Genomic DNA, 72,089 nt, shown 5'->3' on the forward strand with positions numbered 1-72,089 from the left:
CCTACCCCAAACCTAAGGTAGGAGGGAGACACTGGGAATGGAGGAACACTGAAGTAGAAAAAGGAAAAGAAAACGTGAGGGTCAGTGAACGTGTGGTAGTCCTGGATGATTTTAGAGATGATTTTTGTGAGGATCAACCCTTAAGGAGATCTGAAAGGTTAAAAAATAGGGATGGATATCAAAATGAGAGACAGGACTCAAATTTTCGAGGGGAAGCAAGAAGGGGGAGGATGAGGTACTGAGTGTAGTTAGTACCAACCACCCTGACTTAGAAATAGCAGACTTTGTTCAAGATGAAATTAATCCATTTAAATTTATTAAGAGTGATTTTAGTATTTATAATTTTAGTCACACAGTTTTAACAAATGAACATTTTAGTTTATTAAGTAAGGGTATCAAATTTATTCCTTGGAACAAAGGAAATCTTGCCAGAACATTAATGGATGTAAAGGAGTTTACCAGGAAAATTAATTTCCAAACTATTTTTAGCCAAAATAACAATTAAGAACCAACAAGAATGTTTAGGAGAAGTGTGTTTAATCCCCCCTACATCCCCAGATAAAAAATCTGGAAAATATAATATAAAGAGGGGTTAGGGGTAGTTTCAATAAGGTAAAATATAAAAATAACCTGAACCCACTTGAAAGTAAGACCTTAAAAGAAATTAGGTATGATAAAAATCTAAGAATAATGAAACCGGATAAGGGTGGTGGAATGGTTTTCATGGACAACATATGTTATGAGGGTAAAATGAATGAAATTTTGAGGGATCCTGCCAAATATTCTAATGTGTCTATAAACGAAATTAATATAGCTTATAGACGTATAGACATGGTCTTAGAAAATTTATATATAGAAGGTTTAATAGATAGTAAGACATATGTGTATCTAAAAGTTGAGAAGCCAAGAATACCTGCTATGTTCGGGATTCCGAAAATACATAAGGATGAAACTAATCCACCCTTGCGTCCAATAGTTTCAGCAGAAGGATCTAAAACCTTACCACTTGCCAAGTTTATAGATGGAAGGTTGACAGCATTATGGGTGAAAAGGGTTAACATATTAAAGGACTCATGGGATTTTTTAAGAGGTTTAAAACAAGATCTATGGAAGGAGCACCTACAATTTTTGACTATAGATGTGGTTGACTTGTTTTCAAGTATACCCTATGAACAAGGACTAAAATTATTGGAAGAAATCGTGTTTGAAGACAATACATTAAGTCATAATGAATGTATGGTAATTATGCAGTTAATTGATCTGGTTTTAAAATACAATTTTATTTATTTTAAGGGGGAATATTTTCACCAGACAAAGGGATTAGCAATCGGGGCTGCCTGTCCTCCTACATATGCGAACCTGGTTTTGGCTAAATGGGAAGAGAAATTTGTTTTACAATCAGAATATAGGAGGTGTTGGATACAATATAAGAGATTTTTGGATGACACTTGTATTCTTTGGGTGGCACCTAGTGAACAGGTTCCAGTATTTATTGACTTTTTAAATATAAGTACAGATTTTTTAGACTTTACCTACACCTTGAGTGAGGATACCCTACAATTCTTAGATACAGAAATATATAAAAAGGATAATACATTCCAGTCAAAAGTCTATAGGAAGAAGACTTATTCAAATTCTTACCTACATTATGAGAGTGCTCATCCTATGTATTATAAAAACATATAGTTAAAGGCCAGTATATCAGGTCATGTAGGATGACTTCAAATGATGATGTCTTTATTAAAGAAATGAATGTTCTTAGGAAAATGTTTAGGAACAGAAGTTACCCTGACTTGTTAATTAAAAAGACTGAGATAGAGGTAATGGAGGGTAGGAAGGGTAAATTCAAACGTATACTAGGAATAGATGTTATGAAATTTGGATGAGAACTTCAGTAATGTGTTGGTATTAGAATACAATGCCATTTCAGAGATAGTGAGAGAGATGGTGGAAAATGAATGGAATAGATTTATTGCCTTCACTGACTTAGACAACATCTCGAAAAGTAACTTAAAAGTAGTTTTTAAAAATTCCAAAAATCTAAAAAAAATTATTGGAAAGCAACACTGATACCCGATATTCTAATAGGAGAATAAAAAAAGGAACATTCAAATGTGATCATTGTTCGCAATGTACCCATGTGATAAATAAAGAAGAAGTATATAGAAAGTAGAAATATAAAGTTGGAAAGTAGAGATTATAACAATTGTGATTCTAAAGGCTTGGTATACCTGGCATTGTGCAAGGTATGCCAGGGTTTTATGTTGGAAAAACTGAAAGGAAACTAAAAAGGAGAATATATGGGCATATATATAATGTACAGGTAAAAAATGAAACAAATACTCTTTACAAACATACTAAAGAATGTCCGGAAGCACAATTTACTTTCTATGTTATTGAGAGAGTTGACATTGATATAAGAGGTGGGCTTTGGGAAGGAAGAATAGAATATAGAGAGTTGTATTGGCAACTAATTCTAGAGGCAAATAAAGCCCCTGGTCTTAATGAAAATATTTCGATAGCCCCCCTCTTGAAAATAAGATCAGCAAAATTGTAATAGTGTTGTTTGAGAATCTTAGAAACTTGCTCAAATGTTCCCTTATAGGGTGTCCTAAATGTTTTTTTTTTTTTTTTTTTTTAAAAACAATTCTCTACATGCTTCTTTTTATTAGAACATCTTTTTTATTAAGACTTTTTATTAAGATTTTTACTAACAATGTTCCTTGGAATGCAATTTTAATATATGCTCTTAACAAGTGGTTTTAACCATACGGAATATGTTTTTTATGTCATTTTAACATACAAATATTTATTTATTTGTAAATAAAATATATTTCAAAGTATGTATTTTTAGAAATATGTATTTTTAGAGCAAACTTTATGAAAGTCATGCCTTTAGGAAAGTGGGGATTGTTTGTCATTTTGTTATTTCTTGCTAATTCTTTGTAGGCCACTAGATGGTGCTAAATGGATTGGTTTTAGTTAGTAAAAACATTTCCGTTATTAAGGACAGGTTTTATTTTACTTTTCATTTTTATTCATTCATTTTATTAAAATTGAATACATTTTTAAATGTGAATGGTTGTTTATAGTAGGATTATGTGATTAAGTAATGTTATTCCACACATCTTCATCTGTGATTATGTTAACATTTATTAATTTTTTAAACATTAGGTTAAAAGCATAATAACACTTTTGTAATTACAAGTTGATTGCTTCGCAAATGTGATTTGTTAATTGCAACAACATGCTTTATAAAAGGTTGTAGTTTTGGAGATAGTCCACATCTGATGAAGTAGGTTAAACGAAAACGTACTGTGTATTGGGAGACGTTAATGTGAATAGTCTTGTGTCTTGTGGATTAAACTTCGGTTCTTGTGGCAACACTGTTCTGAGCTTTATTGTTTTGCCTTCTGGGCCATCATATTGTTTTTTCTGAGTATTTAGTGGCTTGGTGACAGGGTGAACTTTACATATTAATAGTTCTGAAGGTTGCAGTATCACTATGTGTCTTGATGATTTTGACTGGTGCCCGGGACTGGACCTTCTGCCATATATTAAGCCATCACTCTGATCTCTCTTCTTATTTTTTTGTGCTGTGATTATGATCTGAAGATACATGAATCCTCTGAAATTTTTTGGGCATGTCACCTTTAATGTTGTAGATGGAGATGGCATAGACTATCTTGAGATGAATCAGGAAATGAAGGTTTTGTATCCCCTGTGACAGGGCAGAACATTGCAGCAGGCATGGAAGAAGACCGTACTTGTCCACTCATTGATATGGCACAATCCAAAACACAAAAGAGGCGTCTCACTTGATTCAATGTGTAAACCATGATGGCTCATCTAATAATCAGCAGAATAATGAGATGGATTTGGGTGAGGATTAAAAAAAAAAAAAAAAAAAAAAAAAAATATATATATATATATATATATATATATATATTTTTTTTTATGACTTATGATTGTTCTGCAGCACCGTTGGCCAGACAGATGTTACAGCTGAGAACTCTGAGTAAAAAAGTATAAATGTCCTTTGGCTAGCTGTGCCATAGTTTGGGTTGGCATCATTATATATGAAAAATAGTCATCCTATTTATACAGATGATGTCCAGTTCTTAAATAGATTCTCTGTGCACCTCATTAGCTTTTACCAGTATAAAGTACTACATACAAGCATTCAGGAGTCAGCTGTTATTATGACTTGAGGGTAGGAGATGTCAAATCTTGTTTTCTGCACATGGGTTTAGCAGCTAAAGAGGTGGGTGACAGTTCCTTACATGGAAAAGTGAGGTCATATGCAGAGTACAAGATAGGTAAGTTAGTAAGCAGGGTATTCTCTTCATAGACAGGCCAACTGGCGATATTATTCAGAGGAAAACATTGCTAAGGAGGGAATATGCAGGATAAGTTCTACATGCTAGTCAGTAGGAGATGGATAGGCAGAAGACACCTTCTTCAGACAATAAGATTAGTGAGGTAGTATCATGACTCCGTGCATTGATAAGTTGTATTGTGGGAAGCCGGAGACACTGATCAGTAGTAGCAGAAACAGAATAGAGACCAAGGTCATTTAACCCTTTCGAAAGTGGATGGTGGCCACGGACACCAATTTCAGATAGCAAGGGAATGATGGTGGCCAGCAACATATTACACTCATCGTAAAGTTTGGAAAGGATGGCCATACTAATTACTGACAGGAGACAAGAGATAGTATGACAGAGACACAATGACAGTAAGCGTGATGCAGAAAGAAGGAGTGTCTGAGCACCAGTGTGAAACTGTATGGGCCGGTGGGTTCTGTTGCCTTTCAGGCTGAAAAAGGTATAACAATCACCTGTAGGACATGAAAATGGAACTCTGAGAGCACCTTTCTGGCAAGAACAAATGCATCAATCAATTTTCAGAAAAATAATGGGTTATGGGCTACTGTTACATGCTGCTGATGTGCATGCAGACATCCTCAGGGAGATGTGAGTATTGTCAGGTTTGATAGGTACTTAGCACTGTTTGTGGAAAACTATATAACAAGGTTTTAAAATTCTCCAGGGAATTACAGAGATACAAGATAACTCTTACAAGTGAAACACATTGTTAGTTTAATTGTAGTCATACTGTCAATAGGCAAGATGGAGGAGGAGGTCTTTGAATTGTTTTACTTATTGCTGAATCTGAAAGATCAATCCATTTCCAAAAGCATTTTGCCTGGTGTACTTTTTTGGCCTACATAGTCCTGCACTAATATTATGGATCAAATGGAACAAGGCGTTAGCACAAGAAATAGGAAATTCATAAATTCCACTCTGTCCATGAGAAAAAGAAAACAGTCTTTCTGTATTATGTATCAAGATCCTGGAATCTCTCATTGTGTTTGTAACATACTTCTCAGTACACCTCTCTGCCCTACACAAAGAATACACATCATCAGAAATGGGCTTCACTCACATACATATACAAGTTTATTTACAGGCTTCAAGCTATTTCAGACCTGGGTTCCCAATTGGGAATTAACCCTACATTGCCAGATGGGTAGCCAACTGGCTCGCTGACAGGACACATACTATCAAAGTGGGTAACTTCACCTCTAGCAAAAGACCAGTCACCAATGGCGTACCACAGGATTCTGTGCTGGGCCCAATTCTGTTCAGAATTTATTTATCAGAAGTTCAGGCAAACTTGGATGGCCTGTGGCTGACAAAGTTCCTTGACATTTGCAAACTGAGACCAATGATTGAGTCCCCCAAAGATGTTAATATACTGCCAACAGGGTTAACACAGACAAATGATTGGTGTCAAAGCCACGGATTAAAGCTAAATCCAAAAAAGTGCATTATTATTCCCTTTGGGAAAGCTAGTATAGACCCAGTGGTACTTGATCTGGGTACTCAGGTTGATAGCAATCTGAACTTTCACTACCATGTATTCATAGTAATAAAGAAATCCTTCTATGTGGCACACCTTATAAGTAAAGGCATCACATCTAGATCTAAGGTGTTATAATTCCATTATACTTGGCTCTCATCGGACCAATAACTGAGTAAAAAGCTCTTTTGAATATACCTCACCAGATACCTGCAACAATTGGAAATACCAGAGATGTTTCTCACCAAGAAATTACACAATAAACAAAACAAGTATTAGATAGAAAGACTGAAAGCCCGATCATTATATTCTGTCTCCTACATATAGTTGAGGGGTGACCTGCGCCTTGCTTACAGGCCAGTCTCTTATCCAGCCCTTATGGAAATGCTACACATTTGTAAATCAATATGCAAAAAGGTCACTTGTTCAAGGGATCTTAACCTAGCCTCTGACATGAGCAGGTCATGGTGGAGAGATAGCTACATCACCCAGAGACTGCACTTCTCTGAAACAAGCTTCCAGTTCAGCTGAAACAGAATGCCTCCCAGACCGTCTTCAAACACAACCTAGATCAATGAATGGGTGACTGCAAATTCACTCCTAGTGTGGTGCCCATGCACCTTCTGGACAAAGGAAGTTAGTATCAACTACCATAGCCCCTTACCTCTGCAAACTTCACTCACCTAACCACCGACATTTGGGGCAACTCAGATAAATAAGTTTAGGCTTATAAGAGCCTTAAGGCCATTAGCCTAGTAATCTTCTATGAATCTATGAACCTATGCAAATTATCTGTTTGTCTCACTGTATTGATGTGATTAGCAAATACAAATTTTGTGTGTGTGTGTGTGTGTGTGTGTGTGTGTGTATGTGTGTGTGTGTGTGCGTGTGTGTTTGTGTGTGTGTGCGTGTGTGTCTGTGTGTGTGTGTGTGTGTGTGTGTGTGTATGTGTGAGAGATATATCAAATGAACACAGACGCACAAAGATGCGCGCGCGCACACACACACACACACACACACACACACACACACACACACACACACACACACACACACACACACACACTCACATACATATGTCACCCAAAAGAAAAGCACAGCTGTAACACAGGCTCTTCCTTTTCAACTTTATTTCAGTGATAAGGCTAACATTTTGGCTGTATTAATGTTGGACCTCCTCTGTCAGTGATACGTAGAACATTTTGGCTGTATTAATGTTGGACCTGCTCGCTGTCTGATTTGCCTTAGGAGTCATATGTGGTGCAAGGTTAAGGAGGGCTAAAAACATATAGGAACTGGATGAAACATTTTGGAGACAAGCAGTCTAACAGCTCCACATTGTTTTACTGGAAGAAAATCTCTGTTGGTTTGTACATCAAAAACTGCACTTCTGAGTCTAGCATTTCTTACCATTTTAATTGTTTTATATTCCAAAGATCTGTGAAAACTGACACCAGTCTGGCTATTCATAAGTTTAAAGGGTGGGAGTCATTTATATTGCAACCACATATCTATACTCATTTTTCCTGACTTGCAGTTGCAGATGAATTCACTCCTAAAACAGGAAAAAGTGTCACACATGCAAAGTGTCATATCCATGTGTGAAGCTATCACAATTTGCATTCAGAGCTACATGTGCCAGCACTTGTGTCATCTTGGGATAAAAGGATGACATTTCAAAGAACTCCTGTATACACACCATTTGATGAATTCATCTGATTTTCTTAGAGGAGCAACAGCTATGACAGACATTGATTTGCAGAAATTTTTGTCACTGAATGTTGCTGGTTGCATGGAAACTCAGACTTGTCTCAGTGACTTGAATTACAGTGGAAAATGAAATTTGTTACTTTGTGTGCACCATATTGAGTCAAATTATTTAACACTACTTAGAGAATGCTATATGACTACGAGACAAATTGCATGGCAATAAAACACTATTGTACAACACAAATGCTGAAAGCAAATTGCAGTGCCTAGCTGCAGAGATTACTGGGCAATTGAATCCATGCCCCCAATTCTGAAACGTTCGAAGTGTAAAAGAAATTATCAAAATGCTGCGGAGACACTGTCCCAAAAATAGCTGGAGCTAGCAGGCTATGTAGAGAGCAAACATTTCTAGTTGACAAGTAATTCTACTCTAAGGGAACACTTTTGCAAATTAGCATACATGGTATTGCAGTATATTCCAGAAGGCTGAAGAAAAGGTGAAAAAAAAACAAATAAAGCATGCAATACATACATTTATATACCCACTGCAACCATCAAGTAATATATGAATTCATTAGGGATGCAGCCTGTGAATGGTAACTAGACAGATCCATTTTCCTAAAAGTTCAAAGCAAAAGTCCATGATATCCATGACACATGGTATCGTAAAGTGTTGATTAACAGAATCACCACAGAAAATTCCATCAGACGAAAATATAAACACCCTGCAAAATCTCAATGGGCAAAAAACAAATGTCACATCAAGAAAGAAGAAAGAGTCCAAAAATTTATGTCCAAACAACATAATATATTTAAATCATTAAGGCCAGACTATTGTCACCTGTATCAATGGCTGATAACTTGAAACACAGATATTATTGTTTTTCAAACCATTGAAAGAACAGATGTCTGTGGTAACTGAGGCATAGTCACACAGTGGATATGGCATATTTATGAGCAATCACATTCATTGGCAATAAAGTTCCATATTGCAATGTGTGTGTATATCATATGGTTATTCCTACTGCCCCTTGATCAGATCAGAACCTTGGTTATGTACTGACCATAGTTCAGGTAATCTGCATTTGTTAAAAATTTTATGCTGTAATGCATATACTCCCTGGGTTTCATAAATACCACATCTATAATCATGGCCAAGACAACACTGTTTACATTGTGTGTAGGACAAGCCTCAATGCTTATCAGGTATGCATGCAGTCAAAGCATGGTGTACAATGAGACCTGCTCCTCATCAAGGTCATGGCCCAGACCCATGGCCAGATCATGTTAGCTTATCTCCTGACTTTGTGGCCAGATCACAGTTTGAGCAGCAGAGGTAAACATTTATATGTTCACAATGAATGCAAACATATGAATAAACACATACACACACACACACACACACACACACACACACACACACACACACACACACACACACACACACACACACACACACATAGAGGCCCTTAGTGCTGCTGCAATTGCGTGCTTTGTGTATTTTTCTGTCTGCTCACAATCTGTGGTTCTTTAGAACTACAGTTACTGTTAAGAAACTAAATGACAGGTCCTTATAACATCTGTTGCTGTAATTATATGCATATATTTTTTATTTATGTATTTATTTTATTTTTTCCCCATTTGCTGACCATGGCTTTTTATGACTTGCTGTTAGCAAGGATAAATAAGTTCAGTCTTGCAGCATAGATTCCATACCAGAATAGGTGTTTTTCTTTTGTTAGGCTCTTCTTGTAGAATAAACCCCACTTTGAAACACTGTGTGCAGTGGGTGTCATTGTTACACTCCAGTCCAATTCTTTAATGTTTTATTGGCTACTAATTTGTGCGCGCACATATTTTTATATTTATTTCTCTCTACATATATTTTTTTTTAGCATTAAAGAGCTCCAGTGTTCTTTAACTGTGTTACCAACAATATATTTCATGGGTTCTGATTAATAATAGTTCACAGGTAAGTGGTAGGCTAGCAGCCCTTGTGAGCCATTGTAAATCTCTCCAGTTTCTCTCATAGGTGAGAATCAAACCATAAACCATGTGTTGGTGTGGAAAACAGCTTAATCATTATGCCAACCTCCAACTATACAGAGATGCAGACAACTGTTTCCTAGTACTTGTTATGTCACCCTGTTTAGGATGAATATAAATGACAACATCAGCTATTTATATGTGGCCTGTCTTTGTAATTTAATATATTCTAAAGCAAATAGAATACCAGTGGGGAAGATTACACCTGCCTGCATAGTTATGCTGAATTTAATACCTGCATTTTAGTTATTTGATACTGGTATAACATATCCTTTCTGTTTCTGTTTAGTTATATACACAGATATGCAGCAAGGTGCCGAACTTTGGTTAGACTATGGAGTTTGTATATCTGAAGTCATGAAATATCAATATTTTCTATAGAACAGATGCAGGGAAAAGATCCATATAGATGAATCTATAGAAAGATGCACATTCACACTTTTTCCGTGATACTACCCTTTTAAAACAGAAACATAAAATGTTTATATTTCAAAAACATCATCATTCATTTAAGCTGGATCTAGCAGAATAAACAGCAGGGGTAATTTTGTATTTGGGCAAATATTACCATTACACAAAATTAGCTACTTTATTAAATTTAAAAATTAGCTACCTTATTAAATTGAAGTTATCCATCCACAAAATCCTCATAGGTTCATAGGCTCATAGACAAGTACTAGGCTAGCTGCCTTGTTGGCCATTTTAAGCCTATCCAGTTTCCCCTCTGGTGTTCAAATTAACCTATCCCATTTGGTTAGAAATTGGTCTTATCCATCCCATAGGCAATAGTTATATATTACCTCTAATGAGAATAACTGGGCTCATACTACAGAAAATTTGAGAGGGGCACATGCTTAGATTTAAACATTTAGGAGCTGGAGCTGTCCATTAATAGTACAGGGAGCAGTCCTGGGGTAAAGTTTCTGTTTCCCATCCATAGAATCAAGTTGCAATTTAAGATGGACAGGGATGAACTTTGCTTTATGTGGATGGGGAGTCTGTTCCAGAGCAGCAGTATTCTATGGGAGATATACCTTGCCCTCCAAACCATTGTGGTGATATTATAGACAAAGTTTATATCCCTAGACTGAGTATTTATGATGCTATTTAATTTGCTGATGTGTAGTATCTCCATCAGTACTGGGTCAGACAATGCCTTGTATGCCAGACACAGTTCACCTCTTAGTAGTTAGCAGGATACTGACTATATTAACAGGGCTTTGATTTGGTCCATGTAAGACATATTGTTTAGACCTTGTATTCTTTTAACAAGATGGTGTTCCACTTGCTGCTTCTGTCTGCATAGATACATCCCAAAGGGGTCATTATATATAATGAGTGGCCTAATGAGGGCTGAGTAAAAAGGACAGTGACATCCCCACATCTAGACACAATACATTTGTTTATAAGCTCTGAAATATAGAAGGACTTTCTTACAACAATGGCCAAACGGTCAAAAGGTAGGTCACTGTCCACATAGGTTCCCAAATCCCAAACAACTAAGTTAATTCTCAGGAGCATATTGTTAATAAAGTAGCTCCCTGGGATAAATGACTTCCCAAAGAATACAATAATGCAATTTTTGTCACCAGTTATTTATTTGGACTAAACCTTCCTGCAGGATGGCAAAGTCCTTACGGGCTTCAATGACAGTTTCTAGCTTGCAGTCATCTGCAATCTTAGTCAGACAGAGCCCTTTGGTATTTGCTTTTACTTCATAAAAGTAGATGCCAAATAGGAGAGGTCCCAGCACAAAACCCTGGGGGAGCTCTGCTGGTGATTGGTCTCTCTGTGGAGGTAAATTCTCCTATTTTGAGTTCCTGTATCCTATCTGTGTGTTAACTGGCAAAGCAATGTATGACATAGGCATTTATTCCCAATTTATTTAGTCTTTCTGCTATGTCTGAGTAAGTAATTGTGTCAAAAGCTTTGAACAGGTGGTGGTATACAGTGTCCATTTTGCCTTCATCCATTGCTTTGATGACCATTCAAAAAAGACGACCAGGTTGAGGAAGAATGTCCTGCTTGATTAGTTCCATGATAGGTCGTACCATGGCTTTGCATATAAAGCTGGTCAATTTTCTGGGCCTGTAATTGTAATTTCATAAAGCTTTGATTGTTGAACAAAAGTCTTAAAGTGGTGATAATTCATAAATCATGTCACCTAAGTTCCATTTAAGTAAGTCACATACTTTGAACACATTTTATTAAAAACAATGAACACTGAGATGCTATTAGTCTTGAGGGATGAGATTTGAAAATTCATCATGAATATAGTATGTACCATGAAGAGGTACGTATTTATTGAGAAAATTTAGAATTAGGTTTTTAGTGGGCAATATCATTTCCATGGCAGAGTTATCCCTCTTATGTTGAAAATAAATTGAAAATATTTGTCGTAAAGTTTACACTCCTAAATTATTTATTATTGAAATAATTTTATTTAATCAACACAGTAACTTGTTTACTAAGTATCAATAAAATAAATCCTGAGGCTCTGGATTTGATTCAGGATACCTTTTTTTTTAATATATCTTCTTACTTGATGAACACATTGCAATCAATGTTTACAGTATGTTCTCTAAAGTTTTTCTCCAACCCAGGTACTTTTTATCATTCATACAATCTGAACCTATGTAAAGTCCCTTCTACACCTCCTCGTTCTCATCAATTCATTCCTTCCACTCTTTTTACTTGGGGTGAAGGTGTAAACCATCACCACCTGTATTAATTCAGTGCCACTCTCCTACCTTCTTCAATAGTCATTTTTGACTATCACAGGTCTCTTTTCTCATGCATTCCATCCCTCTCTTTGCTGGATATCATCAGTTCTTCTTGTCTTCTTACTTCTCTCCCAAATCATCTTCTCCAACTTACCTTCTGTTTTCTTGCACATGCATTTTTTTGTGTGTTTTGTAAAGAGCCAAGGATCAATAAACTGTAAGTTCTTTATAGATGTGCAATAATTCCTGAATTTGGATCCAATATTTTGCTGTTTCATATTTCTCATTTTTCAAGGAAAGTAAAAGAGTTAAATGCATTCAGCAATTCTTAACAATGAATCTTTTCTATTTACAGTGAAAAATAAACTGAAAATCTTGATCCACACCTTCCAGTTTCTCATTGTTTCCCTGCAATGACCGAATCGCTGAGGGGTTGCAGTTCAACTATATCCCTCTGAGAATTATACTTATGTATTTCCAGAGACAGTGTCTTGAAAGCAAATACTTTTCTTCACTTCATCAGCCAAATATCTCTGCTTCTGGCACCAAGTATCACACAGATGCTTGACGAGCTGGTCAGTGAATAGTAAAGATATTGTGCATCAGATCTTATTTTCCATGAAGCATATATTAAGAGTGGGCTCTTTAGGTATACTATATGACATTTTTTTTGAAGTTAACAATGAGCTACCAATTTTGATGCTGACTACATCTCCAGATGTTACTGATGAAGATGCAGTCAGCATTGAAACCAGTTTAATGGCCGTGTTCCTGTATTATGGAGTGGAATAAAAATATTTGCATTATCTTACTCCAAGTTTGTTTCTGCCTGAATGTGCTGAACTACTTATTTATTGTCTGTTCTAGGCTCATGCACATTCTCTGGTTTGACTCTTTGTTGTGTAACCTTTTTTGTGTATGGATGACTTATTTGTGAAGTTAAGCCATTCAAACGTAAAGCAGTATATTCTTTTTATTACTGGTTATTTATATTTACAACATATTTCTACTAAAATCATTGACATCTCTATATGTATGCTCTTCTGTTTACTTTTCCATGATAAAAATTTTAATCATGATGCAGAGGTTGAGTTATGAGGAGAGTTATGAATCTTTTATGCAATGCTCTGTATGAATAACTTACTGTCCACAGCTGTAATGAGACTGGCCTATATGAAGTACACGCTCACATGTATTTAACTTGTTTGTATATTACTGTAATACATGATGACTGTCATGATGGAGATGATAGCTTTTATTAGAACGTTAGTAAACCTTATTGCTAATATCTGAAACACAGACTGCATAATTAGCTATTCTATTTCTGGGGGGAGGGGCTATATTGTCTCAGAGCTTTCCTAATTTTAATTTTTTAACTTGGCATTTTACAGTGTTATTGACTGGGACATTAAATCAGATTTTTCTTGTAAAACTGTCTTTAAATTAAAGAAAATGAATACTGTGCTTATTGAAAGCTATACTGGTGTCAGATTTGACAACAAGCTTGAAAATGTCCAATTATTTCAGTGATATGTGTGAATGTGTGAGCATGTATGTGTCTTTGTTATATTACTTTAATGCGATTCTGTTTTATAGTGATTCTAATTCTCTTTTAAACACACCTTTATTTAAGTATCACTTGTAACACAGGCAATTTTACATTTATACAAATGTAATCAAACAATATTAACAAATTAACAAACTTTATACTTCACATATATTGCTATATATCATATAACCTAAGCAACATTACATAAATTATTCAGTTCCTGCCCCCTTTTTTCAAAACAAGAAACATCTTTATTATTTATTTATTTATTTATTTTATTTTACATTTTTTAACTAGGCAGACTCTTGCTGGGCAAGTAGCCTGTTTTCAGAGGAAACCTGGGGAGATAAGTTCCATAACAATAGTACAAAAAGATTACAAAATTTTTGTAAAGATTTACAAACAATATACAAAAAAGTTTGACAATTGCCAACAATCACAATTTACAAAAAGGTGAATGTAAGACAGAAAACATTACATTTCTTAAACTTTATTACAGGCGGTAATATGAAACGCATTAGATATATAACTAAAATCCATTGTAGTATTTTCATTTGGTAGAAGTATGACAAGAAGATATCAGAATAGAAAACATTTCATCGAAGGCATGAGAAACTAGCCAGGTGTATTACAGGAGCATACCCACTGTTGAGTAAAGTATTCCTTTAGTAGTTTTTTAAAGCTATGCTCATAAGTGATTATACATTTATATCAATGAAAAAACTAAAACCACAACAACACAATCCTAGTTGTAAGCATTTTACATCATAAACCATACTGACACACTCCCAGTTGCAAACATTATACATCACTTATAATCTACCCAATCATTGTCAGTCAAACATTACATAGCTCATTTAAGTCCTGCCTTCTTTTCAACCTCATTCCTCCCCTGTATTTATTGTTCCCATAATTCCCATTTTCCTGTGTAGTTTGCTCCTACCAGCAATTCTAATTCTTTTAGCCAGTCTTCAGAGGGCATCAAACTGTATTTATACTTCAAGACTTCCTGATGTAAGTATTATCGTGTGCTCAGAGATATACTGAAGTAGATTTTAATATGCTGCAGAAAGTCTCTATAAATGTTTGTGCATGGTACATGCTTCTCATTCTTCAAGTTTATTAGTCTTGCAATTTCTCTATTTCTTCATCTTATACTTTAATTTTAGAGGCCTGTGTATTCATTTTTACACTTAAGAAGCATTTGAATGTGCCACAGTGCATCGAGGTAACTTATTTATAGTTATTTTTGCAAATTAATATTAATGGTGCTGTAGTTTATTTATTGATTTATTTGTTTAATTATATGTTTACATCTGTTGACTGGAAATGCCAAATTCAGTGTAAGCCATTTTCAATGGAGTTTCAGAAAAACATGTTCTTAAAATGAATAAAATATAATATAATGTATAAATAAACAGAAAAGAATGAGGATACATGATTCATTTAATAATGATACAGTAAGTCTTTTATATATGTATTATTACAGCTGATATGTGGGAAACTGCTCTGACTAAAACAAAAAGGAATGTTTGTAAAACAGACTGCTTACAATGCATGTTAAGAAGACAGAGAGCTATAAACATGTTCTGACATAATGAATTACATGCAGTTATACTCCATATACCTGAAAAAGTCACTATAACTTGTGGTCAGTTGGTCAAACATGTGCAATGTCACTATTTACTAACATGGATTCTTAATTAAAAATGCTGTATTTGGTGCCCTGGAACATGGAAAGATTATTCATTTATTTCCAGACACATTCAAAGTAACAAGCATAAAGACAACACTTTTTGGATTTAGGAATGAATCAATATAAGATGTAAGGACACTGACCCCAGTTATGAATGTTTGGAAAAAGTTGATAATTCCATCAAGTATGAGCACATAGCCGAGAACAAGAGGTTTTAAGCAAATATGAGCTGGTTTTAGTTGACTACATGCTTATGTTCAAACCATCTGAGTACGTGGAGAGAAGAGAAGGGATGATTTATGGACGGATGATCAGCAGCATGAATTGTGGTACTGCTGTGAGCATGGATTGTGGTACTGCTGTGAGCATGGATTGTGGTACTGCTGTGAGCATGAATTGAGGTACTGCTGTGACCCTCTTCTAGTTTGCTTTGTACTCTGACAGTATAAGAGCATGCAAAGAATTTTCTATGGAAGAAAGCAGAAAATTAACAACTGGCTCAGAGCTGTTTTGTTGATATGCACAAGTATGCTGACATTTGAGTTTTGTAACTGAGTTAGTTAATTGATTAATTAAGTACCTACTTTCCTAATCACTTATTTCTTAACCATATTGGTACACCAAAATGAACACCATTTGTTTTTATGGCCTAGGCCAACAGGTAGCAAAAAACATTTACACAACAGATCAATGAAAAGGACAGAAAATAAAATAGAACAATGAACAGAAAAATTAAATAAAAAATAAGAGATACATATTAATATAATAACATGTAGTCCTCTGCAAATAAGATTTGTTGCCCATCCAGAAAAGTTCATACAAGGACTAATATCTAATTCTTTTAAACAATAATTATTGGTAGTAATAACACGAAAGAGTTGTTTTAGTAGTAGCCATCTGAGAATAGAATTGGTTGAGAGAAAGACAGAGACAAAAAGAGGAGTTTTGACTACAATCTAGTGGATTCATACTGTTGGCCAGATGGCTTCTGCTATGAAATAAGAACAGCCACTGTGGTAAATTGTTTGTAGTTATGCATGAATACTGTTAATTGGATCACCTGTAATTAGAATAGGTGGGGCATCTGTATATTGCACTAGTTTGGTTTCACTACAATAAACTTCCATTTTTAAGACAGAAGCAGAGTAAGAGAGGGCAAAGAATAGAATATTTAAGCAATAACCTATGGCTGGGTGTGGGTAATGCTGGATTTACCCATGGTTGGTGTGGTTTGTCTACGAGTGTGAAGCCTGAGTGACCAAACAAAGCCAACCTTGGGTAAATCCACCATTGCCCACACCCAGCCATGGGTTATTGCTATTGTACAATGACATTATATAAGAAAAAAATACTTACTTTCCTTAAATAATGTCTTTGTATAATGCCTCCGTGCTACCCTTCCTCATTTTTCTGGTGTCCCGGGGCTTTTTTTGATGTACTGCACACATGCATGGGACTTGTGTTCCCATGCTTATGTGGTACATCTGTGCAGTGCAAAGGTAGCAATGGAAAAAGGAAGATATCCATTGCTTTTTTTTTTTTTTTTTTTAATTTTAATTTATTAAATTTTAATTTATTGGGAAGAAAGGAAAGAAACCAGGAGACTTTTTAAGTTAAACAGAGCCGGGACAGACAAAGTAAAAGGATTATCAGGTAAGTTTATTTAGTTTTGGAGAACACATTTTTGTCTCCGCAATCTCCCTTATTCATTTCAGGTCTTCCATTTTGTTTTCTTTTTTTTTTTTTTTTTTTGTTGCTTTAAAAAAAAGGAAAGTAAAAAGTTTATGAGATACACTAACGGGAAAAAGTCCAGGTGACTGGACCTTTTGCCATTGGCATATTCTCGGATTTACAATGCAGCATTAAAATCTGACATCTTGGACAGACAGTTGTAATCATGTGTCGTTATTAATAACTGTCCTTACATTATGCCTAATATTTTGTTAAATAGAATGTTTCTTTCTTAAACATTCATTCCTGGATTAAAGAACAACTGAGGTAGAACAGAAAATGGCCATTCATATATAAATGTAACCAAGTACATAAAACCTTTGTGATCACACTATAGTCATTAATATGCATCAAAATGGTTTGTTTATTGAGCAATATTACTCTTCCCTTCCTTCCAGTGCATGTATGTAGTGAAACTGATATTACATGAAAGTTACTCCTGTTTATTTTCAAACGTTCATGTTTTAAGACCTGTATTTTCTGGAAACTAATAAAGTTAACCTCACTCTTATCTTGTTTAGTATGTAAAATAATCAGTTCCACTTAAATGAAGAGTGAATAAAATGTAAGTAGTGCATTGGGCAGCACGAATACATTATGTATTCAAGAAGAACACATTCCTGACTTAGGAGGGCAGTTAAAGTTTGCTAAGCACCTTTCATAATTTTTAAGTTCTGTTCTCATGCTGCAGTTTAACTAGCATCCACCAAAGAACACTCGCAGGAAGCTCAGTTTTACATACTGTAACATATTCTGAGATTTATTTTATACGTGTAGCACTTGGATGTGTATCACAGCTTTTAAAGCTGTTACAAAATCAGATGCACTTCACTTTTAGTTTCTGTCTGTGAGCATCTGCCTAGGGACCAGTGCTGGTGGGTGGTGGGTGGTGGGTGGAGGGGGGGGGTTAACAATAAAAAAAAAAAAAAGAAACAAAATAAAGAAAAAAGAAAATAAAAGAAACAAGCAGACAAAAAATCTAGAGCAAAACCAAGAAGGCGATTTATATTCTCTGCATTCAAGCCAATGAGAGAAGCTTCGTGCTGCTCAAGCAGTGAAAGTGATTACAGGACAGTCTGCTGCACCACCTACCTCTGAACCCAGACCTGCGACTAGTATCCCTGGACTCGATTGCTACTTTGGACTACATATAAAACATTGCTGCTACCTCCGACCTGCAGGTAGTAATGCTAATTTCATTCTCTTTTGCCCTGTCCTTTTTAATCAGCTAAAGAGCACTGTGTGATTAAATGATTAGCTCAGCCACACGGTAGACAAATGGATATAAAAAAGAAACCAACCTTGTAGCCTTAACAACATGAAACAGCACATTAAGAGCTCAGAGACATAATCCTTTGCTCTAACCAACAGATTTGCATTAACTTTTTCATTTTCTCATAAATCTCTGAATATTACAGTCAGTCAAAAATGCCAGTCATTAAAATATCTTTGTTCTTGTTCACAAAATGCACATTTATGCAAAACCTGTTGTTCTGTCAACTTTGTAAATTAATGTGTACAAATACTTCTCTTACCTGCCTTTGACTTTGAAGAATATCTCCTATTTTGCCTCACATTTATGCTGTCCCTCATTAACATAGTTTTCTAGTAAATAACTGAGGGTTACAATTAATAATGCCATTCATTAGGGTTTCATAGTTCTTATTTTAAAGAAAATACATGTTCATGCAACACATATTATGTTAATTTTGTAAGTTACCAAAAATACCAGCAGCAAAAACAAGGACACAGGTCAACAACTCCGTCTAACATCCGTTTATTAACACAAAACTGTAACTGAAGTTAAGCGCTTTCATCAAAAGGTAGTTTGACTTCCTCAGTTACAGTTTTGTGTTAATACTTTGTTTTTTTTTTCTCTTTGTTTTTGGTGCTGGTATTTTCGGTTACTTGTTGTGGTTACAGCATCTACCACATTCTTTTTTGTTCGGCAACTTTGTAAGTTAATTAGAGTTTCTGGGTACTTAAGGCTCTGAGAAATAAATGTTTTGCTTCCTGTTTACAAAAGTACGCGGTCTGAATCCTTCCAATGTATTCGCCAACTGTGAACTTTCACCAATAAATCTACCTAGACAGTGCTCTAAGATTGCTCCTGAAAAGATATTCTTTGTTTAGTGAGTTTACATGGTTAATAAACAGACAAAATAATATTTATTTATGTTTTTTCCTTTTGGGCCTTTTTCCTCCCATTGTTTTTGACTCTGAACAGAATTCTTGATCAAAGAAGAAGAATTGGATTACAGGCAAATTGTTGTTGATCACATTCACTAATTAATAGCAGGCAAGTCAGTTTCAGACTTTGTCTCCTTCAGAAAATTCTTACTAATGCAAAGTTTATTTGAGCAACTTTCTAAGCATACAAGACAAATATTTATTTTTTTCTCCTAACTTTATGTCTTTGTTTCTAATTCTTGAACTAAGAAGTGAAGAGGGAAGACTGGAGTTGAATGGGTTCCGCTATGTGGTTCTGACAACAGCAGTCTGAGATACATTGCCCTGCCTTTATTTATGAATATATTCATTTACTTGATCTTAAGCAGATACAGGAGGTGTACAATCAAATACATGGGTGTACTGGCGCGCGCGCGTGTGTGTGTGTGTGTGTGTGTGTGTGTGTGTGTGTGTGTGTGTGTGTGTGTGTGTGTGTGTGCATTTGCATGCAAATGATATAGTTCTCAATGGTCAGTCAATAAATAATGTCACAACTGTGAATTTCAGACTTTATACTCTTCCGAAAAAATGCTTGCTAACACAAAAGTCATGATGCTAGCAACTTTATAACTATGCAAGACTGCAAGACATTCAAAATCCATTCCTGATTTTGGGTGCTTTTTTTTTTATTCTTGAGCTAAGATGTTGGAATGTTATGAGGTCTGGCAATGGTTGCACAGAACTGTTATTACAGCAGAAAGTTGCAATACACTTTAAGGTCATTAGTTATATATTTACATTTGTATGTAGTCATGCAAGAGGCTGTAACTGATGGTCATATAAAAATAAATAAATAAATATATATATATATATATATATATATATATATACACACACACACACACACACACACACACACACACACACACACACACACACACACACATTTGCTTTGCATCTCAAAGTAGTTATGGGGTAATGAAAGAGACCAGTTGTAGTAAACAGGCACATCATTATATGAGCCATATTATTTGGGTGTTATCCATGGGTTTCCTTGTTTTCTTTATTGTTGACAGTGTATTTAATAATTGGATCTGAATACACTGAACAGAATGAAGTCTACAAGATTAATGATAGTATTTTATCTATGACTACATTTTAATTTAGCTTGTTTTTACAGGCATAATGGTATTAATGTATTATGTTTGAGCTAGCGTATAATGCAGATTAGTAAAGCCATGAGCTGTTAATGAACTGCTTCCTGTAGTGCAGGATTTGCTTCCCTTATCCTTTGTTTGTCTTTTGTCTGACTCTAACCATGTCAGTTCAACAGATAGTGCTCCTGGGCTAGTCCTGAAAAGGGACACATGCATCCAGTCGTATACCATAGGCTGTTTGCAAATGCATTACACATTTGTCTTTTGAATTCCTATACACTTCACAGAGCTACTAATTATTGATTCACTAAGTGCCATTTGATCATAAATCAATGGATTGCCAGATGTGTTTTCAATAAATGTGAGTTTCATGAGAAAAGAAATGTACTGATTATATTTAACAAAAGCATGTTTTGTTTTGCTTAGCAAATGGTTGTCAGTATTTTTGCTCTAAAATTTGAAATAAAACTTTTAAATTAAATCCATATCTCTGTGATCATTGTAAAAGTAAAGAAGAAAATAATATGCACACTGACAGGTTTGAACAGTGTTTCATGGTAACTGGGGAGAGATGACCAAGTAATGGGATACTGGTAGGGCTGGGGAGGCCGTCTATAACTGGGACTAGAGCACCATTTGACTATTATGTGCTCTGTCTGTGAGGCAACATTCGATATGTTATAGCTTTCGCTTGTAGTTTTTTTTGTACCTCTTTAATTTTTCACTCCCTGTCTTGTAGTACATGAGAACAACTGATGCCAAACCGAGTGCTGTACGTTTAGCAGTAAGATGACAGGATATCCTGTAGGCATAACTCTCAACAGTAAAATGCTTTATTTCAGTCTTAACACCTCTGGTTCAAAATGTTTCCAAGACATAAAACTCTACATCAAAAAAAGATGTTTTAAACATAAAATACATAATACAATTATCCAATCACAACAAAGCTTCTCAAGGAACATCCTGATTTATCCCATGAGGTATCATAATTTTAACCTGCAGAATATATTCTGTTTCCATCCTTTGCAGTAATATAATCTATTGTTTGTCTAATTCTATTTACAAGCTGTTTCATTACAAGTAATACTGTTAGAAATCTGCCCTTCATGCTTTTCCTATAAATGGCATGCAATGGAATTTGACAATTTCTTATTAACACCATAGTTTAACTGCTCCATAATTCTAAATTTCACAGGAAAAAGCAAGAACATACAACAGCATAAATTACACAGAATTTTTCAGAATGGGAAAAGTATTGGATAGTTACTTGCAGCCAATGGAATTTAAAGATAATTCATACATTAAAGACTCAACACATTCTTTACCTAAATGAAATTATTCAGTGACAACATTTTTGCCACTTTTGATGGTATTACTTCATATGGTAATATTTCAAAAAGTAAGGATTTGGATGTGCAAAGGTATTTTTGACAGCCCCTAAAAGCAATAATTTTACAAATAGCATTTTGTTTTAATGCATAATTATTTATCTTATGATGGTAAGCTCTATTTACAGATAAATTGCACTGCAATTCTTAACAGAAATACATTTATGCATTTAATTTATGTAATGATATAATATTAAACGGTCATTTCTATTTTTTTAGTGTGATTTCAAGTTTTATAACAATTTCTTGATGCATATAAATTCTAACGATTTAAGTATATCTGTTGAGGTATAATATAGTAGCCATGAAATTACATTTTTGGATGTAGAACTGAACATGCAGAAGGATAATTTATGTTAAGACTATTACTGGTAATACATTTCTTGTGGACTACTAGTCATCATACAACACATTTGCTTAAGGCATTACCAAATGGTGAATTTATTAGGGCCTTACATTTATGAGTTATTTTCGTATACAAGTTAACCAATTTATACAAACATTTTGGTAAAGAGGTAATTGTATGGCTAATATTAGTTCATTAAAATAAGTTATTAATCAGCACAGACATTGGTATAATACAATAAAAAAGGAAATGTTCAAAAAGAGGAAATGGGCACTCTTTTTCAGAAAAAGGAATGTATTTATTTTGCTGCTAAATATACAGATGTAACTTTGTTATTAGTGATTGTGTTAAAATATTGGACAGTTTTATTAATGGATGCAACACTTAAGAAAGAAAATATTACCTACTATTTCCATTATTTCTTACAGGCTCAGTGCCAGTTAGGTTGATTGGGTCATAATACATTTGATATGCCATAATTTCAACAGCAAAGGTTTAGTTATAAATGTTAATTCATACTGATATACTGCAAAGTTTGTGCCTTTATTATATGAGATAATGTTTTCAAATTGCCTTTGAGGAGTCTTAAAATCATAGACCATTTTACATGTATATCAAGTATGGCAGTTTCTGCTATCTTGTGGTCATGCTCATGATTTTTAATAGGGAATATATACATCCTGTGAAAACTTTTTTGTGATTGGATAACTGCATCAAGCATTTTGTATTTAAAATGTCTTGCACTGATCTGGAGTTTTATTTCTTGGAAGATTTTTTTTATCAAACACAAATCCCCTAAATATGGATAAAGTAACCAACGATAAAAGTAAAATGTTCCAAAAAAGCCACCAACTCATTGGAATACACATGACAAAATGCTTTAATAAAAAATAATAAAAATATATCAAACATGTGGACTAAAAATGTATGTAAAAAACTGTAAAAGCTTGCTCTATAAAGTTTTTTTACATACATTTTTAGTCCACTATTTTTATGATTTGATTGTTTATATAGTGTATGTCTTTTTAATTTTTATTTCAAGATACTGTCAACTGATTGGATTTGACACAGATGTATCATTATTTAAACAAGAGCAGCAAATACTGTAGTATGTCTGAGGAAGCAGAGAGGACTCTGTGAAAGCGTTCATATGTTTTATATATTTTTACTATTTTTTATTAAAGTGTTGTTTTGCTGTGTGTATTGCAACGAGTTGGTGGCTTTTTTGGAAGATTTTTTTAACTTGAAGCACTGAGATTGAAATAAACCCCAGATTCAGAAAGCCCTGCACAGTGTGCAGGAACAGTGCAGGAGCTCCAGCAGGCAATACGTCCACCGTGAGATCCAGGAATAAGCTGCAGGGATGTGCACAAATGCTCCTGCAATATTCCTGCACAGATGCAGCTCCTGTATGCAAATTACCCCATTTGCAGGTGAAAACCATACGATTGAGGTGAATTTGCGATCCAGGAAGCTGGCAGCCGTCCGTGCAGGACTAGTGTAATCTGCAGAAATGTACTTGGTTAGTAACTGAGTACATTTCTGCAAACTAGAAAACAGAGCTATGACAGCTCCAAATAAAGGGTGTATATAACATGTAAAGCATGCCAATGGCCAAATATATGGCTATTGGCATGGAAAACAGTTAAAAAAAAATGTTTATTTTTTTTAGCCAATTTCAGCTGTTTAAGCATAGGGCAGCAGTGCACAAATGGGATTGGCCCAAAAATAAAAAAAAAAACTGAAATAAGCATTCTAACCAAAATCACTATTTTGCCATTATACTCAATGGCAGGCAGAAGGCAACATGGCCACTGAATAGTGGTTGTTAAGGGGGGAGACTCAGTGTGGGACCTGTAACTATACATCAGCAGGGCAATCCTATGCAAATGAGGGGGATGATACTGAATCCCAAATTTCCCCTCAGTGCTAGTCAGCACCCAACAGTGTAAGTGCAAGAATAGCTTGGTGCAAGCCTAGGAGTTAGCTGACATCATGGGGGGAAGTGTCAGGCATACTGTAAGTGGATTGGAGCCCTGTGGCTTGGGTTTGCCCTTAGCTTAGCTTAGCAGAGGTAAGCAAGGGGTGTGTCTGAGGATGCCTAACACTCTTTATATTGCTTAAGCAGGTGTGCATGCCACGTATCGTGTTTTAAAGGAAAAAATAAATAAACCAGGAAATAGCAGCTCTGTGCACATTTTAGCACTGTGTTTGCAAGCTGTACCCCTGGGCTTAAACTGGAAGGCAATGGGAAGGAAAAACAGCAGTAGAAAGGTAATCTAGGAGAAGTAGCATAGCTGGCAAGTGAAATGCACCAGAATCAGCCAATTACACAGGCAGCAGCCCAGCCCAGCCCAGAACACTACTATAAACTATGCAAACACCTTTCCCTCTGGTCTTTCCCATATACTCTACACCACCGGTGTATACAAGCTGGGAAATTTTAACAAACAAAAACAACAAAATGATAGGGGCTGCAGCAGCTATCATACAACAACATGTGGAAGAGGGTGAGGGTGGTGAGGATGGGAATGCTGTCAACCAACCACAGTGGGGAGACAGAGAAGAGTGTGCAGACCCAGGGTAACCTACCAGACACTACATGAGCTGGAGATAGTGGAGCACTATAGGGTGGACAGGGACCTCCTACAGCAAATTATTCAGCTGTGCCGGTCACACCTGACACACAGAACTAACAGATTGGAACCCATCCCAGTGGATACCAAGGTATGTGTAGGCCTAAGAATACTAGCTACAGGTACCTTCCAAAGGCCAACTGGGGATATCATGGGGATCTCACAGGCATCAGCATCCAAGGTATTCCACCAGTTCCTGGATGCCATGTCAGCACATGCCGGTGAACAGTTATTTCCCCAACACCCGTGAGGTGTTGGCAAGCAATATGCATCTTTTCCACCAAATAGCAGAATACTCTGAGGTAGTGGGTGCTATAGACTGCAAGCACATATGCATCAAAACACCACCCGGTGAGCGGGGTAGGGTCTACATTAACCGCAAGGACTTCCCCTCCATCAACTGCCATGTCGTGTGCGATGCTCAGGGCACTATAATGAATGTGTGTGCTGGCTGCCCTGGAAGCTATCACGATTCCCACATCTGGCATCTGATGCAGCTGTACCAGAGATTTGCCAATGGGGACATCCCTTACGGTCACCTAGTGGGGGATGCTCGTTATGCACTGGAGCCGTGGCTGATGGCACCCATCAGAAATGCACACACACCTGAACAAGAACTCCATAATGAGGCACACACACAGACCAGAATTATAATAGAGCATGTGTTTGGGATGCTCAAGTCACAGTTCCAGTGCTTGGACACATGCGGTGGAGCCTTGCAGTATTTACCAGCTACATGTACTCAAATTGTCATCGTATGTACCATGCTACACAATATGATCCTGCAGAAACAGCTGCAGCAGGAACAGCACGGGGCAGGGCCACACAGCCCCCCACCATTGCCAAGGCCTGCACAGGCACAGAATGACTCAGAGGAACAACCTGAGCCTGCCCCAGTAGGCAGAAGGAGGCATTCCCAGTATGCCTGGCCTTGGCAAAGAGGCAATGCATAGCACTTACACTGACACAGTAGAGACCCAGGGAATGACACCTCTCTCTGACTCACACATACAGTAAAAGGGATGCCAAACATGTCACTACCTGTGCTCAACCATGTATAGAGAGTGTACTATGTGCATCTGACATAGACAGCCTTCCAGCACCATCCTCAATATTGGGACACCCACAAGGTAAATTACTCTTCTTACCAATTGCCAAATGGAGTAGTATGTGTTGTTACTTGTATCTATGGTATGGATGTGAGCATGCAAGGAAATCGGGTGGCTGAATGGGATGCCAGCAGATAGTGGCAGCATGAGATCTGTAACAAATACTGGTGTCACCATAGTAGCCAGTACTACACATGATGACAAAACCCACTGCAGGAAATGTACTGGGCCACGTGTGTGTCCATATGACACACACATGCCAGTCAGGGAGGTACACATACCCAGCAACAGTCTTAGTCAGCAGGACAGGTGTAGAAAAACACAAACAAAGGCTGTGCTAAGGTCTCTGAATGATGGCTATGGATAACCTCCCCCAAGGCCTACACAGACAGACTACATCAGGTCAGGCAGTGGGATGTTAGTTCTGAAGGGTAAAAAGTCAAAAACTGATATGTGGGTCAATCAATCCTAAAACCTGTAGCATACTGATATGCCTCTAGTCAGCATGATAGGTTAGAATACAGAATGAAATGGAGTACCCGACATACCAGTACAGTCATAGCAAATGTGTACAAGTGTCAGGTGTGCCCCCCCAATCCCATGTAGAAATGTGGAAACAGTCAGGTGTGCCCCTCCCCAATCCGATGTAGACACGTTGTAACAGTCCGGTGTGCCCCCCCAATCCCATGTAGAAATGTAGAAACAGTCAGGTATGCCCCCCTGAAACCTATGTAAAAATGTAGTAAGAGTCAGGTGTGACACCCCAATCCTATGTAGAACTGTAGAAACAGTCAGGTGTGCCCCCCAGTCCTATGTAGATATGTAGAAACAGTTAGGTGTGCCCCCCAATCCTATGTAATAATGTAGTAACAGTCTGGTGTGCCCCCCAGTCTGATATAGACACATTGTAACAGTCAGGTGTGCCCCCCCAAATCCTTTGTAGAAATGTAGACGCAGTCCGGTGTGCCCCCCAAGCATGTAGAAACAGTCAGGGGTGCCCCCCCAATCCTATGTAGAAATGTAGCAGCAGTCAGGTGTGCCCCCCTCCAATCCGATGTAGAAATGTAGTAACATGTATGTGTAGGTATAATATCAGTGGAGTACAGATGACATGAGTTGGCCAAGGTAGCAGGATGGATTGTAGCATTTGTACAATATGCAGATATGCATGTGTTAGGTTGGTGTGTGCTTCATATTGTGTGAGAGTGGTCAGTATATATGCATGGTGAGGTTTGACCTGGTGGCCATTACCCAGTACTGCCGATGACAGGGCCAAGTCCTCACAACTGCAGTGCCAAACACAATGCTCCCCAGTATAACACATTCTAGCAGTAAGCCATTCTAAAGGTATGGAGGTAATATGTGTCACCATCTGAAAGATGGACACGGCATGACTGTTGGGCCAGATATAGAAGCAGTACACAGTGGAAAGTACCCCAGACAGACAGTGTATAATGTGTAACTGTGAAATGGACACACCCTTGGATTTGTATATACAGGTGTGCATCACATTATCTTGGCTTGCAGTAGGGAATACCAATGTTGTCTGGCCAAACACTTACAGATCACAAAGGTCATAGGAATGATGTATTGGGAAACAGCTGATGTCCCTGCACAAGCCAGCATAGGTGGAATGCCCCATGCAAATCTGTGAGTCAGATGCAAGTAGTATCCATAGCACACATGCACCCAGCTCACCCAACCACCACCCACAGGTACCTCTCCAGTCTTATCCCTGCTGTTGGGAAAGGGTACGATATGACCCCCACCTGCGTATGGCAATAGGAAAAGAATGCAGCATGCAGTGCAGGTGTCCCATGCAGGTGTGTCCCTAGCTGTAAGCAACACCCTGCCAGCATCCACACCACCTGATCAGTGCTGATAGAAAGCATTGGCATGAACACCAAACACACCTACCCTGTCACCCCAGGGGAATATACTGTATGCCAGTCTGGTACTGTAGAACTGACAGAATGCAATGGCCTGCTACAGCTGGCCTGCATTCCTACCAAATAGCCTACAGTCCTCTGCCAAAGGCCTGTGCCTCACCCATAATGCCAATGTATGTTATGCCATGGACTCCCAAAAACAACATAACACAGTCCGCAGAACCCATATGCAAGGCCATGTGGACAAACCACAGTAACATGTCCACCATATCCCACTGCATGAACTGCGGACCAACACCACTACACTGCTGTGATGAGGTGATATCAATAGGGAAAGTATCAGAGAATGTTTGCATAATGTATGGAAGAGAATAGAATAATAGAGGGGAGGTGGGAGCATGGGCAGCATGGAATGTGCAAAGTCTGAAACACAGCCATGTGCACGTACTATCCCTGGCTGCAAACACAAAAATGGGTGGCTACAAACCTGCCCATACACCACAATAGGGGTAATGTCCTGACTTATGACCCCTGCCTCTGAGTAACCTGTGTAAATCTGTACAGCTGTGAGGTATTGCCACGGCAAGATAAGGCCATACTGTCATGTCGATGGATGTACAAGTATGGGATCCTCTGCCACCACTGTACCAAGGTGCTGAACCAGTTACACAGACACAGCAGCAAGTGTCTGCAGCTGCCCTTCCAGAATGGCATTCGTTTGCAGGAATATGTAGGTATTTGACCACAATACTGGACACAGCTGCATTCATCCTGTGTTCCCCAGGACATCACTGCGAGCAAACATGTCTACGTGACAGTACTTGAAGACATAAAACATCACAGTGTATAACACTACACATGTCTGCATATCTCTGCTAAAACCAGTACCATGTAGCAGAAGCAGCACAGACACAATTATCTACAGTACCCACTATCCCTTGTCCAGTTTGACCCCATATTGCCAACTGTTCTACAGATATCCTACAGAAATAGTTCACTAGCTGTAGGTGTAGAGCAGACAAGTCTGCGTTGGAGTACAATCTACCTGGAATGGATCCATGCATGCAATTCAGAAGGGCATACTGGGCATGCTCCCACACTTAGATAAATGAAGGAAATGTTGGACAACAACATACTGAAAGGTCATACTGGGCATGCTCACACAAATAAATGAAGCCCATGTCTGGCAACAACCATGGACCATACATATCTGACAGTTGCAGATGTTAGTGCATACACTCCTCAGTATGCACCAGTCATGCTTTGCACACACATTGGATAAGAATACACACATATATCCAAGGACAACACACTATAATATGCCAAATGTACACATACATAGATGTGTGGAAGAGAGTGACAGTGACAATGAGCCTTCCATCAAGAGTCACATCACCCCCAACACACAGCCAAATGGCTACAACCACATGATGTATAAATGTCACTCACCGTAGAAATTAGCCACTGGTATCCCACAGCATTATAGACTCTGTGGTGCTAGTGGTAACTGTGCAACATGACTGTACAAGGCAGTAGTCATCTAGCAGTTGTATACACGTACCTGCGGAATATAAACCTGTGTGTGCCTGAGTGTGGTGTGTATACCTCTAGATGAATGGGTAAGGCCCATGCACACACACTGCCCTCCCATAGCCCTACTATAGCAAGCCTGCTGATGTCAGTCACTGTCAAATACACCTTTGGGGAAGGGCTAGCCCAGTAATCTCTGTGGTGTGTCTTATAAATGCGTAATGCTGTAGTGTGATATACCTAGCTAGGTAGGTGTTTTAATCCCAGATGTGGCAACTGTGTCTGTGTATTTGTCTGTGTAGGGAGCAATTATTTTTAGGCTAGTCACACTCACTACAATTCAAATGCCCTACCTTGGCAAGCCTGCTGATGTCATTCACTTTGAAATACACCTTTGGGGAAAAAGCAGACTAGCCATCTTTGTGGCACATCCTATAACTGCATAATACTGTAGTGTGATAAACTAGTTAAGTAGGAGTTCTAATCCCAGACATGGCAAGTGTTTGTCTGTGTAGGGAACAATGCTTTTTAGGCTAGTCACACCCACTACAATTCAAATGTCCTACCTTGGCAATCCTGCTGATGTTATTCGCTTTGAAATACACCTTTGGGGAAGCAGTAGCCCCGTAATCTCTGTGGTGCATCCTCTGACTGCGTAATGCTGTAGTGTGATAAACTAGTTAAGTAGGAGTCCTAATGCCAGACATGCCACTGTGTGTGTGTGTGTGTGTGTGTGTGTGTGTGTGTGTGTGTGTGTGTGTGTGTGTGTGTGTGTGTGTGTGTGTGTGTGCGCGTGTGTGCGTGTGCGCGTGTGTGTTTGTGTGTGTGTGTGTGTGTGCATGTGTTTGTCTGTGTCGGGAGTAATACTTTTTAGGCTAGTCACACCCACTACAATTCAAGTGCCCTACCTTGGCAAGCCTGCTGATGTCATTCACTTTGAAATAAACCTTTGGTGAAAAAGTAGACTAGTAATCACTGTGGTGCATCCTATAACTGCGTAATGCTGTAGTGTGATAAACTAATTAAGTAGGAGTTCTAATCCCAGACATGGCAACTGTGTGAGTGTGTCTCTGTCTGTGTCGGGAACAATGCTTTTTAGGCGAGTTAAAACTCACTACAATTCAAATGCTCTACTTTGGCAAGCCTGCTGATGTCATTCACTTTGAAATACACCTTTGGGGAAGAAATAGCCCAGTAATCTCTGTGGTGTGTCCTATAACTGTGTAATGCTGTAGGGTGATAAACTAGTTAGGACTTCTAATTCCCGGACATGGCAAGTGTGTGTAGGGAGCAATGCTTTTGAGGCCATTGACAGTCACTACAACCTCCATTGCCCTTCTTTGGCAAGCCTGTTGATGTCATTCCCAGTCAAATACACCTTTGGGGAAGGAGTAGTCCAGTAATCTCCATGGTGCACCCTATCTCAGCGTAATGCTGTAGTGTGGTATAGTATTTCGGTAGGGGTGCTAGTCCCAGACATGACAAGTGCAGATGTTTGTGTGTGTTTGTTTCTCTGTGTAGGGATCAATGCTTTTGAGGCCATTCACAGTCACTACAACCTTCATTGCCCTTCTTTGACAAGCCTGCTGATGTCATTCCCAGTGAAATATACCTTTGGGGAAAAAAATAGTCCAGTAATCTCCATGGCGTGTCCTATAAATGCATAATGTTGCAGTGTGATAAACTAGTTAGGTAATCTCAGACATGATAACTGTGTGTGTCTGTGTTTGTCATTCGTATCCTGTGTGGAGGTGGCTGTGAGTGTGTAACAACTAGATTCATTCTGGTGTGGGTTTTGCAAAATCCTTATATGGTGGGCCTATTATATGTCACAATGTCCACCTTACAAGGATAACAGATTTCAAATAGTAGAGAGGCTGGGGTGCCAATCCGTACCCCTACATATGACATCAAGGCCTGGCAAACAAAGTAAGCAACCCTTGCATTACCCAGAGAACACTCTCAACCCATGTCTCAAACATAAATACACTTGCCTAGGCAACAACCACTATGTTGGTAGTACCCTGCATATTGCCCACAGATAGTAACCATGGTGTGATTGCAGTGGACTACAGAAGGCATGGCATCCTGTCCCATCACTACAATAGCCACATAATTGCAGAGAGTGCACCTTCTCTATGTTCTCCACTGACCACCTGCAACAACTGTGTGCCATCAAATGTGACCCACAAAGGACATACCATGCCTTAAACACATGCCCTGTATGGACAAATGTCACAGACACCAGGGAATACCTGTATCATGCTATCAATGTAGGTGAGGGTCAACCTGGTGTCAATGACCAGTTCTCGCCAAATGAGGCCAGGACTGGCACATCTGATAATAACAATCTGTGTACACGACATTGGCCAGACACCCCAGGTACATTTCCACATGTTACTGAATATGCATGTGGGATGTGTGCACATCCCAGACACTGTCCATGTCATGGACTATAGAACACATACATGGCAAGCATTGCACAGCACTGGCCACACACAATAGTAACCCAGATGACTGGATAGTGAATACAATACCCACCTGTGTGGGCCAGTCCAGACACTACACCCCTGAGCCACACTGCAGACCATTGTCATGTGGCCTGATGCCAAGATATACCCTTCACCTAGCCTTGTATAGCCTTCTGGCACAGTCAACCACTACACACCAGTGACACAATGCACCCATGCATGTCAGTACTGACACCATGTGTCTGTGTGTGTGTGGAGTATAATGCTTTCAACCACATTCACACTCACTACAACTCCCATTGGCCTACTGAAGCATGTTGTCTGATGTCAGACACCTTCACATACCCTTTGCCCATATAACATCCAGATACCCCTGTGGTACATGTGATACCTGCACATTACTGTATTGTGGCAAACTAGCTAGTTAGGAAGTCTATTCCTTACACTGCTAAGTGTGTCAATGTGTGTGAGTCCCTTCGTGAGTGTGGCTGTGTTGATGTTGACACCTATTCATGTGGACAGGCACGTGTACTACACCTACCTTATCGCTACTATATTACTGTTGAAGATATCACTCACCATCGGATATACCTTTGGGAAGCTCACCAACGTGTAAGCTATGTGGTGCATGCAATAACTGCAAAGACATGTGATAGCAATACATAGTCAGGAGTTTGAAACCCTGTACTGGTAGGTGTATCACACAAACATGCTAAGATTTTACTCTCCCACCTCCTCCCTGACTTACTTTGTCTCTGTCTGTCTCTCTCACTCCCTCTCTGGTGGATATGGAGAGGTACATCTGCTTTGCTTAGGCAACAGCTTGTGTTTTGTAAGTGATGCTCATGATCAGCTGATGGCCTCTGCACGAATTGCAGTCCCCCTCTAGCTGATTGCATGTGAAACAGCTGTGGTAACATTCCCATAGCCAATTGCATGGAAGCACACTCCAATATCTAGGAACATCATGTTGGTGTTGGGCCTTTTCATTCACTGTGAGCAGGACCTACATTTGGTGTTTGGCAAACACCATCACAGACGGCACTGGAATTTAACTCTAACAACATACACTGTGGAAACAGGCCAACAGACAGGAGGGGGGTGTGCCAGACATGACTACAGAATGTAAGTGTTACTCTTCTGCATTTGGAGTAATGTCAGTTTAACAGGGTGTGTGTGGATATGGATGGTCTACATGATTTAATACCTGTCATGACAGTGTTGTGTTTGAGGAAACTTCCATCCATAGGGTTATCTGCAGACTGGGCAGTGTGTGGAGCCTTTTGTTTCTTTTGTTACTCAGAGAACACCTATCTGAGAACTGCAGAAGCATAGTGTGAGGATTGCAGTTAGTACATGGTGACAGCTATGAGCGTTACTGTTTTCATATCCCTCATAGGACATATGTCACAACAAACCCTGGTACAACAGTAAATGTATGAGGTTATCAGAGCAACATGCCAATATTGGGCCAGTGTTTGTAGCTCCAGCCACAAGTCTGTCAACCTTTGTACATATGTCATGCAGTAAGAGGTGCATATGTTCTGTACACCATTATTTATTGATATCATACCTGATTACAAGCCAGTCAGATATCAGACTGCTTAACATGTTATTTATAGTAGGGGTTGTTTCTGGGGACATAACTTGGGCATTCTGCAGTTGTGTGTACAGTACTGGGGTCTGTGTACTTATGGTGATTGTCGACAGTTTGTGTATTGCGCATACGTACCTTGGGCTGTGCACAGACTTTGGTAGATTCCATTGTTCTTGGTCCTGTTCAATCTGATGTTACATGCTGCTCCAGTGTATGGTACCCTATTGGCTCACATGTCTGTAGGGCAAGACACACAGATGTCCCATACCACAGACAGGCATCGGACCACACTGTGTCATGAACCAGTGTATGTAGGATTAGTGTGTGAGTGGCACATATGAGGATGGTGTTTATCAGATAGTCCATATAGTGTCATATTAAGCTTGCGTACCATAAGTGCCTGTGGCTTTGTTCACATTGGTTGTGGGTATGCACTTTCTCACAGGTGTCTGTTACTCTGTGCTGTGACATGCATGTAGAGCCTGCTATAATTGCAGGTACATGTGTATTCCCCCAATCAAAATGTAGTCCAGTGTTGTGGCAGTCTGCCTGTAGTTTGCACAGTGCTGTGTGACATGCCTAGCAGCTTAGTGTAATTACCCAGTGTACTGTTATGTCTAGTTATTTGCAAGACATACTGCTGCCAGGCCACCATATCTGCTGTCTATTTCTGACAAAGCAGTGGGATTCTGTAAAGATGTATGTCACTAACTACTGGGTAGTATGCGGCCATATGACCTCTGCACCACCAGGTAATATGTGTCAGGACAGACTGGTGTGTGTGAATGCATAAACTGTGTGGGCATATGTATTCTAGTATTTACGTGATATACCCATGTACATGGCTATTAACATCCACATTGTGAGCCGTGGTCCACATGTCTCACATGAAGGGGATTTATGTACACCTCTGGACTGACCACAGAATGCCAGACTGTCCACATATATTGGTCATATCTCTGTTGTAGTCCACAAGATCATTACTGTGCTAACAGTGGTACTGTACTATGATGTCCTTAGGATGTCTGTCAGTAGCCAATGGCACACATGTCAAAAGCGGGTTTGACCTCCCACACACAACATGTCTGTTAGAACAACCCTGTTACAGTAGCAACGGTCTACATATATACCTGCAGTACATACATGACATCCCTTTGTACTAAGACTTTGGGACTATTGGTGATGAGGTAGGACTACAATACATGTTCTGGACATATGGTAAATATACATATATATATATATATATATATATATATATATATATATATATATGTGTGTGTGTGTGTGTGTGTGTGTGTACATATATATATACATATAAACAGTCAAATATATACATATACACAGCAATATATGCCTACACATATACATATATATAGATACATATGCACATATAGTTATGGATATCTACATATATATTGACATAACTAGGTATATCTGTACACACACACACACACACATATATATATATATATATATATATATATATATATATATATATATATAGATATATATATGTGTATATATATATATATATATATATATATATATATATATACACACACACACAAAGAGATCTACAAATGGCCATATATATGATGCACTATACAGATGTGTAGACATACATATGTATGAATATACATGTGTATGTACATGTAGACATATATCAACATATGTATATGTATTCAACAGTGTTGAAAATTGGTTCATGCAACACTGCCTCCTCCTGAACCCCCCAAAAAACAAAATTATTGCTCGTTGCTCCAGCTCAAAAATCACCTCAACTGTACTTCACAATAACCTCAAACAATGCAACTAACATAACCCCAGACACTACAACCCATCTACTAGGAGTAACAATTGATAAGAACCTTAGCTATGATGACCACATTAATTCTACAATTTAAGTCTGTCAACAAAAAACTAGGCACCCTTTACAGACTCAAGCCCTTCCTTACCCCTTCAGCCAGATTGACTATTTCTCAGACCCACTTTATCTCTACCCTGTTCTATGCTTCTGTGATATATACCAATCTATCTATAAACAACCTTACCAAACTTTCCACCAGTTATAATAATATAGCCAGATTTGCCACTGGCACCCCATTTAGAACTCACCACTGTCTCAACCTCAAACAACTGGGATGGCTAGAACTGCAGAACCAACTACTTTGTCAACAACTTGTTATCACCCAAAAGATCATTTATCACCCTAACAATACCCCTGTCCTCACTGATCTGATTACACCCTACAAAAATCTTGAAACACTACGCTCAGCTAATAAGCTCCTTGTTTCCACTACTAAGTCAAAAAACAAAGCTGGGGGCTCACTTTTCTCCAACACAGTAGGTAAAAACTGGAACCAGCTTCCCACTGAACTTTCCACCCTTGCTTCCACTTTTCTTTTTAAAAAACATCTTAAAGAACATCTTAAAACTCACTGGCTTTGTCCCTGCTCTAACCCTGACTGATATATCATTCCCCTTATTGCTCTCCCTATACTTCTCTTCTCTACTATTCTATGCTGCCTACTTTGTAATTTATAATCTCCTTCATATTACAAAAAAAAATGTTTTTGTTTATCTCTCTGTATTTTGATATTAACTTTAACCTACTAAATGACTCAGTACAATTTTGTTCTGACCAATGTAGCCAATGTACTGTAATTTACTTGACTACTGCTATATATTGTATTCTTTGACACTGCTAGTGCTTAGAGCTTTTCTCCCCAGGCCTCTACTGAAAATGGACATATATCCAGTTAGACAAGCCCGGTCAACAAATGTAAAATAAAATAAACAAATAAATAAATAAATAAATAAATATCCATATTCCTGTCATGTGTAAACATCATGGTTGTGTATATCTTCCCAGATGTATCTCACCGTATGTATCTGATATGTGTACATTTAGATATAACAACATATGTGATGCAACAGTAATATCAATAACAAGTACTACAGAATTGTGGAAGTCAAAGCAATTGTTCAATACTATTCAATATGTGTAGTGACAAATATATTGGGAAAACAACAGCTGTCTTCACAGCTGTTATTGCGTAGTGGTTAATTGTTGTGACTATAATGTACAGGGTCCTGGGTTCAATACCTGAATGGACTGTTTATTTTGTTGCTGGGCAGAACACAGGCTGCTGGATACAGACTGGTTAAGGCAGTTTTGAGCAGCTTTAAGTATGTTGGCATGGGTTTGCTTGAATCTAAGCGGTGCTAAGCTATGGTTAAATATATGGGCACTTACACCATGTAGGCTTTGCTTACTATTGCACAAATCTGCTTAGCTGTTACATTGCAGCAATGCTGACACCTGCTAAGCATGGCTCATCCCTGGTAACCAGTGCTCACATCCCAGTCTGATAACACAACAGGGTAATGACATCTGTAATAAGTGTATGTAATGCCATGTACAATACATGCGTCTATGTGCTGTCGTTACAGTAGCAAGGGGTGTGAGTGTCATGTCTGGGACACACAAGTATATAAGACCTGTACAGCACTGTTATCCATGTGAATGTGTTACATACAAGGGTAGTAACCCAGGTTACTCGCTGTCACACTGGCATGTAGTGTATCATAGCAGTCCTACTGTTGACAGTGCTTTCCTAAGCAAGAGTAGAGTGCTAAATGTAGTACTGACAACAAGCACATCCACAGGCATAGCTGGACTCTGAGGCCTCACTGTTGTGTTCCTATTGTGTGAGCTGTGTCACAGTATATATCCCCTACTGGATAATGATCTGACATGTGGAATGTAACTATAGACTACCATCTGTACAGCACATGTCATTGAGGGCTTCTAACATGCAGTAATGGGATACATATTGTTGTCAAACATCTATCTATTGACACATTCATCCTACTGCGTAGCTACTTGCCAAGCTGATGTCTGTCAGTTCATGTACAGATGTGGAGTTGGCAGGTATCCAGCTTGGATATGTACAGGCAACCTATGCCTGACTGACACTGACATGTCTGCTCAGCTGTGTTATAACTGGCACATATAGGAGACAACAGTATGCACCACATGCCACTGGTACCTCCACTACACTACCACAGTCAACAGAACATGCTTGGGTACAGGTCTCCATCACAGACACTAACCATGTGCTGTGATACATGTTGCATACATGTCAACTGGATCACCTCAGTGGCCATTTGCAGGAGGCACCCAGAGGATTGGCTGATGCATGTCACTCTCACCCTGAGAGTCACCACAGTGGTGTTTGTCAATAGATTGCCTGCTTGCACATGGCAGGTGACATAATACCATTGTACACACATCCCCTACACAACGCATCTCTCCATGGACAATAGCCAGGTACACACCTATGACCATCTGCAGCGATACACCACAGTACTGACACATGTGTACATGTGCATTACTGAGGATAGCAGTGTCTGTGTGTTAGTACACCTGTAGTTGGAAATACCATGAGGTCCTTCACAACCACCACAACACCCATTGCCATAGTCAGATGTGGCTGCTGCTGTATCGGGCATTACATGTACCCTGTTACTCTCCTCTCTCTAACGGCTACTATTGGACATTACATGTACCCTGTTATGCCCCTCTCCCTAATGGCTACATGAGCCATGCAGTACCAGCACAACAGTGTTGTTCAAATTGGTTGTTAGGCATGGGATACCCATTGAGTTCTGGTAAGTGTGTGTATGTGTGCAAATATGTATATCTGTAGGGAACAGCATTCCAAGGACACATACTCCTATTGCAATATGCATTGCCACACAGTAGTATGGATAGTGTTGTTGCTGCCCATAGGTGAGGCATGACAATGCAACACCCTACTATGCCTGTGGCATGAGCATTAGATGCATATCCCCTGTAGTACCACTGTTGGGATATACAATGGGTTGTATTGCAGTCGCGGGCAATGTGTGAATGTGGGTATGTCAGAGTGTCATCATGGGTTCCAGTGAGTACAATATCCACTGTAGGATGTGGGTGCTGTGTACACTGTGATTATATCATGGTACACCCGGTATATGTCCCATGTACCACTTTATGGCGACCACTGCCACCATCAACCATACAGGTAACCGATACCACAATCCAGCCCAGTTATGCATGTGCTCTGCGCAGCCTACCTGTAACATATTGGACATACGGACAAGTTAGTTAGCACTGAAAGGCTCAGGCCTCTCGAATGTTTGTCTGTCTGTTATGTGTCTGTTAATGTGTATATGATGGTATGTCATACTATGCATTGTCCATATACAACCATTACATCCCCCGTTACCATACTGTACATATCTGGGGATGTTCTGCATGTAACATGTAACCTGGAATATACCTCACCCTAAACGCTGTGTGGTGTGTGCAATGAAAGCCACACAGTTCAGTAGCACTACATACCTAGATAGGGGTCTAGTCCAAGTCTTGTCAAGTAAGAGTGTGTGTGTATATGGATGGGTCTACATCAGGTTGCTGATTATACATGTCCCAGTGGGTCACCTGTCCATGTGGTACAGGCAATAACTATTATACAAACCTGTGTCATGTATTCAACTCTACCCCAGGTATGTCACAGCCATGGTGTCACCACAGTGCCATACCCCTTGTGGAATATGACTGCAGACTACCCTCCTGCTGACACATGTACACCTACTACACAAATGGATAACATTATGGGGACCACAATTACCCAGTGTTACTAACAGCTATAATGCATCATTGCTTAACAACTACACTACCTGACATATATGCATTAAATATTACTTCTGACAACATGTTACATTTCAGTACATTGGTACACTGTAGTACAGTCACTGTGTGCATAAGAACCATATTACGCTGTCCCTGCATCGATGTTATGGATGGCAGGGATGTGGCACAGGTATCATCATATGCACAGGTTATGTTATTGGTTTGCCAGAGACTTTGGGTGGGCCATACACTTGACACCATGTGTGTAGGTGAGGGGTGTAATTAGTTGAACTGGGCATGGTGATGTGGTGTGTGTAGGTATGGGGTTGCCCTAGGTGTGTTTGTATAGTGTGTGGGTATGCATGCGCACAGTTCTGCCATGTGGCTGCCCTATACAGGTGATTGTTGGACAGCTGCAGACCATACCTAGCAGGGTGTGCAGTTCACCACCTCTGGACATGGACACATGGACTGTGCCTGCCAGGGGTTCCATGGGCACGTCCAGGTACAGGCCTCGATGTGCTACTCTCCCCTGATGGTGACAGATGTCCACTGGAACCAGGTCCCTCCTGGAACTGGCAAGGGCCACATGCACGTGGCCTGCTTTGGTGTGGTGTGGACAGCCCCCCTGCAGTGCTGGGGCTGGTACTGCCACTATGGGAGTGCCTTGGTGTCCTACCATGTCCACGTTGATTGCCAGTTGTTGGTGTTGCTGGCCTATGTTCACCCGGCCATCGCCGCACTCCCACCACATGGTCAAGCATGAACAAACCACTGCTACCAACTGTCCCTCTTTTATAGCCACTGGTGATGGGGTATGTATAGGCACTGAAACTGTGGGCAGGGTTGGGGTAGCTAAGAGTGGGATGTCAAATGATGGTGCAGTGTCGGCCCCTGACAACCCCACCAATGCCTCAACAATACTATCAACATCTTCGGTGTCTGTATGGACACCAGCATCAGATTGCATGCAGGATGGACCCTGACCCACCTTGCCACCTGTGGGGAAAAACAAGAAATGCACTTTAAGACATGTACAGCATTGCATAACAGTACACACACACACACACACACACACACACACACACACACACACACACACACACACACACACACACGCACACACATTCCACTTAATACCTACCTGTCCCTGATTTTACAGACAGCCCCACATTTATTCACATAAGTTCCCCATCCTGCATCAAACTTGGTAACATACACTCATTAATACCACACATTAACGCATCATTCCTCTAAATGCCTAGAGGAGTGATCACAACACACCTATTAGTCCCTTACCTCCTTGACCTGAGTGGAGTTGGTTTTACACGGCCTCACTGCTGTCATTCAGTGTTCACCCTGTGTATGTCCGGACATTGTGACCATAGCCCCTATATGTTAGGGGCTACTACGTTCACTCCATAATGTCACGCACTGGAGTGTCATGTGTAAGTATTGCTCAGTACATACCAGATCTGCTGCTCAATCAACCTATCATTTGATAACTGTAATATATGAATACACTCCCTGGTGTTGTCTAGTAAGTCCCTAATGCATCTGTAGTGCTACATACTTGGGTTGCCATTCACCTCTCTGCTGATTGCAATATTAAGAGTATACCTGGTGTCTACCCTCCCTGGAAATGCATGTTCCGTGCTACAGACCTTATTATACTATCAGCTGTCCTGTGATTGCATATCAGACAAATATGCCTGGTGTCTCATGTGTCAGTCCATGTCCACAATCACACATGTGCAGACATGGACACTCACACAAACACACACACATGCACACACACATCCTACATGCATCAACCACCCTCCACTCCACCAGATTGTACTTGCAGACAAAATACCTCCACACACACACACACACACACACACACACACACACACACACACACACACACACACACACATACAGGTGAGGTTGCACACAGATAGTACACACAGTCCTCTCATTGCCCATCTGTCAACATGCATAACATATGGTACTCAACAGCATGCAGTGCAGCTATAGTCAATCCATGCTAGCAAGAGTATACATGTGTGTGATGCATGGGCTGTGTTAGTGGGTGATGTCCCTTCCTCTGGAAAACACTGCACCCATGTACACAGTATTGCTGTGCACCTGTTCTGCACCCTGCCATGTACTGTGTACCACACCTCACAGCTGTACAACCCATCGCTGAATGTGTAGTACTGTGTCAATTATGTCTGCTCTAATTCTCACAGCTCCTATGTTTTTCAGCAACACATACCTGGGATGATATATGGACAGATGTCATCTGTGAATGCCTGATGTCTGGTTTACAGATCTCAACATCAGTGGTGCATGTATGACCAATCCAATACTATTACACTGACAACCGTCAGACCATCCCATGGCTATGGGGAGTGTACATACACTTATTGATATGATGCATTCTTTTTTGATCTGCCATGGGACCACATCACCACATATATTAACAGTACATGAACCTGATATGTGACATATGTCCTGTACATTCACATGCAATGTCTAAGAAATGTGTTAGGTGTGCAGATGATGACAGTGATGTGTACACTCTGTGGGTGCATATGTGTACACTCCCTTATCATGACATTTTGTTGCACCTATTGTTTTGTGTGCCACAGCAGTCACTATTCCTGGCAGGGGAATACTAGCATGGGCCATCTGCATTTGCCAGTGTATGGTCAGTCTGCCCTACAAATGTCCCCTAACTCTGCATGATTGCAAGGTGTACTCGTGTACATCCTTTTGTGTTCACACACTGCCATCACCATTGTTGTGGGGGTAGGGTTATATCTGCCACAGTTCCTAAACCTGACTGTGTGCAGATACAGCCATTCTTAGCATCCTTAGGATCCCTGCTGCAGTGCACTGGTGTCTCATGCTGACACACCCTCCCCACCTTCAGCCTTTATGCAGATGCTTGACAAGTATGGCCTACACATGTGTGTCAGTTTGCAGTGTTATAGCCTAGTCCCAGCTAATAATGTGGACCACAGTAATATGTTAGGTCATAGTGTAGATCTGTAACAGTTTCCATTGTAATATTGGTATATACACTGTTGTTGCACTGTATAAAGGTGATATTTCACACATGTCCCTACTGTAGGCCATGTGTCACACCATTATGTTCATCCCTGTGGACACATTTCACAATGACAGGATGTTAGTTATCTTGCAGGTGTCTGACATACTCTTCCAATATCCCATCATGGTCACCACTGTGATGCAGTGCATTTAACAGCAACAATACGTGAACATGTATGGCATGCATTATGGGTAGGTGTGTTAGATGTGTGCATGGAATATACCATAGTCATTACATTCTCGATGCATTGGCAAGCATCAACATAAACCATACTCACCAGCTACAGGCTGCTGCCTTGGCGGTATACCAGAGGGACCTACATAAGAGTGTGAGAGATGCAATGTCAGTGGCCACAGCTGTGACATTGCTACAGGGTGGGTGCAGCATTACATTACATCAACAGTACAAGTCCACAATACTACCACTTATGCACATCTGTTTATTACTACTATGCAGCTACAAACTATATATATGACATGTCAGATATGCATGATCTACCTGTACAGATGCAGATGCATATGCAATAGTGGTCTTCTGATGTGCCCTGTGGCCTTACCTGCACGCTCCTCGCCAGTGTGTGGGTTGCCCCCACCTCCACAATGGTTGGGTGTGTGAGCAGGCAGGTGCCAAGAGTCTGACGAGGAACTCCTCAACACGTGTCAGGTGGGATGGATGGCATTACCTCCCCCTGTTGTGAGGTGATCCCCCGGACTGCAGCAGCATGCCGATGGGCACTGCGAAGCAGGTCAGAACAATGATGCCGGACATGCTCCTAACTGCGATTATGCAGGCTGACATCATTGACCCTGTGGACTAGATCATTCCACAGGGCAGTCTACTACTGCTGCTCATGGGTCGCCCTGCTGAACAGTACAGGATAGTGCTGGATTAGATGGTTCACACAACCTTGTTTTCTGCTGATGAATACGCGGGTAGGCAGCCATGGGACATCTTGCCTGAAAGACATAAAGATGGAAACAGATCACAGCAACTCATACAGAAAGGTTACCATAGTTCTTAATACACATCTCTGTCACCCCCCACCATATCAGCGACAATAAACTGTTCACACAATTCAATAGGTATGGCTACAGCTTACCTACCAGTGGGACATATATTGTTTTGTACCACACTTTTATGTGTTTGTAGCCATGTTCCCTGTGTGGACACTATCATTGCTGGCATATTACAAACTATTTCACCTCCATGTCATTGTCAGGGCCACTATGGTTCCATATATGCATGTGGTATTCTTGCTAGGTGATTGCTGCACATCTGTCATTCTGTGTTATTGGGGATATCTATGCATGCTGTTGGACAGGTTCTGGAATTGTGTAGACTATTACTACTCATATATGTTCTATAACAGTGACACAATAGCATGTTTAAGGAATAGTTGCCAGCAGAACCAGCTCTCCAACCTCATGTGGCCATGTTACCAGGCCACATCACATGTGTGACCTACCCTGAGGCCTCCTCATCTACTGGTCCAGCACTATCTTCAGGTGGAACCATGTTAGGGGATGTTGTCCCCCCCCTGGGGGCACACACAGACATGATCCGGTCACTTGAAGTCAGGTCCAGGGTCTGTTTCATAGGGGGCTCCACAGACACTTGTGGGATGTGCTACAACACCTTGAGGCACCCAGTACATATTCACAGGGTCCACGTGCTCCTCCTGCTCAGCCTCCAGGCCAGGCACCTTCAGGGCCATGGACTGCTGTTGTGAGTAGCAATGGTTGGGAGCCTTTTTCCCATTGTTTCCATATGGGGGGCTCATGGGGCTTCCACATTGCAGACCACACACACCATCCAGGGGGTTTACCCACCACATGTGTCATATACCACCCCTGCAGGCTGTCCTCTATATCTGCTAACCCAAACCACCTCCAGAAATATACCTGCCATCCTTTCCCATATTCCCATTCCCTACTTCACAGACAAGGGCAATGTGGTCCCAACAAGGGGTTCACATGTGATATACCCGTCCATGTTGCACACACTTACAGTTATAAATATATCTGTGTGTATTGCTATGTGTGCTGTTCCCTCACAATAGCATGCAGCACTGTGGTGGTAATATAGCGGACATATATTTACATACATATATGTGTGCGTGTGTGTTTGTATATATGTAGACATATGTATGTATATATATATATATATATGTATATATATATATATATATATATATATATATATATATATATGGATTCCTATTACAAGAACAAAAGTTCACAACTTCGAACTTGTAATAGGAAGCCTCACTTATGCGAAAGTTCACTTTAACGAAAGTGAACTTCCGCAAAAGTGCACTTCACCGAAAGTACCGCAGCACAGTGGAGGACATCAAAAAATAAGCTATGTCCTCCACTATGGTGTGATACTCACAGCCCATAGGGTTAGGCATGGGTTAGGGTAATGGGATAGTTAGTAAAACTATCCCCTTACTCTAACCCATACCCTAACCCTAAGGTTCGTGACTATCGCACCATAGTGGAGGACATTGCTATGTCCTTCACTGCACTGCAGTCATCATGGACCTTAGGGTTAGGGCACAGGTCATGGTAAGGGGCTAGCCCTATGGGCTACCCCTTACCATGACCCATGCCCTAACCCTAAGGTCCATAAGTACTGCACAGAAGTTCAGTACAACGCCCGTTTGTTGTACTGAACTTCATGTAAGTGCACTTTCAATTAAGTGCACTTTCGCTACAGTGTGCATTCCATACACTATTTTGAAGTTGTGAACCTTCGATCTAGTGTATGAAATCCATATATATATATATATATATATATATATATATATATATATATATATTATGTTGTATATATGTGTTTATATATATATATATATATATATATATATATATATATATATATATATATATATATATATACACACCTACATATAGGTATCTGTATATCTGTAGGCATATATATATATCTATATATACATATACATATATATATATATATATATATATATATATATACATATATACATATATGGATCTACCTGAGATGGTCGACAAGCCATTTGATCGACACTCATTTGGTCGACAAGCAGTTTTATGTGTGGGGCTTCTCTCCCCACACCCCCCAATGTGGAGGGCTGTACCCCCCCCCCTAACTATATATATCAACTCCAGGGTCGCACAACATTGGGGAGGGGGCAAATCTGCCTGTCGACCAAATGAACTGTCGACCAAATGAGTGTCAATCAAATGGCTTGTCGACCATCTCAGGTAGACCCATATATATATATATATATATATATATATATATATATATATATATATATATATACACCTATATATGGGGTACATTCAGACATCAGGTCCACAACCTCTAACTCTCCTTCCTGCACAGCTGCACTGTTCTGCCTTGCTGCAACACAGACAGGTGGCACATATGGACACAGCCTAACATTAGGGGGGTATATATAGGGCCAGATTGCAGGTAAGCCTATTACACACCTATGACATTTCAGCATGCTGCAATACATATTAATCTGAGTGTCCTGCAAGTGGTGGGCTCTGGAACCCACATGTTCAACATTATGGCATTACTTCCACCACCATCTATTGGCCACAGTAATATACATCCTTTCCATTACACAACACACACTATATTGGCTTACATCTTGTCAGTCGGTGCTGCTTTGCACAGTTGATGGGTATGGCCAACTAGCCACAGGGACAGACTCTAATGTCCATAGCAGTTGTTCAGCTGAAAATCATTGCAACAGCAACACCTGATGGCGCATATATATCATTCCACATCATCTACCCCAGTATTATGGACCACGTACTACAGTCAACTACATGCATATATACTTCACATACCTGTTGTGAGGATGACGTCTGTTGTGGACAGTGTCCTTGTGGGAGTTTTTTTTCTCTCCTTAGCTATGGCCTTAGCCTGCTTTCTTTGTTTCTGTTTTTGGTTTGGTTGTGGTTCTGGTGTTGGTTCTGGATCTGTTTTCTGTTTTCTGTTTTCTCTTTCTCTATCTCTCTCTCTCTCTCTCTCTCTTGGTCTATCTCTCTCTCTGTCTCTCTCTCTCTCTCTCTCTCTCTCTCCAGTAAATGGATTGAGCTGTTTGGAATAGATTGCAGCATGGCTTTTGTGGGTGATGCACATGATCAGGTGATAGCCTCTGCACCAGTCAGTGTCCTTCACTTGCTACCTGAATGCATCATGCTGTGTAGTACTTCCAATTACTACTGTCATGGCAACCTGCTACTATAAATCCCTACATCATGTGGACATGGTCCCTTTACCTTTCCTGTATGGTGGACATCCTTCCTGTGTGTGGGCAGCAGTTTTACAGACAGCAGGTAGCAATACCTCTTACAAGGGAACTTGCAAACTCAGGCCAGCTACATATTTGTATGAGGTTCCCGAACTACAAACATAGTGTGAGTACTGTTTTTGTATGCCTTGTATAGCACCAGTGTTACAGGGTTTGTGTGTACATACTAGTTTAACATGGACTGCAGTCTGTCTGCATAGCTCTCAACTGTGTGCCTATCCACTTGATGACCACAGGTGTGCGTGTTATGTTTTGCCTGTCCACCACACAGGTCTTGTGTCAGATATATCACTGCCTTTGTGTGTGTTGAGTGCTATCAGTACATGGCTACATCTATTTGTGTTTCTGACTTCATATTCCTGACTAAGGGTATGTTACAGACTATCCTGTAACACCAACAACTTGCTTATTGCAAGTCAACACTATTTCACATATGGGCCTGTGTTTTGGCCTCTGTCCTCCACCTACATACCAGGCTTTGTACAAATGACATGCTGTCAGGCGTTGTTATGTAGTGGGCTGTGAGTATGTCATGTTGCCATTCCTGCCACCTGTCTACTGCTGTTGTGACCCCCACACATATTGTGGGGTTGGGTCCATATATGTGTGGGCTTCGTCTGCACAATACATGCATGCCCTTATGCACTCCAGAGGTCAGTGTATGTAACAGTGGTATATGCCTCTGTATGTCAGTCTATGGGGGGGGGTGCACCATAACTACCCTAGGCTGTTACAACATGTGAGGGTTATCAGGGGTAAGCTGCCTTAAGGTATCTGGATGCACATTACCATACAATTCACCTTGGGTAAATGCAGGCCTACTGCTTCCTGCCATACAGACTGTTCTGTTTGTCAGTGTGATTGTGATGGTTTCAGTTATGTCTTGTTATGTAACAGATACATCCCATTGTGTCAACTGAAGTCTTTACCCCCTAGGGATTATGTACAGAGTGTAGATAGAGGCTGCTGGACTATACATTTACATTACTTACTGTTGATTGACTGCTATCCTGTGGCCCAGTCTGTCTTTACTGTTATACTACTTGAAGGCCTTGGCCTGGACAGCAACATATGTAATGCTTTCTGGAATACTGTATTAATTGATCTGTTTGAGAGTTGCATTAGTCTGTTTATATGTATTACAGAGTCTAAACAGCTATATGACATGGCATATACAACTGTAATAGTACACAAATAAAGCTTTCTCATGTATGCAAACCTGTGTGTGGTGTTATAACCTTTGACCCTCTGTGGATGTATGTTTCGGGCAGCAATTGTCATTTGTATGTGTGACTCATACAGTGTCCAGTTAGTAAGGTGGTAACTGTAGGCATACTGGCTGTTCCGTATGGTGTGCACCTTCTAAATATGTATCTTCCTATACATATCTGTGTGTGTTTTTATGTAGTTACATATATATATATATATATATATATATATATATATATATATATGCATATATGTGGTTATGTATATGTATCTTAGGAATGTTTATTACTTCCACATTGTACATTCCCTATGGTAGCCAGACTGTACTGCATGATATGTTATTAATACCAGCCTGACATCATACATGTGGGATGGATTACTGTTAACATCTTGTGCCCATGTTGTGTCGGGTCCTGGTTATGGGACTTGCAACAGCTGGTAATGTATTGCAGGGCAGACCTGTTTGGCTGTGGGGGGGGGGGGTAATATCAATACATGCAAGACGTATGTAGCTTGGGCCCCCTCAGCCCTATTCACAGTGCCTGTGGTCATATATGTATTTGTTATGTTCTTCTTTATATCTATAGATATATATCTCTATATACACAGACACACACATATATATATATATATGTGTGTGTGTGTGTGTGTGTGTGTGTGTGTGTGTGTGTGTGTGCGTGTGTATCAGTCTACTTCATTTGATTGAAAGACCATTAGACCTAAACCCATTTGATCGAAAGTTCATTTGATCGAAAACCAGTATTCAAGGCATAAAACAGGTGTGACCCTGGAGTTGGTATATACAGTTAGGGGGGTGTGGGGGCACAGCCCCCCTACATTGGGGGGTGTGTGGGGTAAAGCCCCGCACCTAGTTTCCTTTAAAAGAAGAAAATAAAACAAAAAGTACAGATTTTAAACACACCACACCCCACAGACGCCTAACTATATATACCAACTCCAGGGTCACACGACATTGGTGAGGGGGACAAATCCCTGTTATTTGCCTTGAATACTGGTTTTCGATCAAATGAAATTTCGGTCAAATGGTTTTAGGTCAAATGAAGTACATCTATGTATATATATATATATATATATATATATATATATATATATATATATATACATATATATATATAAAATCTATTTACATATAAATATACACACACACACACACACAAACACACACACACACACACACACACACACACACACACACACACACACACACACACACACACACACATACATCTACATGTTTAAATACATTTCCTGTACTGTTGAATGCCTGTGTTGGATGATACATTTGTAAAAACATCAGGGCTTTGTAAACCTGACATGGCTTAGTGGTAAATAACTTTGGCTAGGGTGTACAGGGTCCTGGATTCAAGCCTTGCAGAGGTTGTTTATTTTGTTGATGGGCAGAACAAGGGTCGTTGGATGCAGAGTGATTAAGGCACTTTTAAGCAGTTGTGAGTGGGTTTGCATGGAGGTATGCACTGCTAACTTATGGTTACAGTTTCTTATACTATGTTAGCTTCTAAATTGCTTAACCTGGGTAACCATTACTTACCCCCGCGCAAACAGGCTCGCTTACTGTTGCTTAAAAGTGCTTACTCCCACACTAATTTTTTTAAAAGAAAAGAAAAAAGGGTTGATAGGAAAGTGGTTGAAAAGGGGCACTAAGAGGGAAAGACAGTAGGGAAAACAGCTCGGGATGTGCAGGAAGCGTGTAGGGAAGGTCCATAGCTGCCCATTTTTTCTACAGCAACAGCTATGCATATACACTGAATTTGGAGATAGATTTGGACACTCATACCCCTGAGAGAAGGATGAGGACAACAATAATATGTTGTTAAGCCAGTTAGACCAGATTACATGTGTCCAGTGGACATGTGTGTGAAATGGACAGCTATGTATGGGGTGAGATTTTTTTTTTGGGAACAGATTGCCCTTTTTTTTTCAGGTGAGAGTGGGATGTTGGGAAGGGATAGTAGGTATATTTGGGGAGGTAGGTTGGGTAGGTTAACAGACAAGACAAACAAGATGCATACAGGGGCAGTATATGAAACATGTGGGGGTAAATACCTTGATGGGGAGGGGTGTTGGGAAATCAGAAGCTCATGAGCCCCCTAGTGGAAACAGTGGGACTGAGGTCCCCACCCATGGGCAGTCACCACTGCACCTTTATAGCCCTAAAAGTGGCTGCACTGGGGGCTGCATAGGAAAGCCAGGCCAACCCCCTAGTAATGACAGACGACCCTCAAGCTGGCGTAGCAGATCTCTGACCTCCCTGCAAGCTTGCTACGCACCATGACCCAGACCTGGCAACTGGTGACAGGTTTCTGTCCGTGCCCACTCCCAGGGGTGGGATGAGCCCCATCCCCTGAGGTGGTTTCACCCGAAGGTGGTGCAGGACCAATGGATGAGGAGATCCTGGGTTGGGCCCCAGACATGCTGGTGCCCGGTGCCACGGCCAGCTCAGGTGAGACAGGTGGGTTCCCTGGGACCCGCATTCCCATATGTGCTATGGTGTTTAAGTTTTATCAATATATGTTGGTTAGCAATAGTCAACACATTCCAGGATTAGGTATAACAGCATGTATAGATATTCCCATTAACCCAAACACCAGATATGGAACAGTTGCATAGCAAACAGAACACATACATATATGGGACCACAGTAGTAATTACAACAGCATGCAGGTACATTGATGGCACCATGTCACCAATGTGGGAGTATTTCAACATAGCACATGCATAGAAACAGATTTAAATAATTATCAAACAATAGGACATATGTCCCAACATTAAAGTTAAGTCAGTACATACCAATTGAGTTGTGTATTTAGTTTATTGTTGCAGATATGGTGGGGGGGAGATGTCAATTAACAACTAGTACATTCTTGTAGTTCGCATTACTTTCCTAGTCAGTGCAGTTATCTGTACCTTACAAGTATTAGTACACTGCCCTATTGCCTTAGTTTGGACAGTGGTATGGCTGTCGACAACTATATACATGAACTGGTTTTACCTGCAGTATACACCTCTTACCTGGTATGCCTGTGGAGGAATTGTTTGTTAACACTAACTGTTTCTACACATACTCCCAGATTCCAGGTTGATGTTATGCACATACCTGTACATCTCTTTTTGAGCACATTCTGGGCATGTCTTGACCACATGCAGGTGAACCAGGACATATTTTGTCTATTGCCCTCTTAAACCTTTAGTGAATTGTACAATGACAGGTTTGTTTTCACTGACATTTTCCATATATGTACAGGCCTGACAGTCAGTTATATGACATGAAATGCTGCCTACATGTCAGAAATTAGCACACTGATATGCCAGGGGGCCAGGGTGACAGCAGGCAGATATGGGCCGATTAATTGGACATTCCGGACATTTCTGTACACTTGTGGGGTATGATTCTGCATACAGCTTACTACCACTCCCAGGATTTGGACCATGGCTGTGTCTGCTAAAAATAAAACATTGTCCATCACAGTTGAGTGTGCTCTATGGATATTGCTGTGTATCTCTTATCTGATTTCTGTCTATCATTCTCCTGTGGTTTTGCATTCTGACCTTGTATTACAACACTCTTATACAGGATTTTCTAGACAGTTATATTATGTAGCACAGTGTGGGTGACAGTGATGAGTAATACCTTATTATTCAGAGCAACTGCAACACTAACAATGCCATACAATACCAGAGCAAACAGTACCAGCACAGGATATCAATCTTTTATTTCTAGGCACAGTGTTTGTATCTGACAGACCTGTGGGAGCAATGTTTGTTAGCACTACCTGAATGTTGCCGCACAAATTACCAGATTCCACATTAGCATTATACACATATATCTCACTCTGTTACTGTACACACTCTGGTCACAGGTTGACAACATAGGGGTGTAGATGGGACATACTTGGCTTATTACTCTCATAACAGTTTGGGGAGTTGCTAGAGTGACAGGTTTGTTCTTGCAGATGTCTGACAATCAGTTGTATTTCTTGTTTGCTGCCTAAACGTCTGGGATCATCCCACTGATTTCCCAGGAGGACAGGGTGACAGCATGGGCCAGTTTACTGGACATTCTGGACATATCTGTACAGTTGTGGGGTATGATTCTGTATGCAGCCGACTACCACTCCCAGGATTCGAACCATGGCTGTGTGTGCTAAAAATACAACAGTTCACGTCTCAGTTGAGTGTGCTATTTGGATTTTATTGTCTGTCTTTTCTGTCTAAGTCTCTCTCAGTTGTACTATATAAACTATTGGGATTACACCAGTCATATACAGACATTCTTACACATTTGGGTAACAGCGCTTAATACAACAGTACTATAAAGTGATTGCAAATGTACATTACCATATGATACCAGAGTAAACACATGCAGTCCAGCAGTTAGACTTTTATTGTCAGGCTATTATGCTTTTATTTACATACAACCTATATGAGACTCTTCCTGCCATATTCTCTGGTATATGCAGTACATTTATTTATTTTATTTTTATTTTACATTTGTTGACCGGGATAGTCCAACTGGATGCATGTCCATTTTCAGCTGAGGCCCGGGGAGAAAAGCTCCAAGGGTAAACAGATACAGCATTACATAATACCAGCATTACATATTACAAACAAACTATTTACAGAGATTACATAAGTAAGCAAGTTAAACAAGTTCCACAGGTTACAGTTAGTCCTGAGCACAAGTCAGGATTAAATTAAATTACACAGTAAACTGGTTAACAGATTTTTACACATTCGAGTTAGCCAGGCTTGATACATTGACATAGCCAGTTAAGTGACAAATGTTGTTTGAGTCTAGTTTTAAATTGACCTAAGGTGGAAAGTAAGGTAATATCAGCTGGAAGAGAGTTCCAGGATCTACTTACAGAGTTTGCAAAGAGAGAATCACCGGCTGTGTTATTAATTTTGCTAGTCTGAATTAGTAGTTTGTTAGAGGATCAAAGCAGTCTAGGATTGTTATAGGGGGTGATAATATTTTTAAGTGCAGGAGTATTGTCCGGATTATAGAGGATTTTATAGGCCATAATCAGTTGGTTATACTGGATTAGGCTAGATAGTTCAAGCCAACCAAGCTGATTTAGATTGATGCAATGATGTGTCCTAAAAGGCAGCCCAGTGGCAAACCTGGCAATGTGGTTGTAGCAAATTGAGAGTTTGTTAAGGACAGTCTTGTTCAAATTCGAGAGTAGAGGGATGCATACAGAAGGGTTGAAAGAAGGTGAGAGCGAGCTATGGCAATTTTAGCTGGAGGGTTAGGAAGGCTTTTATTCTGTAAAGTGACCCTAGTTTTTATTGATGGTTTTGATAGTTTGGTTAACATGTAGGTCAAATTTGAGATTATTGTCTATGATGACACCTAATAGTTTTGTAGATGGGTCAGGGAGATTATTGTGCCATCATTTGATTTTATGGTAAAGGTGAAAGCGGTAGACCTATGTGTTGGTGAAAATAACAGCATTTTAGTTTTTGGGATTTAGGATCAGGCGATGTTCAGAAAGCCAGTTTTCTATTGTATTAAAGGTGGTCTGGGTAGCTGACCATAACTCTACTGGAGATGTGGCTGAGCAAATCAGAGTAGAGTCATCAGCATATTGGATACAGCTGACTTTTGGGATGACAGTATAAAGGTCATTAATGAAGATGGAGAACAGCAAGGGCCCTAGTATAGAGCCTTGTGGTACTCCGAGGGTGTTAGGTAGAAGGTTAGAGAGTTTGTTCTGCCAGAGGACAGCCTGCTGTCGACCATTCAGGTAGGATTGAAACCATTGGAGGGCTCCAGTATCTAGACAGAATGTTTGCAGGGTGTGGATTAAAAGTTGGTGATCAACCATATCGAATGCCTTGGAAAGATCCAAAAAGAGGGCTGAGGATATATAATTATTGTTGCGATTATGGTTTATGGTGTTAGTAAAGGCTAGGAGGGCTGAAGTAGTGCTGTGATGAGGACGGAAGCCGTGCTGAGTGTCTGCCATAAGGCGATTTGGGATTAGGTGGTGCATGAGTTGTCTATGAATACATTTTTCCATAATCTTTGCAAGTGGAGAGAGTATAGCTATTGGCCTATAACTGGAGAATTCAGTAGAGCTGCCTCCTTTGTGAAGTGGGATTCCATAGGATATTTTCCAGATGGTGGGAATTTTAGCTTCTACTATGATTCGATTGATTAGTATTGAGACGGGGTAAGCAATAGCATCAGCTGATTTTTGTAGGTACTCGGCAGGGAGTTGATCAGCAGAAAGTGTAGTGGGTTTTAATTTTTTGATAAACGTACGGATAAGTGAAGTGGCAACTGGTTGGAAGCTGAACGCAAGTAGGTTTCTAGGGGTGCTACTTTCAGGACCAGGGGAGCTAGGAGGTAGTTGGCTAGCTAGGGCTTGAATTGTCTCAGTAAAGAATTGGTTAAAACTATCAGAAACATCTTCAGGGGTTTTATCAATAGTAGCAGCAGGGATTGGAGTTGAAGTTTGTCCAGGATGTAGTAGATTATTTAAACCTGCCCAAAACTTCTGAGGGTTATTTTGATTTACTGTCTGTAAATTACAGTAGTATTGTTTTTGTCTTGTAAAATTGATTTTTGGTTTCGTTCCTGGATTGCCTGTATTTAATGTGATCTTGAGGGTCTTTAGAAGAACGCCATAAAGCCCATGCTTTGTTTCTAAGGGTAATTTTGAGTTTAGACTCTATAGAAAGCCATGGTGCAGTTTTGCCTTGGTTCTCTTTGAACGAACAGGTGCATGCAAATCAAGGATCTCAAGGAATTTGTTGTTAAAGTATGCTACTGCTTCCTCTAAGGGAGGTGTTTTAGAATAGACCAATTACATGAGTTTAGTTCTTGTTGGAATTTGGCAGGGTCAAAGTTTTTATTGTTTCTAACCTTTCTGAGTAAGGGTTGTTGGGAATTAATGGTTTTGTGCTTAATTACATATGTGAGAAGGTGATCGCTTAGGCCATTAAGGAGGGTACCAGAGGTGTACAGTTGGGGGTGACTGTTTATGAGTACCCAGTCAAGTATACTTTCTTTTTGGTTGGGTTTACCTATCCTGGTAGGGGTGGATATGATTTGTGTAACTGCATGCAGGTTAATATGGGTGGTTGGGGATTCTAAGGAACAGGAGCCCCAGTCTATGTTAAAGTCTCCAAGTAGTAGGGTTTCTTGGGGGTAGTGACATGATAACCAGTGCAGGATATCTTCAAATGTAGATATATTGTTACCTGGGGGAATGTACATACAGATGATATTAATGCATTTATTTTTATTAAGTTGCAATTTGGTGGCAAGAATCCCAGAGTTATTAATCTGAGGAGGTTGTATTACATCTATGGTGACATTCGACTCAGATTTATAGAGTACAGCTACCCCACCCCCCTTCCTCGAAGCATGATCCAGCCTGTGTATGTTGTACCCAGGTGGTAACACTTCATTGTCTTTAGTGTTAGGTTTTAACCAGGTTTCAGATAAACAGAGAATCTCAGGGGAGTGGACATCCAGAAGTGCATGCAATTCATGTACCTTGTTATTAATGCTCTAATATTGAGATGACAGACTAGGAGAGAGTTAGTTGGCCTATTAATTGTAGGTTTGTAGCTTAGATTACAAGTAGAGGGGGTATGTGTATCTGAAGTGAGTGGGCCAGGGTTGGGGGTGAATATCACCACCAAGTATTAGGTTGAGTCTATACTTGGTGATGAACTTCAGGAATTTGTTTATTAGTTTGTGGTACTGTTTGGATCTAGAGCTAATGTGTCTGGGGTTGAGATGTTGATAGACTGAACAAGATGTTGGATAGGATCTGGTACTGTAAGTATGTTTGAAGGTGGAAGGATTTACAGCTGGGGTGATAGTATGGCCTTTTGGGACCTAAAATCCCGTAAGAAACTGGTTTTCATACAAGGTAAGGAGGTATGGTGTGAACAAGAGGGGTGTGAACAAGAGGGGTAGTAAAGAGGAGTATATCATTATATGTGATTCAGCTAGTGAGTGAAGGAACTGTTTTACCTGGTGATGCAACACCAGAAGATAGAGTGGTGAGGTAAAGGTACTGGAAGGGGGGATGGGAGAATGCCAGATGAAAGCTAATAGGTGCTATTAAATGTAGGTAGTAGAATAGGGGTGGGTGGAATTATCCCAGATGAAAGCAGATAGGATCTAGAAAGTGGGGGAGTGGCTATAGTACTATAAATTTAGAGGTACTGGGGCGGGAGGGAATTGGGGCAGGGTGGAGAGCGAAGAGAGCTCGAGCATAGCGAGGGCAAACATAGCGGGGCTATTGCAGTTTACAAGGTTTCCTAAGGTGTCCTAAAGCTATAAGGTAAGTATTACAGCTCTAATGTAAGAGTCAATTTACTGCAGTTACAGGGGAAGGAGGCAACCACTCAAGTAGAAACAAAGAGCCCTATGGCTGACCAATATGGTGACCTGCTTAATTACAAAGCACTGTATGCGAAAGCTTAACAAATGCTTTTTGTGTGTAACCTACTCTGTTTAAATGTTGAGAGAAACTGATTGCAGTCCTGTAGACACCGTTTTGTAGGGAACTGTAGAGTTCAACTAGGAAAAGAGAAAAGCAGAAATTCTAGGGTAAGCATGAAGACAACAACAGGCAGTTATTATATAATAATGCATTCAGAAAGGTTTGGTGGGGGGGTAAAGTAGCATACTTCAGAATGAACTAAGATTTATAGCTAAGAAACCTAAGCAAGAGAGCAATGCAGTAAATAAACACTTGCCAGATTTTAAAGATATACCAGAAAAACTAAATCAATTATTCACAATTGTACAACTAGAAAATTACCAGTAAAAGCACTTCAGGTATAGCTAGCCCAAGTTATTCAAGTCATAAAAGCACTTCTTCAATGTGTGTGTGCAATTTAAACATTAAAAAACACATGCAGCAAGGAGGAGCTCTGATTATACACTTTCTCTAGGTACAGGTTCAGTTTAAACACAAATATTACCACAGAAATTCAGTAAAGTCACTAGCTACTTATAGAGCCTCTGAAAAACAAAATAGAGCAGTCTGTGCAGAATCAGAATTTAGCAGCAGGTCATTCAGTTACACAAAAAACAGTAAAAGATCCATACAATGAAGAAACTTACACAAAGTCACACCAGGTCAGCCAAGGGGGGAAGAGAGAGGGAAATCCTAAGCACCTAGATTTGAAAATGATGCCTGTACTAAATTGTAGCAGTTTAACCTGTTTGAGGAAAGAGGGGGGTGGGGGAAAAGAGAAGGCAGTGGGAGTGGTTACAGTTGATACCCTGATTGGCTCAAGACACCACACCAGAAATAAGTTGAAATCTGAACTCAGCACTGTGTTATTTGCACTCAGCACTGTAATTTCACTTATGTTTAGCAGGAAAGACAGACCAACAGTAAACAATTTTGGGAATTTTTACAGGGGTTGCTTGTTCAAATGTCAGGCTATTGCAGTTTACAAGGTTTCCCAAGGTGTCCTAAAGCTATAAGGTAAGTATTACAGCTCTAATGTAAGAGTCAATTTACTGCAGTTACAGGGGAAGGAGGCAAGCACTCAAGTAGAAACAAAGAGCCCTATGGCTGACCAATATGGTGACCTGCTTAATTACAAAGCACTGTAAGTGAAAGCTTAACAAATGCTTTTTGTGTGTAACCTACTCTGTTTAAATGTTGAGAGAAACTGACTGCAGTCCTGTAGACACCGTTTTGTAGGGAACTGTAGAGTTCAATCTGTTTAAATGTTGAGAGAAACTGATTGCAGTCCTGTAGACACCGTTTTGTAGGGAACTGTAGAGTTCAATCTGTTTAAATGTTGAGAGAAACTGATTGCAGTCCTGTAGACACTGTTTTGTAGGGAACTGTAGAGTTCAATCTGTTTAAATGTTGAGAGAAACTGATTGCAGTCCTGTAGACACCGTTTTGTAGGGAACTGTAGAGTTCAATCTGTTTAAATCAGTCCAGTGGAAAGGAACTCTGTCTACACAACTTCCAGCCACCATAGGTGTCCCACAGGGCTCTATACTGGGCCCGCTGTTGTTCTCTATTTTCACAAATAACCTCAAATGCTCTACACAACATGCCACACTCATACAATATGCAGATGATTCAACTCTGATCTGCTCCGCCTCATCTCCCACCACCCTACATACACTCACTCAAGATACCTTTATCTCAGTAGAAAAATGGATATCTGGGATCCAACTAATTCTAAATCCCAAAAAGACAAAACTGCTACTATTTACCCCTAATAGATCAAAAACCCTCTCCTTTACCATAACCTCTAATGACGGCACCACCATCTCCCTTCTAACCACACCAAACTTCTGGGCATTGAAATAGACAATAATCTCCACTTTGATGTTCACATCTCACATACCATAAAACTAGTACACAAAAAACTAGGCTCCCTATACAGGCATAAGTCCTTTCTCTCACAAAAAGCAAGAGTCACTCTTGCACAAAGCCACCTCCTCTCAACTCTATTATACGCAGCACCAATCTTTACCCAAATCAGACAATGTGACCTAGACAAACTAGAATCATGCTACAATAAAATAGCCAAGTTTGCTACTAACTCAACCTATAGAACCCATCACTGTGCTGCACTAAAAGAACTAAAATGGCTTGAGCTACCTCAGCTACTTAACTAACACCAGCTGGGCACAGCCTACAATATTCTCAAATATCCTGAAAAAATAACCCTCATTATCCAACCTACTTACTATCTATACTACAAACCGATACCTAAGATCCAGTGAAAAATATCTCCTCTCCATCACCAAGGCTAACAATAATGCAGGGAAAGCACTCTACTCCCACACCGTTGCCAGAAATTGGAACTCTCTTCCCCTATCTGTGTCCACTGCCCCCTCCACATCCATATTCAAAAACTCCCTCAAATCGCACCTTCTTAGTACATGGTTATGCCCTTCTATCATATAACCCTACCCATACTACTATTAACTCCCCAAATACCTCTCTGATCACATGCTGGAGCTCTGATCCCCTGTAGGCTTGGTCATCTGAAAGGGTACTTTTAACTGTAGAATCTTACTTGATATATTTTCTTTCCTTACCAAAGTATGACTGACATTGTCTTTTTACCCATGTTCTATATCTTTTACCTGGAGTGTTTTTTTATTAATTCTTGTTATATTACTATGCTCAGCATACATGATGTAACCTGTTTTGTGTATTATGCTGGATGTACTGTATTTGTATAACTTGATGTTGGAGCTTTTCTCCCCGGGCCTCCGCTGAAAATGGACCTGGTCCAGTCGGAATTTCCCGGTTAACAAATGTAAAATAAAATAAATAAATAAATAAATAAAATAAATGTTGAGAGAAACTGATTGCAGTCCTGTAGACACCATTTTGTAGGTAACTGTAGAGTTCAATCTGTTTAAATGTTGAGAGAAACTGATTGCAGTCCTGTAGACACCGTTTTGTAGGGAACTGTAGAATTCAATCTGTTTAAATGTTGAGAGAAACTGATTGCAGTCCTGTAGACACCATTTTGTAGGGAACTGTAGAGTTCAAACAAAGTCACACCAGGTCAGCCAAGGGGGGAAGAGAGAGGGAAATCCTAAGTACCTAGATTTGAAACATGCCTTAAACAATACAGGTTTTATGCGGGCAATTAACTTACTACTACTTTTATATTTATTTCCTATGATAGTACATGCAAGAGTATTACTAACCTGCTTCATGTCACAACCACTTCAATCTACATCCATGGGCCTCTTGGTTCATAGCCCACTCACTTGCCACTGTGAAAGACATAAGAGGAATATTTAGCCATACCTATTCATAATATACATGAGCTGGCAATTATTAAACAGGTAGTGGACTGATACTTACACATGGCTGGGACTTCCCCTGTCCTCCTAGCCTCTTGAATCCACTGATCCAAGAGATCCCCCTTTCACCACTTCAGGTAGGCATAGTGATACCTGACCTGCTCACCAGTTTAGGGTATGTCAGTGGCACTGGTGAGGTCACAGGCGAGGCAGTCTCAGGCTTCCGCTTTGTATTGGGAACCCTGGTACAGGCCCTGCAGCAATCTCATGTCATGGTCTTTTACAAAGAGTCCTACCATGACTCTGGACTACTGAATGCCCCAGCACTGCACCCAAAAGCACACACCCTCTCCCATTCCAGACATAGTGCCTACAAGGGGAAGCTACAACCAGTTATGAAATGTATTCCTGCCTGTTGGGTTTAAATAGGGCCGGTTTCCCACACTCTGCCATGACTGGACGGTTTTGAAAAGGCTAAGCTATGGGCAAACCTGCTTACCTAAGGTTAGCATTGCTTAAAGGGGTATACCAATGGACAGATTGAGTTAGCTGGCCTACATATTGCTTACACCTACTAAGCTGGGCTGTGCAATGCTTAGCGTTGCTTAATATTTAAAGTTGCATTATATTTGCATTGTGGCATTGATTTATTATTCATTAGATATTATATATGTGTTTGGTATCCATGATTCATGTGTATGCACACTGTATGGGGTCCTTGTGTTTATTAGGGGATTTCAACACTTTATTACAATGATACCTCACATCTGGACTTAGTGCAGTACTCCAGTTCACATATTTATGTTAAATAGTAGGTTATACAACATAAAACTGTATATAGATTCCTTTCACATGTTCAATTTGATTTTCCTATAGTGAGGATCTGTGTGGTGATATCTCAATCTTATGTACTGCTGTGATGGCTTAGTGGTTAACTACTGTGACTATAGTGTACAGGGTCTTGGGTTCAGGACCTGCAAAGTCTGTTTACTTTGTTTCTGACTAGAACAGCGGATGTTGCACACAAAGTGATTAATGCACTTTTAAGCAATTGTAAGCGGGTTTCTGTGGGTTTGCATGACGGTAAGCAATGCTAACCTCTAGTTAAATATGCTTACAGAGAGTTAGCTTCAATATTGCTTAACCTGTGTGCGCATTGCTTACCCCATGCAAACGGGCTGAAACCCACTTACTACTGCTTAAATATGCTTACTCCCACTTACTACTGCTTAAAAATGCTTACTCTTGCTTACTAGTGCTTATACCCGCTTACCATCGCACTAATTTAGACAGTAATGTCTAATGGTTCTTGGGAAGGTGGTGGACTTGGTAACTGTTTGGATTTATCATTCATTACACATTTTACTTTCCATTTGTATCCCTGATTCCTGTGTACATATACTGTATGGGGCACTTGTGATTATCTGTGGACTTTGCAACATTATGACAATGACACCTCACATGTGCATTTAATGCAGTACTCTAGTTCACAAATATATGTTATGTCATAGGTTATGCAAGAAAACAAATTGATCATAAAGTGATTTGACATGTAAAATGGATTGTACTGGAGTGGAACACAAACTGTTAATGACTGCTCGTAAGGCGAATGCTCTGTCCACTACACTATTGCTGTACTGCTTCATTTGCATATATCTTGCTTTTTATCCTCGTGTGCCATTTAAGCTGCATTAGCTGTAGCTAAGTGGTGGGCAAACCCACGCAACTACGGTTAAATTTAATCTGTTTCATAAAAAAAAAATTCTGTATCTTTACTGTTTTAAATATTGCTCTTGTAAACTAGGTGGGATGTTGCTGGGGGTATATGAACACCTATGAGTGGTCATGCTCATTCTTATTCATACTCTGCTGTTCTTCATTGCAGGGGCATGTATATTCTGAGAGCTCTGCTCAGAGACACGCCCCCTGCACTCGTACATTCTCCATGTCCGTTTAAGAGCTCAGGCAGCGCGCCTTCATTAATATCCATGGCATGCTGCCGTCCTGCTCCTAAACGGCTGCTTCCACACAGGACTAAGCTAGTCCTGCATGGAAGGATAGTGAATCCAGGGACAGTCTTTTTGCGATCCTGTTTTTTACAGTATTTCTTTTTTGGTTGTTTTCTAAATACCTTTCTATATTAACACCCTAATTTTGCTTTAAATGTTTTCCCTGACCCTGTTATATATATATATATGTATGTATGTATATGTATATATATATATATATATATATATATATATATATATATATATATATATATATATCCGTCTACTTTGATTCACTGAATACTCATTTCACTGAATTTCAAAACACTCACAGCAAATCGCTAAAAGCTCAAATCACTGAAAACTCATTTCACTGAATCACATTTCACTGAATGTAAGTACTGTTGGGCAAATAATATATATATATATATATATATATATATATATATATATATATACCCTTTTTCCCACTGTAGTGTGATCCTGGAGTTAGTATATATAGTTAGGGGGTGTGGGGGGCATAGTCCCCCATCTACTTTTGGTTTTATATTGTTAGCATTCCATGAAATGAGACATATATATATATATATATATATATATATATATTAGAATTAGAGTTTTATGACTTTATAATTTTTACTGTAGTTATATATAGATTTCCATGATTGTTGCCTTTGCCACCACATTATTTTTGGCTTTGTCCAGAATTCTTAAATAAAACAGTTGACAAGTGTATTTTTAGGCAATTCTTGTAGCTTTAGTAAAATTTTGCTTGACCAAAGTTATGTCGCTTTTCTTTATTTTATTCACTAGAATTCATATAACTTTTTATACTGGCACCAGTTTCAAATGAGAGTATATAAACCGACCTCAGACCTTATTCTGTTATCCCCAAATTTGCAAGGCGTTATCAATAGCTGATATTATTTCAAGTGACAAAAGATAAGACCAAGAATGCAAAGAGTAAAATTCATTCACTACTCCTTATTCAGTGGGACTTTTTACAATACATACATTTTTAAGCAGATTTTGGTGAGATATTCCCCACTGCCTACTGTGATGTCTTAGGACATGAAAGTGGCACAGATTACCACAGGCTATCAGATCTACAGACACAAACAATAAATATAACTGGAGCCTACAGTGCTTGCCTGGTGGGTATTGTGATGATTGGGGAGAGATGAGCGAAGACTGCCAGCCTAGGCAAATAGAATTTGATATATAATTCTATCATTTGTATAAATAAATGTAAAATACAGGCTTGTGTTTTTAAATGAAAGAAAACACTGTAAAATGTGAACTTCAAGATTGTTGTAACATTGCCATCTGCTGTAAGGAAAACCAAGTCAAGCATTTCAAATGTCTTTGAAAGTACAATTATATAAAAAATGGTGCCAGAGCAGCTAGCTGAACACATTTTTCCTATTGTCTTAACTTAAGGAATAAGTGTTAGAGTGTACATGTGGAAGGTGCTTTATTGCTTTGGTTTCTGCTAGAGTGTATATGTGAAATGCCTTTTATCGTTGCATTCTCCTGTGCAGGTGTTAGCTTGCTAAATAATGTAAATGGAGTTTCTATTAGCCTGGGAACTCAGAGCAGGTGTCAAGATGATGCAATATGAATACTGGGAAAACCTAAGGGTCAAAAATTATGTAATCTGGGGAGGACCCAGAGACATGTTTGTTAGTGATGTTTTATAAACTGTCTCTCACAAGAGACAAAAAGCATTTTGATCTTGATATCCAGCTTATCAGCACTCTGCACTGTGATTTCTTGTAGGAATAGTTAAAACTAGTAAAGATTAATTAGGCATTTTTCTTTGAAATCAGTACCGTCATACTGTATTATTTTAAGTTTCTGTGTGATCTCCGAACTCTTAGATATCTCTGTGGTATAGTAGTTTTGTCTTGTGTTTTAATTATTTATTATTAAATATTTTTAAAACCGTCTACCTGTGACTGCTTTGTGTAGCGATAAGCTCTAGAATACATTGCATATTTATAGAGGTTATTGTAATAGGCCACTCTAAAGTAAACATTGACTGTTAGTCATACTACCATTGGATTAAAATATCGCACAGTAATAATTGGACACCCTTTTAAGGGCCTTTTAGTAGCTGATATGATTAGCTGGTTAGTGGCAGGGATTACTACCATATGGTCTGGGCAAAGGGGCACAGCTGGAGAATCTGTGTCAGCCTTTCCCAGGAGTGCCTGTGAAGTTGTATAAATACTTATCTTATAGTGTCTGTGTTGCGTCAGCTACTTGGGCAGGGACACGAAGCACTGATTGGACAGAAAGGGTGCTGGAGGTTTTAGCTTGCCCAGCTAGGCTGAGACCTGGATCCTATAGCTGTGCCAGTGGGGAGTCTTATTGGGGACCTGGTGAGCATGGGAACAACCAGCCCCAGACTGACTGTGATCTCTGTGTGCACTTAAGGGAAATTGTACTTTACTGTGTGTATTAGTTATTATCCTTTTCTCTTCTAGGAGAGGACCTCCCTGGTGTTAGTCATGAGGATTGAGGTTCCTTAATTGCTGGGATAGGGCACGGTCATCACAGGTATCAAGCATTTTTAAGCATGTAAATAAATAACTGCAGTTCACAACATATTCAGATGTGGAAATTCTTTAGTAAATGAATAATCCATCTAACACAAATAAATATTCATAATGAATCTACTTTACTGAAATCAGGTGTTTAGTACATCTGTTCTGGAATTTCTTAATTCAGACATTACTTTGGATTCCCACAGAGCAAAAGAGAATCGCTTATGGACCACTGGAGACTAGCCACATAATTTGTTTCATTCCCAATTCATGACCTTTACATCTTGGAATTTCTTTCTGAATTGCATTTGCTTGCCAGTACCTTTGCACTCATGCTTTATACTAGTTATAACATGGCATTGGTTTTCTGTGGAAATGATACACTTCCAGAGCTACTGGAAAACTTGCCTTATTCTGCTGTTTTAAGTATTTGATCATTGCATCTTTTGTTAAGAAAACATTGGTCATAAGGACAGGTTGCATGACATCTTTCAAAGGTTTTTCTTAAACTTTTAAAATGTTTTTGGTGTTTCTTATATTTTCCTTTTTTGGAAAGCATTAGCTACAATACATTAACTCCCATAAAGAAAGAAATAAAATCAGTTTTCATGCTCTACCTCACAACAGAGAGTAATTCAGAAAGGTTACTAAGAGGTGTAAACAAGGTACAGACCACACAGTAATCACTTGGGAGTCAGAGACAGCCCTACACACTGTTTTATTATAAAAACATATAGCACTATAGTGGGTTTTCTCTGCTAAATGCTAATGCAGCATTCCTGAGGAAAGGCATATGCTAACTAGACATACGCTTACCTGCAGAAATGCCTACGGTAATGTATTTAGGTAGCCAAATGATTCCTAGAATTAGTCATCTGCATAAAGTAACAAGGGCACTCCCGGCTGCTAGTCTTATGAAACAGAGCCAAAAGCCCATGTTCACCCATCATAGTAGAGGAAAGTGCCAGGGAATTTAGCAGACAGGTAATTTTAGGGTGTGTGTACATGTGTATATGTGTGGGTGCTACATTTTGAGTGTATGTGTGAGTGTGTACCTGCCTGGGACATTGCAGTAGGATTCTGTTAGAAAATAGGTAGGGTAATTTTGTAAGTGTGTGTGTGTGTGTGTGTGTGTGTGTGTGTGTGTGTGTGTGTGTGTGTGTGTGTATGTATTCATATGTGAGTGGGGGGGGGCTGTCACACCTCCACACTCCCACAGAATAATGAGCAAATCCTGCAATATTGGCAGTTTCGGGCCAGTAGAGACTAAAGATACTCTTCATATTGTGCCTTAAAAGCACTTATAAAAATAATGAAAGGTCATATATGTCAAAGGGACCTCTAAACACCAGGGATGTTTTAAATAGCATGACATAAAGGCATTAAGAAAGATTTAACCCTGTCCTTTCCAACTTCACACAGAGGACATTAGTCCACTCATTTACTACTATATACCAGGGTTATTTATGTTTAAAATATGTAAAATGAAAGGTTTAAAACCCTGCACACACACTAAGTGAACTAATACATCAGTGTAGTTATTTTTTGCATAATGAGAAACATAATGCTCTAATATCTGGCATGATCCAAATCTTGCAACAGTCCATGAGTCATGAGAGACAAAGGGGGAAGGCTTCAGTCTGAAGCTGAATGGAGCATGAAATGACACCTGGGAGATTATTTAAACTCTGACTGGGACTCACTTAAAAAGTAATTAGAACAACAGCTCTAGCATCTTTATGCAGTTTATGAACATTAACAAAAATAAAAATGTAATGTTTGCCTTTATTGGCTGACTGCATTGCAAAGGTCTGTGATTTATGAGGGCAGGGACAAATAAATGGAAAGAGATATTGGGGGCATTCTAACACCTGAGGGACAGGTAAAAGATATGTGATGCACATACATGACTGTGTATGTATGTGTGTGTGTGTGTGTGTGTGTGTGTGTGTGTGTGTGTGTGTGTGTGTGTGTGTGTGTGTGTATGTGGTTTTGAATATGTATGTTTGTGGAAGACTGAATGTGGGAGGGGGGGCTTAGCCAACATGATGCAAAATTGACCTGTGTTAACTAGCTCAGGAAAGTGTTAATTCGCACTAGTAGTAGTTGATGGCATTTATTCAGAGACATATAAATTAGCCAAGAATGAGGCCTTCCTCACTGTGGATAATATGTAAGTGAATCACATTTTTGGTATCTCAGAAACAACCTCTTTTTGCTGCAGCTCTTACTGCTGGCACCATTTGATGGCTTTTCCTTCTTCTTTTTTTTTTTTTTTTTTTTAACCATTGATTCTTTCATCAAGAATAAGCTCATCCCCTCATCCCTCTGCATTCTCTCTCACTTAACAAACTTAATTTTCAAGTAGTACTGATACTCGGTAAGCCAAAGAACAGTTATTAGAAATAAATGCTGCTTATGATATCTAGCATTATTTTAAACACATGCTTTCAAAACATAGCTCACTGTTCTGCTCTAGTAAACATGCTATTTGTAAGTTTACGTGTGTTATCTGCATATATGTTTGTGTGTGTGTGTGTGTGTGTGTGTGTGTGTGTGTGTGTGTGTGTGTGTGTGTGTGTGTATGTGTTTGTCTGTGTGGTTGCTATGCCACTGTACATTTATGCAAGTGTGTGTGTGTGTGTGTGTGTGTGTATGTGTGTGTGTGTATGTGTGTGTGTGTGTGTGTGTGTGTGTGTGTTTGTCTGTGTGGTTGCTATGCCACTGTACATTTATGCAAGTGTGTGTGTGTGTGTGTGTGTGTGTGTGTGTGTGTGTGTGTGTATATTCATATGTGAGTGGGGGGGCAGTGTTTGCTCAATGTGCCACTTGACACAAACGTGTTTAGCTATGCTCACCTGGTTTGCATGAAGTGCAGCACTGCACAGACTGGAGGAATGGACTTGCATGAAGTGCAGCAATGCACAAACTGGAGGAATGGAACACCCAGGTTGTAGACAGGACCCAGACAGCCGCAAACATAAACCAGATGCATATCTCCCAACCTCTTAGAGTAATAAGTCTTGACAAAGCTATAAATAAAGGTGGGACAAAGATCCAACAGTAGGGACAATTTTTAAATATTGCTCTTAAAAACTTGGAAAGTTGATATAATAGCAGGTTTTGCATTCACACAAATTTTCTGAAGGGTATGGAGTCTGAAAGTCATGTTTGCCATTATATTCTAACATCAATCTTTAATGATTTGCTAATATTTTGCCAAAAAAACACAATTTTATGAAAATGTATCAAAAATATGAGGCAACAATCTGGACATTCTGTGAAAATCTGTACAGTTGAGAGTTATGACTGGATGATTTCATTTAATAATATTGGCTATCATGCAAACACAGAAAAAGGCATTGAGCTATGATTAGCAGTGAAAAATTTACACTAACTACTAAGACAGGGCAAATCATGACACCAATCCTGTGGCAGCAGGTGATAAGTGTTGGTGTTGTGTGCAGATGGTCCTGGGTTCTAGTACAGGGTGTGCAAATTTTGTTTTACTGCTTTGAGATTGCAGATTATATACAATGAAGTGCAACATACACAACTGCTTTCTTAACCCTCTTGTGGTAATAGCTGTGAGTGTAGGAGAAATGTAGACATGGTTCATTTGACTAGCACATTTACAGAAGTGCCTGTATACCAAATACTCTTGCAATTGTTTTGCTTGCCACTGTTGTGCACCACTTAACATTGCACAAACATAGTCCCAGCAGTGCACACCCTCACCCACTGTGTTTGCGCAATGATAAGTGATCTGCAATGCTTTCAAATGTTGTAAAACTAAAATGTGTGCACTCTCAGTAAACACAAGATGTGCAACAGGTGGGAAGCATCAACATATAAACTGCAGTTATTAGGAAATTCTCATTCTGCATTGAGCTTGAGCTATGGCAAGCATGTCAAGAGTTGCTGGTCAGGGTATGTACGTTTGGGTGCAGAGGTGGGGTGTTCAGGAGTCCAAAGTTTTTGTTGGACTCCTAGTTAAGGTGCATGGGCCCTGGTTTCTCCAGTGGGACTATTCAGGCACAAAATACAAGTCTAAAGCCCGAAATAGTATTGACAGGGCTCTGGCCAGTGCTACAGGTATCCTCCGCACTAGTGAGCAATGCTGACATCACTTTGATGACCTTCGGAGGAGGAAGCGGGATACCCTTGATGATTGGATTGGGAAATTTAGTACAGGGGACACCCCACAGATGTGGATGTATCAATTCTAGTGAGTAATTTTAAGAGTTAAAAGCTGAATAAAGTCAAGACTGGTAGTCATAATGGTGTTCTGTTCTGTTTTTTTTCCACAGCTGCTATGGAATGAGCCTCAAATGTCAGGTCTCATGCCTCATGTTTGTTAAGGATATGAGAAGCATGTGGTATGTATGCATTAGAACAGTCCTCTCTAAATAGTATTTTAATAATAATAATAATAATAACTTGCATAATAAATTAGTAGCATTAAAAGTTAATGACCACTTACTTGGTGTTTAATACAGTTGTATCAAATTAAGCCTGCATATCTCAACTGTAAAAAAAACTATGCATGCTTTAGTCTGTAGCACAGAGCAGAGGTGCCATACTCTCAAATAACGGTGAGCATGCATCTCTAAACTGTAAAAGGAAAATATGCATGCAGTAGTCTGTAGGACAAAATAACAGTACAGCATTAGGGAATAATCATTGTTTGTGGGTTCAAAAAACACACTTCCCAAATATACAATACTAGGTTTTCATCATTATTGCAATGTAACTTCATACCTCTATACCAGTGGCACAAATGGCCTTCTGTAAACTGTAATCAGTATAACTGGAACACGCATATGTGCAATATATGCACACATCATGGATTGGTGGCTTCAAACTGTACTATACTGTGCCTCTGTTATGAACTAGGTAGTCCTAAATGTAATTAAGAAATTTGATAGGAGTTTGTAGTGTTAAAAGTAAAGGTAACAGAACAAAGTCAAATAATTGTATCAATGTTTTGTATGCCACATATGAAGTTACTAACATTCATCCTTTTTTTCTCCACTCACCCCAACCCTTTTCTCTGTCTCTCTCTTTTTTTTTTTTTAATTTTTTGATTTTTTGTTTTTCCCCACAGCACACTGGGTTTGTCCTTTCCCATAGGATCCACCTGCCACCACTCCACCTGTTACAGCACCAACCACTGTCCAGCATGTCTGGTGCGTAATCTGGTAGCACCTCCTCTGTGGTTCCTGCACTACCCAGCCCCTCAGGTAGTTCTGCCCCACAGAATAGGCCTGTGGCTCCCTCCTAGAGCAACAGCCTGCAGGTGGTGTGTTTATCACCCTCGATGAACTGCCAGAGATGGTGCATAGGATTTGCACAGCACTGTGGATGCACACCTACACCTGATGGAATTCCTGCTCCCTATCCTCATTCAGAGTACATGTAGGAGATGCAGACATTGGGCAGTGTAGCACAGAGAGGTGAAAGTGATGACAGTCCATTGTAAAAGGACTAGATTCTCACCGTCAGACGCCTCAATGTGCATGGAAACTTGATTTCCAAGCCTGTTCCCAACGATGGTGTTCACCCACCTCTTGTGTCCTTCACCGGATGTCTCTTATCTTGTTTGTCTTGTCTGTCTGCAATTGATTCATCACCTACCCAACTTACCTCACCCAGGCATTCCCTACATCCCTTGCCCAACATTTCTTTCTCTCAAAAAAAAAAATGAACACCTGTCCAAAAAAAATATATATATCACCCCATAGATAGCTCTCTATTTCATGCATGTGTCTTTGTGACATACATGATTTGGTCCAACTCCCTATACAACAGATTGTGTTGTGGCCATCCCTCTCTCTGGAGGTGACAGCCTAAATTCAGCTAATATTTTGCACATATGTTCATGGTTTATTCTTGAAGAAATGTTTAGCTATGGTTCTTTCCTACATCTCTCCTACACATTCCTGCCTTCTTTTCACTTTGTTCTTCCCTCTGCTTGCTCCCCATTTCACCACTTTCCTGTCTTTCCTATTTCTTTTCTTTAAAGCATAATTGCGTGATGGTGCACATCATGCACTACTGTGTGGCTACAGCAAAATCCAGTTATAAGTGTTATATGCAGCTGTATTGGAAAACAGTACCATCTAGCCATATTTTAAGGACTCCATACCACCAATCTTCAAAATTTGGATTTACACATAAAAGTATTTGAAAGTGTTACATACACCTGGATTCAAACCCAGTACCATCTGAATACAAAAATGAATACATTACTGTATTACCACATGGTGCTACAGAATCAGTTTAGGAGCAGGTATATTTTAGAGACTAAATAGCAAATGTCCGACTTAACTGTTGATGTATACATCTGCTATGTAACTTAATCTCTGGCTGCAGGAATTAATGCACTTCATGTAGTGATGAGTTCTTTTTTGGGGCCAAATGGTAGAGGTTCTGAATATAGCTGTAGGTAATGCATTGAACTACTTTGGTAGTAGCATTTCTTATGTGCATCATTGTGCACTATTGCTGTATAAAACTAACCATGTACTATAGTGTATTATTGCTATATAAAACTAAATGGATATCTGAAAATAAAGTTTTATAAAACATTACAGGGGATCATGCAATGCTGCTTTATACCAATTTCATGGGGAAGATGCAACATTAGTGATATAAGGAGCAAGCACGAAGAAGTTATCATACAACCTGTTATGATTATTCCTTACAAACATACAGATGTGTCCTACCTTTCTGTTTTTCCTGGTCATTCCTTAGTTATCTGACCAATACTCGGAGACATAGTCTATATCATTTACCTTAAAATATGCGAGGGTATTAACTGGGAACACTATGATATAAGTTGCCATCAAATGAAGGGTATGTTGATTGGGACAAACAAGCATCGACTATTGTTTTGGGGGTGGGGAGCAAAGGTGAGCTCCTGTTATGGCACATGCAAGAGTATACTGTTCTTTCAAGATGGTGGACTCAGGCTGAGCTACTATTATGGCACAAACAAGAATACTTTGCTCTTATTACTCTCCTTGTTTTACATCTTACCTGTTTAATCTTGTGAGGATGGTGAAGCCAGAAGCTGTTATGTGTCTCATTACTTTCTAACTTCTCACTTTTATGATTTCCCATTACAAATATATGGTGATAAACTGAGAGCATGCGGTGATCATCAGGTCTTTGGGGAGGTATCAATGTCTGAATCTTTGAGGCCTGAGGCCTACTACTTGAAAATGGACACATACAAGTCAAATAACTCTCTGCTGTCACATGTTACATTAATTTCTGTACAAATCTCCTACCTTTAGGTTTCTTACTGTACCAAGTGATGAAATACAAGGACATGTCATGATATTGTTATACAATACAGTACATGTTCAGGACATACCGTGTAAATACAGCAGCTCCCACAATGTTAGTTCAGGGCTGACTCTGAGCAAGCAGTTCACAGCCAATACACAGGGAGGTAAAGGCTGTGGCTTTGGTTTGAGGCTGGCAGAGGTCACAGGGTTTCTGTATTCTATTCCTCTCCACCCTGTAGCACTCTACAGTGTCCATGTTGTGTATGTTGTGATAAGTTAAACGTGACTTGCAAACTCTTCTCTGTCTCAGTCCAGGTATATTGGCAGCAGCAGCATTGCCTGCAACCTGTATCTTATACAAATGAAGTTAAGCAGCAGCAGCTCCTAACATTCTGTCTGTGTAGACTTTCTGTGTCTGTACTCCATTACTTTTGAAATCCACAGGAAAAAACAGCATGGAGTCTACATGGTTGCTTTATAAGTTGTTGAATAGCTCCACCAGATTGGTTGATTAGCATGCAATTCA

Source organism: Protopterus annectens, chromosome 10.part0 (genome assembly GCF_019279795.1).
Source record: "Protopterus annectens isolate FY-2018-M chromosome 10.part0, PAN1.0, whole genome shotgun sequence".
In the NCBI taxonomy this organism is placed as follows: Eukaryota; Metazoa; Chordata; order Ceratodontiformes; family Protopteridae; genus Protopterus; species Protopterus annectens.